General features: G+C 42.0%; 1 protein-coding gene across 1 annotated transcript; it reads left to right on the forward strand.

Moving 5' to 3' along the window:
- Positions 1-2715: 2715 nt before the first annotated feature.
- hace1 (HECT domain and ankyrin repeat containing E3 ubiquitin protein ligase 1) lies at positions 2716-30999 on the forward strand. The gene is made up of 23 exons (XM_069720751.1): positions 2716-2768; positions 2981-3070; positions 7324-7428; positions 8673-8748; positions 8858-8989; positions 10206-10288; positions 10521-10617; positions 11362-11463; positions 11564-11670; positions 11959-12109; positions 15708-16012; positions 18484-18552; positions 18663-18750; positions 20527-20638; positions 23038-23135; positions 23303-23390; positions 23567-23716; positions 24709-24905; positions 26040-26171; positions 27433-27531; positions 28075-28145; positions 28229-28342; positions 30752-30999. Exons 1-23 carry the CDS (start codon positions 2740-2742, stop codon positions 30852-30854), a joined length of 2598 nt encoding a protein of 865 aa, XP_069576852.1. The 5' UTR covers positions 2716-2739; the 3' UTR covers positions 30855-30999.
- Positions 31000-72089: the final 41090 nt, after the last annotated feature.

Consider the following 72089-nt stretch of genomic DNA (forward strand, 5'->3'; position numbering starts at 1 on the left):
TCCTGTATACGTACACAAACCTGTATAAACAGGGTCTCTAACTGCACCTGTAAAATGTATTAACTAAAAAAAAAGAAAACAACAACAACAACAACAACCATCAGAGATCTTCTCTCTGGGCTGGAGGTCTGTCCTCTCTCGATCATATATGATGTTGTAAAAGGCTGATGGATTTTCTGAATGTCATCTGTCATTTTGTTCTAATGGGAAAGTTGTTAATAGTTCTGAAATCATTTACTCGGTCAACCCACGTTTTTCCACGACGGAGCTCTCGATGACTCTTTCTGCCGGACCGGTTTCCTCAAACATGTTTTACCTCCTTTTGATTTTATAGTCAGCTGGATAAAGGTCGAGTATGAAAATCTTCAGATCTGTACTTATTTGTATGAATAATATGTCCTGTGTGTATTTACACTCCTCCACTGGGAACGTGGACCTTTTCACTGGAGGGACATTTACTGTTTTTAATACTTTAAGCATTTGAATTAGAGATTAAAATGTAACGATGAGACAAAAGAATAGAGACCAGCTTTAGGTTATGTTTTACACTATTTATATACACATTCATTTCGTCATAATACGCAAAATCCACTTCAGTGTTGAGTCAAGGGAACTGCGACTGAGGATTTTTGTCATAATTGATTAATCTGGCAGTTAATCAGATTTCTGTCTGAAAATGGTGAAAAATGTCAACCAGTGTTTCCAGAAGAACAAAGTGGAACCTAAAATGTCCCGTTTTGTCCCAAACAACAGTCCACAACCAAAAGTTATTCCCTTTTTTTTTCTTTTTTAATTTTTTTATTTTTTTTTTTTATCATAAAGCGCTAAAAGCACCAGAACATTTTCACATTTAAGAAGCAGATTAATCGATTATCAAACAAGTTTGCTCACTAGACTGTTTGCTGTCCTGGCTCCTAAATGGTAGAATGAGCTCTCCACCAACATCAGGACAGCAGAAACTCTGTACATCTTCCACCACAAACTAAAAACACACCTCTTCCTCCTTTACCTTGAACAGTAGAACTTTAGTATCTTAAAATATAACTTACTGATAGAACTTTGTAGTTTGGCTTTCTGGAAGAAATTGTATTTTCTTGATTCTTGTTGTTCTGGTTTTGTACCCTCATGGTTGAAATGCACTTATTGTAAGTCACTTTGGATAAAAGAGTCAGCTAAATGAAATGTAATGTAATGTTAACAATTAATCTTCTGTAAATCCAAAATTGATGAATCAACAAATAATTGCAGCTCAAGATGAGTTTGTTTCAAATGTGTAAAAGTAAGTTAACAGATGAATATTTGAGGAAATAGAAGTGATGAAGTTGAATATTTGGTTGCATCGGAGTGTTTCTGGGCTCATTTGTCTGCAGGATGAATTGAAGGCCGTTTAGATTGGAGGAGTTTCTCTGTTTCACGTCATCGGTTGTATCATCAGTAGAGACTCGGTTAAAGAAGCAGTCACACCTCCTCTGATGAGTCTCCTCACCTTTGGTTCTCCATCACATTCATTTTGGTCCAGAGAACTTGGTTCCAGAAGCTTTCCGACTCGTCTCAGTATTTCCAGTAGTTCTGCTGTGATTCTGCTGTCCAGAGGTTTTGGTCCGTGGTTGTTGTTTTAGGGTTGTTATTAACAGCTGGTCGGTATGTTTATATTATATCTATATCATGATATGAGAACAGATGTTGTATTCGATTTTAGATATTGTAATATTGTGACATCTTTTACTGGTTTTAAAGGCTGTATTACAGTAAAGTTATGTCTGTTGGAACTATGGGTTCTATTTACTAATTAAACCCATATCTATTTATTTCATGGCTGTTTTGTTTGAGTAATATAGATTAATTCATTTATTAATATCATTACTTTAATTCATTGTTGATGCTTTTATTTTGAAGGCCCCTCAGGTGAATCTCTGCAGGTGTAACACTGGCAGGCACCAGGAGGGTTGATGGTTTTTATTTGAGCTCTGATTTATTATTTCTGTTTCTGAAGTCTGAGGACTGATCGCCATGACGTCATTTTCTAAACCTGCCAGACTGTTCTCGCCTTTCTGTTTATTTTCACCCACTTGGGCGTTATTATTTCCACATAGTTGATTATTACTTTCCAAAAATCTCATTGTTGCAGCGTTGTCACTTTGCAGCGGTGCAGCGTTGCCGTGTTGCCACGGTGCAGTGGTACAGGCCGACAATTTACTGGAGCTGTTGCAGAGACGCAGTGTAACTTAGGTTTTTATCTGCTACACTTGAATCGGGGGCAAATCGTATTGTTCTATATAAAATCTTTAACAAAAATCAAATCTGGATAATGACAATATTCTTATTAACGTAATGACCAATGTAATGATGTGACGTCGGCTACGTTACGTGCATAATATTCAAGGGAACAATAAGCGTAGATGAAAGCGGCTCCATGGTGGAGCGGTTAGTTAGTTTGGTTACAAAAGATCAGATGTGCAACAAATTATTGTAATATGTCAGGATTTCTTGTTGCAATTGTTTCTTCTTGAAATTGATAATAACATATTTTGTCATGTCCTCGAAAATATTGTTTTCACAGAAATACCCTGAAATATTGTGGTATTATTTTAGGTTAGTATCACCCAATATGTATGTATGCATAAATATGTATATGTGTACTGTATGTTTTTCTTTGTCTGATTTCCAAGTGTTGTCCAGTAGTTTTACTCGTCTCGTGTTTCTCCCTCCACAGACAACGAGACCGCCGTGTACACACTGATGCCGATGGTGATGGCCGACCAGCACAGGTAAACCTCCGAGCATCTGAACAACATCAGGAGTGTATTCGTGTTAAAGATAGAAAATAAGTATTATTACATCTTTTCCTGCTTTTTCCCGCACAAACGAGTCCCGTTGTGTTTGTATATTTGATTCTGCGCATCTGAACCTCAGAGGTGTCGTGAACTGTGTTGTTGTCTCCAGAAGAAATCCTTCTCCATGTTTCATCTCTCTCTCAAAGGTCGGTGTCAGAGCTGCTGCTCAACTCCAAGTTTGATGTGAACTACGCCTTCGGACGGGTGAAGAGAAGTCTGCTGCATATTGCTGCCAAGTAAGAATCATCTGTCCTTGTTTTAATACAATAATGTCTTCATTTTTAAATCATTTGCACAATAAACTAAAAAAATCTGGATTTAGGAGCTGCTGAGAGGAACATTTGTAGTTTATGTTCACAGGTTGTTTCACATCTCTTGTTACTTTAGGAAATCAGAAAATAAACAGCGTAAACACAGCAGCTGTCGTATTTCCTAACAAATAGTTTGAGCGAACACCTACGTGATGGACTGCAGCGTCGGCTTATTTTCTGCTCCTTCCTGTTTGTTTGATATGCGGTTTTCATATTGTGCGACATGGTGGTGTATTTGCATGTGGGTGTGTGTTGTGTTGGGTATCAATGCCAACGTGCAACCCACACAACCGACAACTAGCTGCCTGCCAGCTGCATGTGTGTGTGTGTGTGTGTGCTCCTGTAAATACAATATACACAGATCATATGCTCGCTGACAGTGATTGGCTGTTAGTCAGTACTAGAAGCTGTGATTTGTTGTTGATGTTGTGGGTTATCGGTGATCGGAGGTTGTCAGCTGACTGTACGAGTCAAAGAATTGATCAATTATATCAACATGAGTCAAACTAAGTTAATCAGAAAATCATAATGTTGATTGATTCATAGCTTAGTCCTAGTTAAACATTTAAAGTTCGTCCGTCCGTCCTGTTCATCAGAAGATGTGATTTGCAGGTTCATGTCTGGAGGTGAATCCTTGCAGTGTGATGACACACGAGTTCATAGATAACTAAACTGATCAATATTAGCTCATTCCAAATCTTTCATCATTGGTTTATAAAGTACTCAAGAAATTACAGTGTAAAAATGATAAACTACAATAAAATGTCTGCATTACATTGTTTTTTTCCACCAGGTTCATTTTGCAGGTGATTTTTGATCCAAATATAAAACATCTGTATTGTCATATTATTATCAGATATTTGAATTCCCTCATATAAGGAGCCATACTGGGTGGACTGAGCTGTTCATTTCATGGTGTTATTAAAGCCAAACACTCGGATATCGTGTCTCTGCCTCTCTGTTTAAAGGTGAATCAGGTAATAAGCATAAACCTCCAAGAAATTGTTGTGGAAATCTTGCAATTTTGCAAAATTCCTGCGACTTCTCTGCAGATGATGATCTCTGTGGAGGTTCTACTGAAGGCTTCATGATGCAGAGGAAAAGTACAACTTTTCCAACAAAAATAACTCCTGATTTACAGTCTTTCCTGTCATCACAACAAACAAATTACATGTGTTTAGTACAGATTTATAGTTATAAGACATTGCAGTTTATTCTTGTGCAAACAATGCGTTGAATTAATATTCTTTAAAAAGCGTTTAAAGCACTTATTTGTACAGAGAACCTAAACAAGGTGTTTTATACTGCAGTCAAACGTTCTGTAAACCGACGTAATGACTCAGGAACGTTTTGTATGTTGGAGCCGATGGTTCCTTAAGTACAGACATTTTTTAATTATCTAAAATATCTCCAGCTCTTTCTGTGTATTGTTATTATCATAGGAAGTTATAACATATGACTTTCTTTATTAGGTAGCAGTTAAAAAGATCTGAATTTATTTTCCTCAACTTTGGAAGGAAAGATAGACTTTTGGATGATAGCTTTGAAACGTTTGAGAAAAGTCGCAGCAAAATCCAGCATCAATCAGAGAATCTCCACCACAACCGCGTCTGTCAAGAGACTCAACTCAACTTTATTTATTAGCTCCTTTCATACAAGCCTGCTTCACATCAGAGCAACACACACTCACAAAAAGCAAATCGACCGACATAAAAACAGAACAACAAGATTAGAAATAAGGTAGTAAAAATGTAGGTTAAATAAGATGAGGAAATACAAATTGCAGCAATTAAAACAACGTTATAAGAAACAATAATTAATATTCAGGAAAGTAAAGAAAAACACCAGGGATAAAAACGGTAATTACAATTTTTAATCTGGATGATAAACATTGATAGAAAACAGATTAAAAATATGATAGATCTTTAGTTTTCTTTTAAAAACCCTCAGAGCTTCATAAAAAGAGAAGACACTCCCACCAGACCTGCTGTGGGACACATGAGGAATATTTACAAGAAAAGCAGAGGATGATCTGGCAGGAACATGAAATGAGACCAGATCACTGATTATTTAAAACTTCATAAACAAGTAGAAGACATGTGAAAGCGTGAGTGAGTGTTTCAGCGTCTTTCTGAGATAAAAAAAAAAAAAAGATCTGACTTTAACAATGTTCCTTAGGTGGAAGAAGTTTTAATAACCTCATTAAAATGAGCATTAAAATTCAAGTCACAGTCTAAAATCGCTCCTAAGTTGGAAATGTTATTTTAATTTGAGTGCTCCAATCATCTGAGCTGCACAGGCTCACCCCTCCCCCTTCAAACCCTCCCTTGTCCCAACACAGGTCATGCATGAGGCATGATGTTACTGCATTTGGGCCTAATGACACCAGTTACACCTTCTTTTCCACATCGTCTAGTTGGCCGCAATTTGAACCTGCTTTTATGTTGTGTTAATACCTAGCATGAGTCAGTGGGTTCATGAAGGGATCCTGGCGGCTGCATGTAAACCTGCAGTTCCTTTCTGTTGCTTTAGAGGAACACTTTACATGAAGGTGACCGTCCTGCTCTTGACTCTGACATCAGTTTTGTCTGCATGCATCCTGCTGTGAGAAGGCGATGTTGCAGCCTTCTTACCCAACGTTAAATCAACTCTTGTACAAACTGGGTTCATTCTCATCAGAGTGAAGCCTCTATCTCAGCATTGTCTGTTCACCAGTGGTATGGCTACCTAATGGACCCTGTTCAGGGATGTTTATCTGTCTGTGTCACTGTTATTAGGGCACACTCGGACACTTTTATTTGGTATTACACCAACGCCTACACATGGTGGTGCACTCAGTCCTCAGTGTAGATTCTGAGTTAAGTCCACAGGGAGGAGATGCGGTGTCATGCTCACTGGGTTGGGATGTTACGGACTTCGGAGCAGGTCATGTGGGAGTGGGCTGCGGGTCGGGTGGGAGTGGGCTACGGGTCATGTGGGGGTGGGCTACAGGTCATGTGGGGGTGGGCTACAGGTCATGTGGGAGTGGGCTACGGGTCATGTGGGGGTGGGCTACAGGTCATGTGGGAGTGGGCTAAGGGTCATGTGGGAGTGGGCTACGGGTCATGTGGGAGTGGACTGTAGGTCATGTGGGAGTGGGCTACAGGTCATGTGGGAGTGGGCTACAGGTCATTTGGGAGTGGGCTAAGGGTCATGTGGGAGTGGGCTACAGGTCATTTGGGAGTGGGCTACGGGTCATGTGGGAGTGGGCTAAGGGTCATGTGGGAGTGGGCTACGGGTCATGTGGGAGTGGGCTGCGGGTCATGTGGGGGTGGGCTGCGGGTCATGTGGGGGTGGGCTGCGGGTCATGTGGGGGTGGACTATGGGTAATGTGGGAGTGGGAGTGGGCTGCGGGTGATGTGGGAGTACGCTGCGGGTCATGTGGGAGTGGGCTGCGGGTCATGTGGGGGTGGGCTGCGGGTCATGTGGGGGTGGGCTGCGGGTCATGTGGGAGTGGGCTGCGGGTCATGTGGGGGTGGGCTGCGGGTCATGTGGGAGTGGGGGCTGCGGGTCATGTGGGAGTGGGCTGCGGGTCATGTGGGAGTGGGCTGCGGGTCATGTGGGGGTGGGCTGCGGGTCATGTGGGGGTGGGCTGCGGGTCATGTGGGAGTGGGCTGCGGGTCATGTGGGGGTGGGCTGCGGGTCATGTGGGGGTGGGCTGCGGGTCATGTGGGGGTGGGCTGCGGGTCATGTGGGAGTGGGCTGCGGGTCATGTGGGGGTGGGCTGCGGGTCATGTGGGGGTGGGCTGCGGGTCATGTGGGAGTGGGCTGCGGGTCATGTGGGGGTGGGCTGCATCTCCCAAAGTGAAAAACCTAGAGAGGTCTGAAGACGCAGATTCACACGAGGAAAAACTGGTGGTTGATTTCTGGGTCGTCTCCTCAACGTTTCCGGTTAAAACGGTCTCCAATTTATAGATTTAAAAAGTTTAAATGATAAAAAAAAAAAAAGTATTTTAGAGTTTTACGTGATGTTGAAATCTTTTCTAGATTCTGAGACTTCATGAAGGAAATTGCTGAAGTTCATGTTGAGTGTTCTGCTGTGAGTTTGTTGGAAAGCCGTGCTGACTGATATCAGTGTTGAGCGGCGGCCGTCGTCCCGTCTGCTCTCATCTGAGTCCGTCTGTTCTCCGTCCGGACAGCTGCGGGTCGGTGGAGTGTCTGGTTCTGCTGCTGAAGAGAGGAGCCAACCCAAACTACCAGGACATCTCGGGCTGCACCCCGCTGCACCTGGCTGCCAGGAACGGGTAGGAGACGACTCACCTGTTCACATGTCGCTGTTGTGTTCAAGGTCTCTACTTTAGCATAAGGTTAGGTTAGGTTAGGTTAGGTTAGGTTAGGTAGTTACTTTATTAATCCCCAAGGGGACATTTTTTAAACGTACCCTTTGGAGTTTCACTGGTCTTTACAGAAATGTAAAAGTTTCTCTCCACAGGCAACGAGACTGTTAAACACTCTGCACCTTGTTGGACTCCTTTACTGCAGGACATCTTATATTAATGACCTTTAGCTTTTCAGCCGGTCTCTGCTGTTTTGTTATTGTCTTCTAATTCTGTGTCTCAGGTGTGTTTTATTATGTTTTTGACACATTTTGATTGTGTTCAGGAATTTTTATATAATTAATATGGATATGGTTGGAATAACAAATATAGTAACCTTGAACTTTGAGCCTTGAAATGCATTGTGGGTACCGTTGAGGTTAAGCAGACATGCTGAATGTATTTTCAGCCTCATAAATAATTGTGAAGCTGATTCTTGAATGATTATAAAGGCAGAACATCTTTGTAGTCGTCTTCTTTTGTTGCTGTGTGCACAAAACCCCAAACGCAGATCTACGGATAAAATCATCTGCTGGGATTAGTGGGATTTTTCCTTTATTGAAGTGATACAAGACTTTCCAGACAACCTTTCAGTGTGATATCGATGTGTTGAGATAACAGCCGATGCCACATGCTATTTAATCTGAGATCTCTCAGGCGTCAGTGGCTGGACTCGGACATGTCCAGCAGAAACACGGGAAACACGGAAACACGTAAACATGTAAACACGGGAAACACGTAAACACGTAAACACGGGAAACACGGTAACCGTCCACAAAACAAGAGGACACGTTTCTGTGTCTGCTGCTGGAGAACGCAGCAGACTGAATCATCACCTGCTGATGAGTTATCGTGTCCTCGGATGTATCAATTTATCTCTTTGTCTATTACGGCTTAATTAACAATTTTATGTCAAAACATATCCTGAACTTCTCCCATAATACTGCTTGTTTTGCTGCAGTGAGCTGAAGGCGACATGAGACGATTCACAGACAGTGAAACTTTTGATATTAATGTATAAATAACTGGATGAATCCATGACTCAAATTTTTCTTTTGAATGCTTTCTTATCAGGCGTGTTTTTTTGCAGGTCGTGATGCGTGAGTCTCGGTGTGATACGGCGTGTGCGTGACGACACTGATACTAAACTGTCTCCTCCACTGTGCCTTCAGACAGAAGAAGTGCATGGGCAAACTGCTGGAATACAACGCAGATGTCAACATCTGCAACAACGAGGGACTGACAGCTGTGAGTGGAGCGTGAGCCTACGGTTGTGTTGAATCTCGTCACCGCTGCGTTACCGTGGTGACCTGCTGTGCTCGGGATAGTGAGTGTCCTCGTTGAACTTCTGCTACAGATCCACTGGTTGGCGGTAAACGGACGGACGGAGCTGCTGCACGATCTGGTGCAACACGTGACCAACGTGGATGTGGAGGACGCCATGGGACAGACGGCGCTGCATGTAGCCTGTCAGAATGGACACAAAACAGTGAGCCACCTCCAAAATATGTCTTTCATTAAACAATTTATACAGTTGAGCCTGAAATTATTCACACCCATGTCAAATTTTCATGACTAGTGAATTTGTATTGGAACAGTTGGTTTCATCGTCTGTAAATTACTTAAATAAGAGACAAAACTTTGGAAGACATTTTGCCCAAGATGTTAATAATAAATCCTGTTTCCATGTTTTTTTTTTTATACACTTTTTACTAAAATGTAAAAAATTCTGACGTTTCCAGCCAGAAGTGAAGTCTTGGTCAGATTCAGCAGACATGAACGTTTGACGTGGGTATGAATGATTTTGGGCTGAACTGTATGTATTTGCATTTGTAGTCCTGCCAGCTCGTGCATGAGCTCAAAGCCTGGCAGCAGATGTTGGTCTGGATTTCATCAGTTCTTTCTGTCAACTCACTCATTAAATACAGTCACAGTGCAGTAATGATGCCCCCTTGTGGTTAAGTTACGTACTGTCACCAGAGTATTTGCCTGCCACAGCACACCTTCCTCCACACATACAGTACAGAGGCAAAGCAAACATGATTGTAACATATGGAGGAAGTAATGAGTGTGAATGTAAATCTTATTATAATGAATGCAATGTGTCACAGACTGTTGTTAATAATACATCAACTTTCTTTGTAAAGAACCTTTCATACAAGAAATGCAGCTCAAAGTTATTTATAGCAAGAAAATGACATGCAGTGTTTCACACATAAAGGAACATTTAAAAATGTAGAAAATAAATAAAATGTACAAAATTAAACACAAATAGAGTTGAAATATAAAATAAAGCAATATGCATTTTAAAGGCGCGGTAATTCAAGTGCAGGAGAGCTTCAGGAGTCGCTAGTTAAACGCTAAAGTAAAGAGATATGTTTCAAAAGTCAAAAAAATAAACCAGCAGCAGATGATCTCCGTGTTCCTGAAGGCGCATAGTTCACCACAGAGTTAGAGATGCGACTCGGTCTGAGATCATTAAGAGCTTCGTATGTGAGGAGGCGGAGCTTAAAGTCAGTCCTGTGTGTTCCAGGTAAACAGTGCAGAGCAGCCAGAACTGGACCGATGTGTTTTCTCCTCTTGGTTCTGGTTCACAGCCGAGCTGTAGAGTTTTGGATGAGCTGAAGTCTCTCTGTTGTTTAGTTCTGATCTATTATGTGAAAAAATATCTTCCAATATGTGAGAGAAGTTTCATGTCTGCACAGACGGTGTTGTGTCTCCTGGACAGTGGAGCCGACATTAACCGGCCGAACGTCTCTGGAGCCACGCCCCTTTACTTCGCCTGCAGGTGACGTCATTGTCATGTTGGTGATTCAGAGTGGGGTCTCAACTCTGTTACTCTTCCTCTGGACTATTCAGATGCACTTCTGTTGTGCTTCTTCTCATTCAGAAAAATACCTAAAAACATAAGTCTGCTTTCCACAGTCATGTAATTAACCCACGATATTAGGAATTACAATATTCAACAACACCTGTGTTCAGTGTGACTCCAGCTGCATTGAAACTTCTTTTTTCTTCAGCCATGGCCAAAGAGACACGGCTCAGATCCTCCTGTCTCGAGGAGCCAAATACCTCGCTGACAAGAACGGAGTCACTCCTCTGGATCTTTGTGTGCAGGTGAGAGTTTCAACACCTTTTAAAGGGCCCATATTGGATTTCAGAGCAGGTCTATGTGCTGTAAATACCCTGAAAGTATTAAAACACTCAGTCAACAGAGACATGCACACAGCCCTTTTTTTTTTTTTTTTTTTTTTTTTTAGCTTTTTGGATGAGCCATTTGGACTTTTGTGAATTTGTGATGTCACAAACTGGTGCTCATGTCATATGTGGCCCTCAGCATGGCCCACTGTCCAACCGTTTTAGTAAAAGAAAACACAGAGCGGTCAATCTGTCGTGCCGAGAGGTGAAGCTCTGTAGCGGATTCCAGCACGGTGGTGCAGTGGTTAGCACTGTCACCTCACAGCAAAAAAGGTTCCGGGTTCGAATCCGGTCCTGGGCCTTTCTGTGCGGAGTTTGCATGTTCTCCCTGTGCTTGCGTGGGTTCTCTCCGGGTTCTCCGGCTTCCTCCCATCATCCAAAAACATGCACCTCAGGTCAGGTTACCTGGCGCCGCGCTAGTGGCAGCCTGCTGCAGCATCTCCCCCCTGAGAGCCCCCCTGCTGTAGTGAAGACATTTCCCCTTGGGGATTAATAAAGTGTATAAAATCTAAAAAAAAAAAATCTGCAGCCCCTCGTCTTATGGAGATCAAGACTGCAAATACAACAGCAGAAAAGTGTAAAATATGGGACCTTTAAGGTTTCATTAATTTTCCTTTTCTTCTTTGTATTTGTGTGACTGTTCCTCCTCTGTTTTTTCTTCAGGGTGGATACGGGGAGACCTGTGAGATCCTCATCCAGCACCACAACCGACTGTTCCAGACGCTCATCCAGATGACGCAGAACGATGACATCAAAGAGAGCATGGTACTATCAGTGGGTCTCCAAACTCACCACGAAGCCCTTTGTATGAATTTAAATTGATGTGTGTGTGTGTGTGTGTGTGTGTATGTGTGTGTGTGTGTAGCTCAGGCAGGTTCTGGAGCACGTCTCTCAGCAGAGTGACAGTCATTATCAGAGGATCTTGACCAGTCTAGCTGAAGTGGCAACGACCAACGGACACAAGCTTCTCAGGTATAATTGTAGAGAATAAAACAGGTGGTTTGGAGAGAGCTCCATACGGCCATGTGTTAAGATACAGTTTTAAAGTCTTATCTAATAATTCCAGGCCTCTAATTTGTTTAAAAGTTTCCAGAGATCTACTCTGAGAAGACACATGACACACACAAACAACCACAACAAGAAAACACTTTAATATCATTCCTGCTGTTGAAGCTGTTTTATTTCATTCTAATTTTATGCATTTTTAATTGATACATTTTTTGTTATTACTGAGATGGTTTTTCCTTCGTCCGTTCTCAGCCTGTCCAGCAGTTATGAAGCTCAGATGAAGAGTCTGCTCAGAATAGTTCGTATTTTCTGCCATGTGTATCGACTCGGGCCTTCGTCACCGAACAACGGCATCGACATGGGCTACAACGGCAACAAGACGGCTCGCAGCCAGGTGTTCAAGGTGAGTACCAGGTGTACACACAGCACACTGGGATCTGGAGGTGGGACACTGAATCTGAGTTACATATCAAAACTAGTGGTCACCATTCTTTTGGTTAAAGTTTAGTGTGGAGATTTTTAATGAGAAAAATACATCCAAAGTGCTACAGTAGTCTTTGGCTTGAACCTGCTGGTCTGCTGAGGCCTCTCTGTATCTGACCTCTCTCGGTTAAACCACGCCAGGACTGGCCAGGACAGCGACTCCAAAGACAAGAAGGACGACGATGAAGACATGAGTTTGGACTAAGTGCTCTTTTAAGAAAACTACCCTGATTATTTAATGTATTTATTACAGTCACTGGCAAATAGAGAATTCACACTGCGCTCCCTGTATTTTAATTGGCTCTGCCAATGCGTCTGTGCGTCATTTCAAGATGTCCACCGAACATACACTGCCGTTCAAAAGTTTGGGGTCACTTAGAAATTTCGTTGTTTTCCCTGAAAACATACATGAAATGAGTTTAAATAGGAAGAAATGTCATTGATAAAGTTAGAAATAATGATTTTTAATACTTGTGTCTTTCAAACTTTGCTTTCATCAAGGAATCCTCCATTTGCAGCAATTCCAGCCTTCCAGACCTGTGGCATTCTAGCGGTCAGTCTGTTCAGATAATCTGAAGAGATTTATCCCCATGCTTCTTGAAGCACCTTCCACAAGTCGGATTGGGTTGATGGGCACTTGTTGCATACCATACGGTCAAGCTGCTCCCACAACAACTCAATAGGGCTGAGATCCGGTGACTGTGCTGGCCACTCCATGATAGACAGGATGCTAGCTGACTGCTTCTTTCCTAAATAGTTCTTACATAGTTTGGAGCTGTGCTTTGGGTCATTGTCCTGTTGTAGGAGGACATTGGCTCCAATCAAGTGCTGTCCACCGGGTATGGCATGGCGTTGTAACTCTGCCTAGAAGGCCAGCATCTTTGCCTTTTCACTGTTGACGTTGAGACTGGTGTTTTGCGGGTACTATTTAATGAAGCTGCCAGTTGAGGACCTGTGAGGCATCTGTTTCTCCAACTAGACACTCTAATGTATTTGTCCTTCTGCTTAGTTGTGCCTCGTTGGGCCTCCCACTCCTCTTTCTATTCTGGTTAGAGCCAGTTTGCGCTGCTCTGTGAAGGGAGTAGTACACAGCGTTGGACCAGGTCTTCAGTTTCTTGGCCATTTCTCACATGGAATAGCTTTCATTTCACAGAACAAGAACAGACTGACGAGTTTCAGAAGAAAGTTCTTTGTTTCTGGCCATTTTGAACCTGTAATGGAACCCACGACTGCCGATGCTCCAAATACTCAACTAGTCAAAAGAAGGCCAGCTGTATTGCTTCTTTAATCAGCACAACAGTTTTCAGCTGTGCTAGCATAATTGCACAAGGGTTTTCTGATGATCGGTTAGCCTATTGAAAGGATCAACTTGCATTAGCAAACACAACTTTCCATTGGAAGACAGGACTAATGTTTGCTGAGAATGGGACTCTGTACGCCTACGTAGATATTTCATTAAAAATCAGCTGTTTCCAGCGACAGTTGTCATTTACAACATTAACAATGTCTACACAATATTTCTGATCAATTTGATGTTATTTTAATGGACAAAACATGTGCTTTTCTTTCAAAAACAAGGGAATTTCTAAGTGACCCCAAACTTTTGAACGGCAGTGTAAATAATGATCCACCCCATTAAAAGCAGATATCTGTGTTAGTGTATCCCTGAAAATCCTATTAACAACCAGTGGCTCTGACCCAGAGATCTGATTGGTCAACTGAACATTTGGAACAAATCATCATGACATCACATCCTGCTCATCACTAGAAATATCACTCCACCTTCAATTCAATTCAATTCAATTCAATTCAATTTTATTTATATAGCGCCAAATCACAACGCTGGTTATTTCATGACACTTAACACATTAAATTCCTTACAGTGGAACTTTACAACATTATACAGAGAAACCCAACAATTCAACAATTCAACAATTCAACAATTCAACAATTCAGCAATTCCCACATAAGCTAGGAGGGAAAAAAAACTCCTCTTTAAGGGAGAAAAACCTCCAACAGAGGGAAAAAAAACTCCCTTTAACAGGAAGAAACCTCTGACAGAACCAGGATCAGAGGTGGGCGGAGCATCTGTTAACAGAACCAGGATCAGAGGTGGGCGGGGCATCTGTTATCAGAACCAGGATCAGAGGTGGGCGGCCATCTGCCTCGACCGGTTGAGGTGTGAGGAGAGCAGAGAGAGAAAAAGACAGCATAGAGATAGAAGAGAAGAACTGTTGGTGGAGATGACAATTAATCATTAATTAAAGGGAAGACTTCCTTTAAAAAGTTTAGTTGGGATGAGATCTAACAGACAGCTAGAGGATCCAGATGAAGAAATAATTCTAGTTAACTCAGAGAGCTCAACAGGAGAGAAATGTTCCAAGTTTACATCTGGTCCTACAGTTGTTTCCAGGGCTGCTGTGCTTAACTTCACATCAGTGACAGTAACAGGAAGGCTCTGCCCGATTCTCTCCCTGATAGTAAGAATTTTATTAGTAAAGAAGTTAATGAAGTCATTACTGCTGAGAGCTGAAGGAATAGAGGGCTCAACAGAACTGGGACTCTTTGTCAGCCTGTTACAGTGCTGAAAAGAAACCTGGGGTTGTTCTTGTTTTCCTCTATTAATGATGAATAATATAAAGTTCTGGCCTTACGAAGAGCTTTCTTATATAATATTAGACTCTCCTTCCAGGCAGGTGAAATTCTTCTAAATTAGTGGAACTCCATTTCCTTTCCATCTTTCTAGTCGCTGCCCAGCAGAGCGTCGTTCTGAGTTGTACCATGGAGACAACTTCCTCTGGTTCATGACTCTCTTCTTCAGAGGGGTACCTCTTCAATGGGAATATATAACTAGAATAGAATTTCATATAATATGTACTATAATGTAGTTTCTACTTGTTATAGTTCTATTAAATGACCCATTTGGTGAAGTCGGGTCTCTTTTGGTCCTTTTTGGTCGCTCCGAGCACCCGTACCGTAACACCACGGATAGTCACGCACCAGACTGAGCTAGCTGATCAGTTTAGTGTTTCTATGTTCTGTATTTATTCAGTTGGAGACTAGAAGTCCTCTCTGTTGCTAGGTGGTTGCTAAGGGTCGGACTACTTCCTGGAGTAGTAAACATTTCATACATTACATAAGAGTCTACTGAGCACATTTAGATGACATGTTTTATGTAGTTGGTAATTTGTTGTATAATCATAATATTACACTCTTTATTACACTGACCGCTTCACTGTCGTGTCAATAATGCCGTAAACCCTCGAGTGTAATGTTGCGTAAATAACATCCGTCTCACTGACCTCCAGCAGAGTTATAGTTTCATGTCGTGTGACCAGCTGGACAAAAGCTGAAATGTTGATCTTTTTGTTTCTTTGAAACTAATTCAATCCCAGATAACATTAAAAAGTTTTGTTAAACACCCTGAATGTTAAAGTCTGTCCTTCAGTGTCATGTCTCCTGCATCACTTCCTGTTCTCTCTTATCCCACGTCCCTCTGACTTCCTGTCTGTGTGCAGCCGTTGGAGCTGCTGTGGCACTCCCTGGACGAGTGGCTGGTGCTCATCTCCACAGAGCTGGACAGGAACAGGAAGAACCCGTCCTCCTCCACCTCCAGCAGCGAGATCGCCTCTCTGCTCCTGAAGCAGCGTGAGTCCGACCACTCCGGTGCCACGCCGAAGCTGCCCTCCCTGCTGGACCCTCACATGGTCATGGAGGCGGAGGCGTACGCCGACGGGGAGGACGTCATCTCCATGACGGCCAACCGGCTCAGTGCTGTCATCCAGGCCTTCTACATGTGCTGCTCCTGTCAGATGCCACAAGGGTCAGTGTTCAGCTCTTAACTGTCGGCTCAGTGTAGAAAGTTCTAGTTTCAGGATCAACTGTGATCTCACCGACCTCCAGAAAACATACAGAACCAAAACCCTCATTTTTATTTTTCAGATTAAAGCTGCCACTAGTACTACCACTACATCTGGAACAAGTACCGTCTCTAGCTCTACTGCTCATACTATTACAGCAATACCACTGTTACTACAGCCACTACTGCTACTGCTGATATACTGCAGAACCATTTACTTTCTGCTTCTACTACCACACCTACCACTACTACTACTGTACTAATACTGACTCTAGTACCACCACCTCCGCTACCAGTATTACTCCTGTCACACACTGAGAGTCAGTGTAGCGTTCAGGCAGTCGGCCCTCAGTCCTGCTCTGAGTTTCAGCAGCTTTTTACCCTTTAATTAGTTGTGATTTTGTATTAATTAATGGTTGTCAAGTTAGATTGAATGGAGCCAGAGGTGGATCAATAGTTTCAGCCAAAAGTTTACATTACAGCTTTCTTATCTACGCTTTTTGCAAGACCATAGTAGCAAGAAAACAGCCACAGAAAAAACAATAAATGAGGCTGTTTGGAATATTTTTAAGTTCGGTTTAGTTGCACTAAAGATCCATTTAAAATGATCCAAACAAGTTCAGCACACCTGGTTGGTTTCCTACATAAATCTGCCTTATTATAGCAGATAGCTGGATGACAAGAGCAATTCGAGCCGGTCTGTACGGTGTAACAACAAACAGCCAATTTAACTTATTATCACTGTCAGTAATGTTATAATGAGGTGTACTAGGAAATAAATGCCGCCCGCTCTCACGTGCACCCTGAATGACAGAGAGGAGTCGTAAACAGACAGATTCCCCTGAATCTGTTCCAGTAATCCTGATCACTCATATTACACAGTTAGCTACCTGTATAAAATACAGCTACGTAGCCAAAATAGCTGTTTATGAACTAGTCTAGAAGAAAAGTTCAGCATTCAGCTTGATCCTTTTTCTCACCAAGAGCCGCCTGCTGCTGCAGAAAACAACGTGATGTTGACTTTTCTTCAGCTTCTACTTTGCCAAGAGTTTCAGCTGTCATGAGGTTTGCTGCTCCATTCATTCTAACAAGAGGTCCGAATCCACGTCCTCCTCCTGTCAGGTCGGACTGAGGGCAGACTGGACCCCGCAGCGACTGAGGCTCGCTGACTACATCTGTGTAACACAATACGTAGGCATCGTCTCTGCTCACGTGTGTCCGTCCTGCGACTGAATGGATGAATGAAATACTTTCCACACTGTCTACCGGTAATGAAACGGCCGCAACAGCACTGTCGTCTCTGGAGTGGGTTTGCAGTGTTCGATGCATCACTGTTGAACAGAGGAACACAGACGTGACGTTTAAAAAGACAAATCAGGTTTCAGCTGCGTCCTCGAGTACATTTTAAACCCCCGCTGTGACAGAGCAGGTGTAAACGGCCTCACTGACTGAAATAGAAACATGTTTTCTGTCAAAAGCACACGAGAAGGATGACTGAAAAACGCACCTGAAACATGTGCTGTGTCGACCCACTAAACTCCTCCTGGCGGGAGGTGTCACTCCTCCATCTCTGCTATGCTGAGCCTGTGTATCCGTGTAGGTAGTGACTCGGACAGATATCAGCCTCTACTGCATGTATCTCTACCGCCACCAGCACGAGCCGTCATTTCATCCATCACATTCATTTCATATCAGACTGACTGATACTGTGTTGGCAAAAGGCTTCAGACAAACTGACATCCGGCCAACCCGAGGTAGTTTCACTGAAAGTGGGACAACTCCCACTGCGACCAGCCATGCCTCATCTACCTCCTGTTTGCACCCTCATTTATCCGCCTTTGTTTAAACCTTTCTCCAGGTCTGTAATTATGCACAATTAGATCATTAAAGATGCTTAATTAACCCTGAGATCCTGACAGATGCACCGTGGGCTCCGTGTTACAGCTGGCACGAAGCGCCACCGAGTTCAGAGCAAGTTGAAATGGAAAAGGGGGCACTGATTTTAAAGATGCAATGTTTTTTTCCCCTTGATATAAAGACTAATATTAAAAATCCAGAAGAAATAAGAAATTGTTAACCAGCTTCGTGCGATCTCGTCTGTCAGGGTTTGTTAAGCCAGATAGCGGAAAGATATCGTGGGTATGTTGAACCCACTTCTTAGTGCAGGCCTCTGGATACAGATGCAACATGCATGTCCTCATAATGATCAAGATAAGAGTTGAAAAGTAAAGGTAATGAAATGAACCTGCAAACAGCTTCATGTTTGTCCATTTGGAGAGGAACAGAGCTGTCAATCAGCTGTCTCACTGTTGTTGTTGCTCTTCTCCTTTTAACGCTGCTGTTCATCAGCAATCTGGATTACTGACCTGAATAATAACTTAAATAACCATCGTTATGTTCCGTGTTTTCACTGGTGTCCGTCTCTCCTCACCCAGAATGACTTCGCCCCGCTTCATCGAGTTTGTCTGCAAGCATGACGAGGTGCTCAAGTGTTTTGTAACCAGGTGAGTCCGCGTTTCCGTCCGCACACATCGACCTGCTGACACATTCGATCCAGCGACTTATCTTGTCTTCATTTATTTACAACTTGATTTCTCTCTCTGCCTCTTTTCAGGAATCCAAAGATCATTTTCAACCACTTTCACTTTCTCCTGGAGTGTCCAGAGCTCATGTCACGCTTCATGCACATCATTAAAGGCCAGGTAAGGCAGGGTGGTTGATTCATTTCAAGACATGTCTCTTAAATTATTTCCTTTTTAGAAAAATCAAAAAAAATTGTTTTAACTTTAATTGGATTGATGCATTTTAGTGTCATTTGATATTTTACTGGTTTTTGTTCTTTTTTTCCCTTGAAATGATCCCAAACTTGAGACATTTTCGTTAGTTTTCTCCATCTTGTCTCTTGTTTGTTTGGTGTAGATTGGATCAGCTGAAGGGACGCACTAAGCTGCTGTGATTGGTTGTTTTGCTATGTTGCTGTCATTTCTTTTTTTCTGGGTGTTTAAAAACCTCACGTCTCAGCTGTACGTTTGCTGCCGACGAACAGCCTGAAAAATCATCTGAACTGATTTTACAGCTGATTGAAAGCGTCAATGTTTTCAGCAGGTCGATGCTCCCACATTAAAGACAACAAACAATATAATGCATCAATGGGCAACATTTAATATGCTACAACACAGTTTTATAATGCGACAGTCGTTGAGTAACAGTTTTTTTTTTTTTTTTATCAAGAAAGTAAATAATTTGCAAAACGCTGTTTATCATGGGACAGAAAAACATTTGAGCAAACAACAGCATGCTGCAATTTCTGCAACACAAAACCCACCAGATTTACAGATTGTGGACACACTTTGCAATGTTGTTTGTAACTTTTATTGTTGTTAAGGAACAATGTTCAAACTCAAACACTGACATTTAAAGATGTCCTGAATGAGGACGGCAGGTGGTTGAAGAACTTTACGAGCAAGTTTTGGTTTGGTTCAGATGCCCAGAAGAGCAGCTCCAAAGAATCCTGTTTCTTTTCTCATTGCACAACAAATCTCATCTGACCCTCTCATTAAGACAGTCAGTTTACTTTCTAAACTATTCACACACACAACTTAAAGTTGTCCCGAGCCTTTCGGACGGTTGAGTGTGGACCACATGTGTGTCCGTCCTGTTTTCCTCATTTCAAAGGTTTCCACCCAGACGTTGTCTCTCAAGCTCATCAGGAGTCAGGACTTTCTAAAATCCTTCATCAGCTCCCAGGCTGAATGAAATCTACCAGACCTGTACCAGTACCCGGCTCCGCTCCGTTTGTCTCTGTTGTATGCAAACTAAACTGTAGCTTCAAAGGTGTTTACCTCAGTCTTCTTTGACAGGTCTGTCTTCACGTGTGCGTCTTTACGTGTGCGTCTTTACGTGTGTCCTCGGAGGCTTCATGGAAAGTGACTTTGAAAGTCCCCCGTCTTCACTTCAGGATCATTTACCAGTGTTACATTCGTGGCGATAACACTTGTCTTAAGTTCCATTTATACGGCTTCATAAATTTTAAGTGCCGCTCTGAGTTGTGTGCTGTTCGCTCTCTGTTCAGTATTCATATTTGAGCTGCAGCGTTCGACGCTCGTTACCCGTGGATTATGGCTCGCCTAAGAGTCGGCGCTTGTTTTAATTACAGACTTTAAACCTGGTGAATTTGATTTCATCTCCTGATTCCTCGCTCGGTACGCCCTGCAGCCCCTGAGGGAAAAGCCTTTCTCTGCCTTCCACGCTCATCCTTCACTCTACCTCCAACGCTTAGAGAACAAAGGCATATATTATGCAAATAGAGCCCGGCCTCGTCTCTGTCTTTCAGATGAGTATTTCAGCGCTGAAGTCTCTCTGAGCCGTCAGCTGAGACTGAAAAATCCACATTCGGGAAGTTGAAAGCGCAGCGAAGTGGTAATTAGTTTAGGAAAGTGCTGTGCGGTGTGGGATGAAGTCTTGTTTTTCCCTTTCAGCCCTTTAAGGATCGCTCAGAGTGGTTCTACGAGCATCTGCTGGCCGGCCAGCCCGACTCCGACATGGTTCACCGTCCGGTCAACGAGAACGACATCCTGCTCATCCACAGAGGTACAAACTGTCCTCGCCGCTGCACTCTCTTCTGGTCATGTGTTCAAAGAAGATCACAACCAGTCCAGTCACATGCACATTTTAATGTGACGTTACCTGGCTTATTGTCCACATACTGAGTTTCTGAAGGTGGATATGTTGTTGGTACAATGTGAACATTTAGTGTTATTTCAGGACCACAACGAACACCTTATTAATTGGATCAGCTCCTGCTTCGTGCAGGTTTCATTTTGGGCTCTGTTTTAAAGATATAAGGGCCTTTTATGGAGTCAGATTAGTGTCATAACCACAGACTGAAAATAAAAGTGTTCGTAGCTTCCAGGTCTGTAAAATGGTTCTGATCCAGAAGTGTCTTCAGCTGCAATACCACCGAGTGCCACTAGAGGTCGGCTCCAAAAAGCCTCCGGCTCCATAGACTCCCATTCAACTTCTCTCATCAAATCCAAAGTGAATAAAATGTGTCCATCAGTTATCTCGGTGTTGTTAGCTAAAGTCACTCCTTCTTATTAGTTTTCTGGAGGTCCATCTGAAAATAATCCCCCATTCATTAGAAAAGAAGATTCAAAAAGACCTGTTTTTGGGGGCGTGTCTGTTTGATTGACAGGCCTGTGGTGCAGTCAGGTTACAGCTATCGGTGGGCGGGACGTAGTATCGTCATGTTTCCAATCTGATCAGTCTATGTCTATTTCTGTGTTTGTACGTTAAGAGAGAAGTTACAACCGGAGTCCTTGTATGTGTAAACATACCGGGCCGATAATCCTGATTCTGATTCTTCAAAAAAATGTCAGGTTCACAAATATATTTCTGATGCTCACACAAATATTTCTTGTTTTACGTACATTTAACATAAATGAACGAATATTTGTGTTAAAAAGTCTTTGCAATTTTCTTAAGAAACACTAACATTCATGTTTTTACATTTATAACTGTTGTAAGATTTGTTGTTTTGTGTTTTTGAGACTCCCCTGATGGGACTCAATTCACAAATAAATTTTTTCAGGCAGTTATCTGCAGCCAATCACGTGTCTCCTTCCTTTTCAGCCAATCACAGGAGCGTAGGTTTGACGATATAATCTAATGTCACTCTGAAAGTATAAAAGCTTCGTGAGCATCAGCTGCTGCGAGTGCTCAGTCTGTGCGTATCCACAGAGGCATTCAGGTACATCTGTAAAATGCAGCACTGAGTAGAAGGTGGACTTTGAAGAGAGAATTTGAAGGAGTACAACTTCCAGGTACTTCCCCCTTCGTCTCCGCCGCACTGCAGCCTGACTCCCCGCAGAGGAGGCTGTCATGCCCACACAAGCCAGTAACCACGGAAACTGAGGTGGCCAGGTATACGTCATGATCAAGAACCAAGTGGCAACCCACTGCGAAGCCATCCATCGGTTTGTGACCTTCTGTTTTGAAGCCTCAATTCTGCCATCTTGGTTTTTTTTGGAGCCAGAAATGAAAATTCTTTGAAAATATTTTTTTAAATATTTTCGGAAGAACTTCTGTCTTCCCTTTTTAAACCCAGAGACGATGTCCATTGATGCAGTTTTTGGTAGACACACGGAAGGCTCACTACGCTGGAGTCCCTCAGAGTGTGCAGGTGTAACGTGATGTGAACTCATCGTCCCGTCGGACCTACGCTCATGTGATTCGCTGAAAAGGAAGGAGATGTACATAATTTCCCAGTTCACAAAATAAACACACTTCATAAATGCAAGTTCAGCAGTTTGTATAGAAACATTCAAATCTATATATATATATATTTAATGCAATCAATATTTGTATGTGCATCAGAATTACATTTGTGAACCTTATGTTCTTATGTTCTAAGCAGAGATGCAATAACAGAACATAAATACATTGAAAGGCTTCTGTGTGAAAACATACCAACGATGAATAATATCAGTATATCTTTGAATATGATGAAGGTCTTAAAGATTTGAGCAAAGACACATTTACTGGGAAAAGACAAGAACCTCCATTACAAACAACATTCAACTTTCAAAAGATGATCTGAAACCTGATCTGTGCACAAAGTTTAATGATTAAAAGTGTTAAATGAAATCTGTTATTGGAGCATCAATCTAATGCCGTTCCCACAAATGAATCCAAAACACTCCACTGTGGATGATCGTGAGTTGCAGGAATCAACTGCAGAAGTAAAGATGTTAAGTGGAGTTACATTTTGTGATAAAATGATAAAAACACCCAGTTGTACATGGTGTGGATATTTGTTGGGTTATTGGCAGATTTGAAATGAAGTTGATCTTGTTTGAGTGAGAACAGAAAGTTTGTTTCTCTAATCCCGACTCTCTCCTCCTCTGCTTATTTCTATTATCATACATGATACTACAGTATACAGTCATACAGTATAATATCATAATTGTAGTTGTATGTTTCACAAACAGACTCCATATTCAGGAGTAGCTGTGAGATGGTCTCCAAGTCCACCAATGAGAAACTGAAACAGGGCATCGCAGTTCGTTTCCATGGTGAGGAGGGCATGGTGAGTCTCCTCACTTATACGACACGGCACGTCTTCTCAGTGACTCGCCTGTCAACACACGGATACACAGCACTGCAGTGACAGGTGTGTGTGTGTGTGTGTGTGTGTGTGTGTGTGTGTGTGTGTGTGTGTGTGTGTGTGTGTGTGTGTGTGTGTGTGTGTTTCAGGGCCAGGGTGTGGTTCGGGAGTGGTTCGACATCCTGTCCAATGAGATCATCAACCCAGACTACGCTCTGTTCACGCAGTCAGCTGATGGTACGTGATGTTTTCTCCTTACACTGATAACATTCAGTCTGATAGACAGCCTGTACAGTGTGTGTGTGTGTGTGTGTGTGTGTGTGTGTGTGTGTGTGTGTGTGTGTGTGTGTGTGTGTGTGTGTGTGTGTGTGTGTGTGTGTGTGTGTGTGTGTGTGTGTGTGTGTGACCCACAGGTACAACCTTTCAGCCCAACAGTAACTCCTCCGTGAACCCAGATCATCTGAACTACTTCCGGTTTGCGGGTCAGATTCTGGGTCTGGCTCTGTACCACCGTCAGCTGGTCAACATCTACTTCACCCGCTCCTTCTACAAACACATCCTGGGTGAGCAACGCAGATATCTCCATCACGTCTGCGGTCGCCGGCCTTTAAACCGTTCAGTTCGCTCGACATTGTTTTGAATCACACACACATGCAGCAGAACCGACATTCAGTTTAGATATGATGTGAGACTCTCGTATGATTTATATATCTTGTCTTTGAACTAACTTTAAACTGCAAAACACTTCCTGTTGTATCAACATTAATCCAGGTGATAGACGTCTGATTAGTTCATTCAGCATCATTTTTACTGTTTCCATGGAGACATGTTTACTTCACCTAAAGCTGCTGGGAAACCCAGAAACTTGGTAAATAGAATATAATTAGATTTATTCAAAATATAAATAGAGGAGTAAATATTTCTCCATGTCCAGTCATACTAAACTGCATATAAATATTTGCTCTGTGTTGAGCTGATAATTTGATATTGTTCAAAATAAATCATCTATAGAAACATTGACATAACAAATGGCCCCAACATGAACATGACATGTTTCGCTGGGTGACAAAAAGCATTTAGTGAACGTGTTAAAAGAAAAAGGAGACAACAGTAGGACTGATTGCTTTTATTGATTCCACATGATTCTACTTGTTCTTGTTGGTAACCTGAAATGATTCCAGGAATGTGTTGATTATATTGCATACAAGAAATATTATAATGTTTTAAAGATTTTTTTTTAATTTGTAATATCATTTATACCTTGATTTTTTTGTGTGATTTAATTTTTTTGGAGCAGTGAATTGTAAAGTTTTATAAATCAAATTCATGATTCAAAAACAAAAACATAATGACGCAATCCCATAACTTTATAAGCTTTGTCAAATCTACTAAAATGTAGACACTAAATATGTGTGTGTGTGTGTGTGTGTGTGTGCGTGCGTGCGTGCGTGCGTGCGTGCGTGCGTGCGTGCGTGCGTGCGTGCGTGCGTGCGTGCGTGCGTGCGTGCGCGCGTGTGTGTGTGTGTGTGTGTGTGTGTGTGTGTGTGTCTCTCAGGTATTCCAGTGAGCTACCAGGATGTGTCGTCCATCGATCCGGAGTACGCTAAGAACCTTCAGTGGATCTTGGACAACGACATCAGCGATCTGGGTCTGGAGCTCACCTTCTCCGTGGAGACGGACGTGTTCGGGGCGATGGAGGAGGTGCCAATCAAACCTGGAGGGACGAGCATCCTGGTCACCCAGGACAACAAGGTCAGCCACTACAAACGGAGGCACGATGTCACAGTGTCAACATGATTTAACAACTCGTCCGGTTGGTGGGAGGACAAAGCTTTGAACTGCATGCTAATTTGATCTATTTTGAATTCATTTCTAAATACACATTTAAGGTGAAAACTATTAACATTTGGAAAAAAATTATAATGTTCAAACTAAACCATGAGAACAATGTTTTTCAAACAGAAAATTAAAAACATCTCAGATCCTACAGAATAAACGTTAGCTTATGTGCTGGTTGCCTGAAAGTTTCCTTTAAAATCACAACCTGAGTTTTTTTTTTAATCTCATTTATTTAGATTAAATAAATGAGATTAAATAATTGAGACATAACCTGTGAATTAGATCACGTTAGAGCTGTTGATTGGTGGATTTTGGCTCCATCTGAGTATGTTTTCTCTAACTCACAGCAAGAAAGCTGAAACTCTGTGTTTCCCAAAAGGTTGACTTTTTCCTTTAGCAGGACGGCTGAGTTAGTCAGTTTTGTCAAAATTCAGATCTGTTTATTTGATCAAATCAGTCTCCACATGTTATAGCAGTCATAGTCTGTGTGGTGTTTCAAGATTTTTTTTTTTTAAAGTGTTCAGGATTGTAATTTAACTGTCATTGTACATGTGCATTTAATAAGATTTACTGCATGTTAATAATGTAAAACTTATTCAACATTTATAATATTCTATTCATTTAAGCCATATCACAAAGCCCTGACCTAAATCATAAAAAAACCCCACAAAAACAAACTTTTCCTCTTTGAATTAATTTAATTTAAAATCTAATCCCAGAAACGACTTTAATCCGTTAAAAGTCTGCTAAGAGTTTTAATTGTCAAGTTTACAGTATTTTTGTGGTGTAACACTGCAGCCGTGTTAATGGCCGCTCCACTCTTCCGTGGTCGGTCACATTGGAGCGATTGATCTCTGTCCTCCAGCTCATTTTCAGGAGTCCTAATTAGAGAGTGTAGTTCTGCAGATGTCCTGTAGGTGACACTGTCTCATAACGCAGCGCGCCGCCTCCAGCAGCAGAGAGAATATCTATGTATGAGCTGCGTCTCCGTCTCCTGTCCGTCAATGTTTCTGAAAGGCTTTGATGTGTGTGTGCGTGTCCTCTCAGGCCGAGTACGTCCAGCTGGTGACGGAGCTGAGGATGACGCGCGCCATCCAGCCGCAGATAAACGCCTTCCTGCACGGCTTCCACACCTTCATCCCCCCCTCGCTCATTCAGCTCTTCGACGAATATGAATTGGTTAGTCGTGTTCCCTTTCTTCCTCCTCCTCCTCCTCCTCGTCCTCCTCCTCCTCCTCCCCTCATCTGTCGCCCTTTACAGTCCTCCTCGTTCCCTCTAACTTGACACCCGACTCCCATCTGATGTGGGATTGATTAGCCGGGTGGGAGGAGGGTGGGGGCGGGCGGGGGTCACCTTGAAGCCCCTCCTTCTTCTCCAACACCAAAAGAGGTCGTTTTCTTTCTGTGTTGGCAGATTTCACGTCGTGCGTGGATCAATAAGAGCATCATGATTATTTGACCCTGGATTTGTTGGGCAAGCAGCCTGTTTTCACCTCAGCGGCGTCTCTGCTCCCCTCTGATTGGCTGCTTTCAGATGTGTGGAGGTTTATTGAGTTTCAGGATAAGGATGGTCTTATTCTACATCTCTCTGAACTGGAGGCTTCATAACGTTCACAAACCAACGATGATGTCTCTGCTGGGTGCCGCTTGGTCTCGACCAGGGATTTGTTGACAATAAGATCCAGTAAATGTATATAACACCAGACTTAGCATTTAACAAAAGAAGCAAAACCTAGCAAATGTGAAATATTGTCAAAAGAGTTACAGCTACACAGCGAAACAGTACAAAAACTCTTCCTGAACAAACTAAGTGTTGAAATCTGATTTTAATCAGCAGTTTATTTAACTAATTGATGGCGCTACTAGGTGTGAACTTTAAGACGCTCAGGTTTGATATTCAGCTCTGCAGCTGTGATTGATCCACATTAAATCCTGTTACAGTTTCAGTCACAGCTTTTGGACTCTCAAGGTTATTTCATAAAAATGACCCAAATGAGTTGAACACCACGAGGTTTCAATATAGAGCCGTGCTATCAGATTCACTCTTAGTATTTTACAGGTTCTCTGCAGTGAGGAATCAAAATTGTTATTGTGAGAGAAAAATTTGAACAACTAATGAATCGATGCGGGAAAAGAGTTTTTTATTCTTAGATAACCGGTGCAGCTGTCCAACTGCGTCGTGTGTCCGAAGTGACAATAACGGTTGAAGAGTTTTTTTATGTGGCTGTTTTCTCCACTTTTTAATGTTTGTCTCTCAATTGGAGGCTTTTATTCATGCTGTGTGTGTGTGTCTGTGTGTGTGTGTGTGTGTGTGTGTGTGTGTGTGTGTGTGTGTGTGTGTGCGTGCGTGCGTGCGTGTGTGTGTGTGTGTGTGTGTGTGTGTGTGTGTGTGTGTCTGTGCGTGCGTGCGTGCGTGCGTGCGTGTGTGTGTGTGTGTGCAGGAGCTCCTGCTGTCGGGGATGCCAGAGATCGATGTGCAGGATTGGTGCAGGAACACGGAGTACACCAGCGGCTACGACCCCCAGGAGCCGGTCATCCAGGTTGGTCCTCCGTCTACCGGCCGACGTGGACTGAATCCTCGAAGATGACACACTTCAAATCTTCTTCTTACATGAATGTTTTCCTTTAGTCACAGTTTGTTACATGGATCACTTAACTGACGATAATCTGGATAACAGCAGAATTATTTATGGGATGCTCCTAGAGTTTGACAGCAGGTAACACATCAGGTTGTTTTCTCCATCCTCAGTCTTTACATCTACATACAGACTGACTGACAGAGCTTTTATTCATTAAACTTTGCTTAATTTTTCAAATTGTGAACTCTAAAATGCGTCAGGACCTGGATATAACCCTGGCAGCTGCTTCTTAAAAGTCCAGTTTGTGTTATTCCCTCCTGCTTTTATTTTCTGACTCACCTGGAGTTCAGCCCAGCACTCAACATGTGAGCATCATTTCACATGTTGAACATAAAAAACAACAAAGAAAGTTTGCCAGCGATCCTCAGTTCCGGTATCTGATTTCCTGCATCGCTGGTTAGCAGCCACGTGTACCATCAGCTCTTCTGTCTGCGTTTCTTGCAGTGGTTCTGGGAGGTGGTGAAGAGCCTGACCCAGGAGGAGCGGGTTCTACTGCTTCAGTTTGTCACCGGAAGGTTTGTCTGCTGGATTTAGAGTTCTTCATACAGAAATATGTGTGGATGTCTATTAGAGCAAATAAAGTATGATTCTCCATCAGTTCCAGGGTTCCTCATGGAGGCTTCGCCTACCTGATGGGTGGCAGTGGTTTACAGAAGTTTACCGTTGCTGCAGTGCCATACACCTCCAACCTGCTGCCTACTTCTAGTACCTGGTATTCACTCTGTTTTTCTGTCGCTTTTTCTATTGACTTCACTCTTGTCCGAGATGTTTATGGGATGATTCTTGACTTCACATGGTCTCAGGTTTGTCTCCTGTATCATTTGTTCATGTTTTCCAGTTCGCATTGCCTGCAACTTGGCCAATAACACCAAGCATGACAGTAGACACTACATCAAGTATGGACTTTGCTGCAAAGCTACAAATTCTAAAGCGTAGATGCTTCACTCACATCTTCTACCTGATAGAACAGAAGATCTATAAAATCACAGTTTCAAGGTGGACAACCAAGATTAGTGTGATGATTTCATGAGGATTTAAACCGATAGTTAATTAATAATAGACCAAAGACAACATATCAAATGTTGAAACGGAGAAAATGTATTGTTTTATGAAAAATGATGCTCATTTTGAATTTGATGGCTGCACCGAACTGTAGCATGGTGATGGCAGGTGAGCACGTTGCATTGCGGCTCCTATGAATGTGTGGGTGAACGGGTGAATGGAAAACCATGTAAAGTGCTTTGAGACTCTGGAGGTGGGTATAAAAAGATGATTTCAGAGAGGTAGAGTCTCTCAGCAGTGAAGATGGGGAGAGGTTCACCACTCTGAAAGACTGTTGGAAAATAGTTCAACAATCTAAGAATAATGTTCCTCAACGTAAAACTACAAAGAATTAGTGGATTTCATCATCTACGGTTCATAATATCATTAAAAGATTCAGAGAATTTGGAGAATCTTTGTATGCAAGGTGGCGCTGCATTACAATCAGACACAATTCTGGAGTGGAAATCACTGCATGGGCTCAGGAACACTTGTGAAAACCATCGTCTGTGAACACAGTTCATCGCTGTGTCCACAAATGCATGTTAAAACTCTCCAAAGAAGAAACCAGATAGAAACATGATCCAGAAACACCGCCGCCTTCTCTGGACCGAGATCATTGAAGATGGACTGAGGTGAAGTGGACAACTGTCCTGAGGTCTGATGGATCACAATCTGAGATTCTGTTTGGAAATCATGGACGCTGCATCCTCCAGGTTAAAGAGGAGAGGGACCATCCAGCTTGTTATCAGCTCAGTTCTAAAGCCAGCATCTGTGATGGTACAGGGATGCATTAGTGCACATGGCATGGGTAGCTTGAACATCTGGAAGGAAGCATTAATGCTGAATGATATATTCAGGTTTTGGAGCAACATATGCTGCCATCCAGACAACGTCTCTTTCAGGGAAGGTCTTGTTTATTTCAGCAGAACAACGTCCAACCACATTCTGCACGTATTCCAACAGCATGGTTCTCTAGTAGAAGAGTCCGCTGATAAACTGGCCTCCTGCAGTCCAGACCTGTCAATCATCGAAAACATCTGGAGCATCAGGACATGAACAATATAACAAAGGAGACCCTGAACTGTTGAGCAGCTGAAATCCTCTATCAGGCAAGAATGGGACCACATTTCACTTTCAAAACTCCAGAAACTGGTCTCCTCAGTTCCTTTACAGTGTTGTTAAAAGAAGAGGGGATGCAGCTCAGCGGTGTGTTCATGTGATTGCAAATCAACGCATTCTGTTAGTATATACATTTTACACAGCGTACCAATTTTTGGGGAAACGAGGTTGAACCATCCATAACTGTAGTTAACTTATTAATTACCATCACATATGGACAGAATTGGGATTGTTTAGGAAATCATAAATACACTAATAGAAACAATTAAACTGATTAAGATGATGCATTTATTTGGGGCCTTGTCCGGTGTTGGGTAACTTTATGGGTGAAACAACACTAAATCTGACTGGCAGGCAAACACCTGCAATGCTGTTTCTGCACCACCGGACAGTTGAGCTGTTGTCCACTGACTAAAAGACTGGTTTACAGTCATGGAAATGTATTAATTAGAAAGTTTACTAGCTGAACACTGTTTATTCACCTTGAGCCATTTCCAGGAACCTTCCTGCATATTGTTAGATGAGCACTGTTTTGTGCTTGTGGACTCAGTTTTGACTCAATGTCTAAACTGCTCCCAGATAAATGCAGCCCTAGTTTGTTGCCATATCTCCCACCGATGCGCAGCAGCACTCTAAAGCTGGAGGTTTATTCTTTACTGGAAGAAAGTAAGCAGTCTGACACAGATTAAGGAGTGAATGCACAAACACAGAGACCCAGTACAAGTCACTCCACAGCCTTCACAGAGACATTGGACAGATGTTTCTGAGCACTAGAGGGCAGTGTGTCCCTTCAGTGCTGGTGGTTCTGGTAGTGGCAGCCTCATGCAATGATGGCAAAGTTCAGAAACAGGATAAAGTCTCAGCGTGGTGGACAGGTAATTTATATTGTTGCAGTTCTTCTTTTGGAAAAGAATGAGATATCAGCTCTTAACCAACCCTCCTCCTCTGCTCTCCGCAGTATCAACATGCTGAAACTCCCAGAATACCCCACCCAGGAGGTCCTGAGAGACCGGCTGCTGGTCGCTCTGCACTGCGGGAGCTACGGCTACACCATGGCCTGAACATCCCATCAGCCCCTGCTGCTGTGACGGTCTGCAGACTCTCCCACTGACACCCTCCTTTTAATCAGGTGCTGTTTTTGCTGGAAAAATAAGGGAAATCCAGATTCTTATTAAAGAGCTGCTGGAGACTGAATAGAGATCCGAGCAGAGAGAGCAGAGATCACAGGTTCTGGATCTACATGTGTGCCAGAATTTCAGTGTTTTCATGGAAGCTGCTTTCTGGTAATTTATGCAAATAATAATTTACCGTCTTTAAATTGGACTGTTTTCATATGTACATTTATTTAAGAATACTCAGCATTTATATCATAAAGTCTCCACTTAAAACACACAATGATATTCATTATTAAATGCAGGCTTACTGAATGTCACATCGATATATTTAAATGTAGAATTGATCAGTTTTAAACATGCAATCAGTCAAAATCATAAACATATCACAGGAATAACAGGTATATAAATTGATGTAATGCAACACATCTGCGGCATATTTACGTTTTGTCTTTCTGTGCACACTCCCTGTTTAACAGTCCGTGTTCTTCGGTTCCGTTGCTCTTCAGAACCACTTTCCTTCAGGCTGGGTTTCATCAGGAAACCTATGCCATATGATACCTGAGTGTTTTGGTATTGCACTGTGGAGGAACCACAGTCTTTTAGTTTGCTTAAATACAGTGAAAACAATATTTAATGGCCAAAATAATGCGGGCATCCTTCCATCTCAGCCATGTGTGATATCAGCCTTTATAAAGCTGTGGTGTGCTGCTGCAGGAGGCTCCACGGTTCTGGTGTCGGTCGGTCCACCGGAGGTTCAACCTGCTTCATTCAATCACAGGAACATCAGTGAGGTCCAACACTGATTGGACGATAAAGCCCAGCTGGCTGTCAACACTTCCTGTTGGATGGAGTTCAGATGCCGGCCACGTTCTTCCTTAAGATTGACTTTCTTTGGATCTAAGGGACTAAATCAGAGGGAACAAACCCAGAACAGTCGTACGCTGAAGTATGTGGATGGAGTTGTGCAGTCGGCCGTGTTTCTGTTTGTTACTGTTGCTGAAACACCTGCTGAGTCGACGCTCTCTGCTGTGCAGCCCTGCATTATGGAAAGGAGGACGACAAGCTGGTGGTACCGATGTGGGTCCAGATTTAGTGGTAGCAAATGACAAGAGCAGTTTCTCTGTACTGAACCCACCAGAGCTGAGCCCTCTTCCTGACATCCATATCACACCCTCGGCTCCGCCCCCTTCAGGTGCCAACTCTTCTTCTTTAAGCATGGAATACCTGCTTTCAAACACAAAAACATATGAAACATACAAAATGTAAGCTCACATTAATTTCACTTATTGAATAATAGTTTGGATTGATATGTGTTTTATTTTATTTTATGGCTTGTTAAGTTGAACATTTTTACATGGAATTTTTTTAATTTTTTTTTAATTTTTGCTTAAATGTAATTGAACCAGCCGGGCTGCTGCTCCTCTGCAAGCATACAACTTATATCATTAAAAAACAACTAATCGTACCAAACCTACAAGTCACTGCAGACAGTGTAGTTGTGTTGGTACACCGTGTATGTGGGGACGGACCCGGTGTGTCCTTGTCTTCTGGGACTTCACAGTAAAGATTCATTTTCCCTTCAATTTATTTAATGTCTCATTTCACCTAAATGACCAAAAGTAAATAAAATATAGAGAAAAAGAGAGAAACGGCACTACAGCTGAAACATCAGGGTTTCATCACTGCAGCAGAACAGGTCACTTTCTTCTTTTAGAAAATTACAATATCAACCAAATAAATACACACATTAAAATGAATGCCAAGTATTGCTGTTTTTTTTGTTCTTTTTATCTCAAACTGGTTCATCCAGCTGTGACGAACGTGTTTTCAGAAGAGAAGCTGTTCACTGATTGGCTGATGTGCGTCCTGTCCGTCACCCGAACACTCCCCTCCATCCCTGTAGCCTGAACTGCATGTATCATGTGACTCTGTGGAATCCGTTTGGAGTATTTTGCTGTTGTCTGTGTTCGACTTCATGAATGAAAAACAATCTTCTCTAGTGAACGCTCTCTGTTTGTATTCTGTCCCTGTTTCGTAGACTTTCATGAGCAGCAGTAGATATTTGTCTGCCTGACAAATGGTTGGCTCACAGTGCCAAAAAATAAAAGCTGGAATCCTTTTTAAGTTAACTTTTATTTCTGTCTTTGCTGATGCAGAAACATGCTGAACGGGTCGGGGCTCATATCATGAATGTATCTCACACACTTCCTTTTCTTTCTCTCCATTTGTAAAGGGAGTTTCCACGTGAATATTTCATATGATCTATCAGTATTGTTTTGAACTCCTTGCCTGAAAATGCTTTTGTAAACAGATGTTGTTGTTTATTGTAAATGGAGCCTTTATACATACTGCTGTAAATGTCCTCAGTATCAAACAACGTCTTTTATCTTGAAATATATGTTGTACTTTTGAGATATTATCTAATAAAACTTGTTTTGATAATCCAGGTGGTTCAGTGAGGTTGATAGCGTGTTTGCTGGGAGGTGTTGAGAGGGAGGCGGAGCTACAAGAAGCAGGTGTGCGTGCATAGATGGACAGACTCGTGGCCACAGTGCTCCGTGGGTTCATCATTTTAGAGGAACTGCTGTTAAATCCCTCCCGTGTTGAGCCGGTTTAGCATCTGCAGCTCCGTCCTATCAGCTCTCTGCTCGGCCCCTCAGCCTCTCAGCATCACAAGAGCTTTCTGAAGCCCGTTGATACTCCTGCAGAAAACAACCCTGAGCTAGTTCTTGTGACACAAATCGGTATCCTGTCCAACTGGAGTAATCAAAAAGCCCTAAAGGGGAATGAATAAAACAACTTATTAAATACTAATAATATGCTATTAGCAGATGAATACTGAATGTTGAAATGTGCAGCACCAGTCAAAAGTTCAGACACACCTAATTATTCAAGGTTTTTTCTTTTTTTGTATTTTTACGACATCAAAACTATGAAATAAGACATGGAATGATGCAGTGAGAGCAGTGTAAACAAAACAAAATGTCTTTCATATTTTAGATTCCTCAAAGACGCCACTGTTCGTCTTGACGACAGATTTGCACACTGGTGACGTATCGTCAGCGGCTGCATTGGTTGGTTGAACACGGTTGCTTCCAAGCTCCCTCCTCAGCTCGCTGGCTCGGACCGCTGGCGTCGGTCAGTCAGCAGAAGTGAACAGGAGGACGTTCACGTCACCCAATGTGAAAGCAGCGCGGCGGACAGACGTAGGAGACGTCCTACACCGAAACATTTCTATGACCATCTGGAAAATGTACTATACCATGAAGTTTTCATGATATTTTGGTATGATATACTACAGTACGACAATTTTAAGAAATTTTGGACAACATACTATATCAAGACATTTTGACATGACATACTAAAGTAAGACATTTTTATGACATTCTGGATGGCATAAATACAACACAACGTTTTCATGATATTTTGGACATCATGTCTGTCCCCGTGTGTTTTTCACTTTGTTTCCTCCGATCTCTTTTCCTCTCATTCCCCGTGTTTGTTTCCATGTGGCCTGTGTGTTTTGTTGTGGTCTGTGTCTGGTGGGTGTGGCCTCTGCTCTTCCCTCCTCCAGGCTCCTCCCTCTCTCACTCCTCCATGGAGCTGGCACAGCTGCACTCCACTGATCACCTCCTGACAGTGTTTCAACTCCGGTCCTGCACTTCATCTTCGTCAGCTGGTTGTCAGCTCACCTGGTACCACGCTGACGCAGCTCGCTGTAAGTTTGACTGTCGTTGTTCCTCGTTTGGTTCTGATCCGTCTGTTCTCTGAATCAGTTTACGTGCGAGCGTGTCAGGACGGTCCTCTCTGCCCGCCGAGACAAACTCACCTGAAGTCCTGCGTCGGTCCCTGGAGATCACCAGTGGAAGCTCACCTCAGATGGTCTATCCAGACCCCCTGCTGAAACATCCTCCAGACGACTCCTCTCTCAGCAAACGAACACACACACACACACACACACACACACACACACACACACACACACACACACACACACACACACACACACACACACACACACACACACACACACACACACACACACACACACACACACGCGCGCACGCACGCACACATCCCTGGACTCAGCCACTCTGCACACCTTATTCACACATACACTGAAGCCTGAACTCACTGACTACACCACCGTGACTCTGACTTCACACACACACACAACTCATTCTCCCCGGACGCTAACAACTCCATTAATTCATTATATTCAATACATTATTCATTATTCCTGCTTCTGTATCTGTTCTGTTCACACAACACACTATACTATGATATTTTATTGAACATTTTGGATGATATACGATAGTATGAAATTATTTTTCACATGTTGGACGACATACTATAATTTGACTTATGACATTTTCAACGACATACTATGGTATGAAATCTTTTGGACATTTTGGACGACATACTATACTCGGACATTTTTATGATATACCATAGTATGAAGTTTTTATGACATTCTGGACATACTATACGATGAAATTATAAATCATAAAATATGAGATAATTCTGACATTTTAGAAGACATAATATAGTATAACTTTTTCTTGACATTTTCGAGGACATAATATAGTCTGATGTTTTTATTACATTTTGGACGAAATACTATAGTATGACATTTTCATAATATGACTTTCATAGTATGACGTTTTTATGACATTTTCGACATCCCTTAAAATATTTGATAAAATATGACCTTTTTTTTTGACATTTTGGATGACATATTCTGGTGTCACATTTTTTTGGACAGTTTGGACCACATCCTATAGTATGAAATTTTAATGATATTTTGAACAAAATGACAGTTTGACTTTATGACATTTTTGAAAATAAGTTGCATCATTGCACCGGCTCCACCAATGATACACCAGTGCAGATAACATTGAAAAGTAAAAAAAGAAAAGAGCTCCGGTAAGGTTCTGTGGAGGACCTCAGGGTCTCAGTCTGGCCAAAGGTGGTCCGATAGGACTCCAGTGTGGTGTGCAGGGAGGCACTGTCCCTAATATTGAGTATTTCCTCAGCATCCTCCCCTCCATCACCTCCACCAAAGAGGCTTCTCCCACCCCCAGGACAGAACCCACTTTCCTTATTGAGTCTGTTAGGATCAGCTGTGTCCACTCGGCTGCTCCGTAGATTATGACAGCGTAGAAGATGAAGTTGGCCACCACAAAGCGATCAAACATCTGCAGCATGTTTCTACAGACCTCCTGAAGATCTCAGCCTGCTGAGAAAAGACAGATGGCTTCTTTGGAGCATCTGTGTTTTTCGTCCAGTCTGTCACCTTGTATATTTCCGAAGGCCCGTGTACTCGTATTCCTTTAGGATTTCCACCTCCGTTCCCGTGACACTGACAGCGTTCAGTCACGTCCTTTTCTTCCTGAAATCTGCCACCAACTCTTTGGTGTTTGTGACATTGCCCTGCAGGTGATTTAGTTCACACCACTCTACAAAGTTGCCTCACACTTCTGTGCTCATGCTGCCTCCTGATACCAGAACCTCCACAGGTGTCTGGACTGTGAGCAGTGTCTCAAGCTGCCCACTATAACGTATGTCTGGACATTATGTTAACATTCCTAAATATTATGTCTTGATAAACAGTTAAACGGACATTTTTTTTATTCAACAGATCAGGAGGAAGCAGAGAGCAGTATGTGCCCTCTGTGTTCATTTCTCATCGATCAGGATCACATAGAACAACTCATCAATGGGTTTTATTTATAGCTGTGAGGCTTGAATAATATCTACAATAAGGAAACTTAGCAAGGTGAAAGTAGAAGAACACCAACTTCTGCAAAAATCAATGTTATCTAAACATGTATTTATTTATTTACATGATTTACTTTGTCAATCATTTTTTTATATTCCTGTGGTGGACCAGTTGTGTAGGATTTAGTTTACTGGTTTACTCTTCCTTTCCCAGCGTGTAGGACTCGTCTGCTGTGGCCTTCAGGTGATAAAATGAAGAACGGCCCTCCTCGAGGCAGCGCTTTGTTTGCTTACTTCTACAACTCCCTTTGTGAATATGAAGAGCTCACGACATGGGAATGAACACATCAATTCTTAGTTTCAGGTAATTGTGCACTAATAAAAACACAAGACTAAATATTATATTCTATATCTGCCATTGGATTGCTCTAAATCGTTCACACTGTTGCTTTGAATTGGTGGGATGTCTGGTGGGATGTGATGCTCTAACTTCCATCAAAGCTTTGCACCGGGACACACAAACACCGCGGGTGACACCTACCGGATCATATTGGATTTCTAATGAAAGGCTGTGTGACTGGCAGACCCATTTTTCTGTCTAACCTCATACTTCAGCACAGTACCTGGTCCCCATGGCAACCCCTCCCCCTCACAAATACTTCTTTAAACACAGAATGCTCGCCATGGCAACAATTTCCTCACAACATTAGTCTGCTATTGCCATGGTAACAGCTTTTCAAGAGCCTCTTTCCTGTTGTCGGTGTTGAGAGAAAACACAAAACACACAAAACTCACACCTGACATTTACTGCTGACTTTCTGACGGTCACAGCCAATAAACGACCTTCAGATCAACACTATATCCGCTGTAGAGTTTCTCTACCGTTACTGTATGGAGGTCTGTGGTGTTCAACAGCATTGTGCTGTTTTATTTGAGGTGCTTCTTTGTTCTTATTAAGTGTCACAGCTTCAGTCTGTCCCGTGCATCACTCTCTCCACCCAGTGTTTCTCTCTCTATTCCAGGTTCTCCAGGTTCTCCAGGTTCTCCAGGTTCTCCAGTCTGCAGCCACTCAGCCAATCAGCTCACTGTGTATCTACTTCCTCAGTTTTTGTAGTGTTCTGTTTCTTAAGGTGCTTTCACACCAACCTTGTTTGGTCCGGACATTCAGACTTTTCACTTTGGTCTGAATCACAATAGCAGGTGTGAAAGGAGCCTCGGACCACCGTCCGAACCACAGGACCAGAATCTGGTCAGACCGAAAGAGGAACTCTGCTCTGGGAAATAAAGTAATGAACCTTTAAAATGTATTTTTCATTAACATATTATGCAGACTTGACGTATTCTTTAAAACAACACAGACGGTTCATCTCCTGTAAACCTCACCTGATCCTCGGTGTGCTTGAACTTCATCTGTCCACGGAGGTTTTACCTGATTACTCGACGTCTTTATGACAGAGAGATTCACTCCTGCAGCTTCCCCCATGACCAGGCTTTACCTCTAAATCTGCACACTGATTACATCTGTTCAATCCTGCGCTCGCACACACACAGCTACTACACACACACTACACACTACACACACATCTACTACACACACTGCTACTACACACACATCTACTACACACACATCTACTACACACACATCTACTACACACACAGCTACTACACACACTACACACACTACACACACTACACACACACTACACACACATCTACTACACACACAGCTACTACACACACTGCTACACACACTACACACACACATCTACACACACACACACACATCTACTACACACACACACACACTCACTACACACACATCTACTACACACACATCTACTACACACACTGCTACTACACACACATCTACTACACACACATCTACTACACACTCTGCTACTACACACACATCTACTACACACACATCTACTACACACACTGCTACTACACACACATCTACTACACACACATCTACTACACACACATCTACTACACACTCTACTACTACACACACATCTACTACACACACTGCTACTACACACATCTACTACACACACTGCTACTACACACATCTACTACACACACATCTACTACACACTCTGCTACTACACACACATCTACTACACACACATACACACACTACACACACTACACACACACTACACACACTACACACACACTACTACACACACACTACACACACACTACACACACATCTACTACACACACACACACACACACACTCTGCTACACACACATCTACTACACACACACTCTGCTACTACACACACTCTACTACACACACACACACACATCTACTACACACTCTGCTACTACACACACATCTACTACACACACATCTACTACACACACATCTACTACACACACATCTACTACACACTGCTACTACACACACATCTACTACACACACATCTACTACACACACATCTACTACACACACATACTACACACACATCTACTACACACACATCTACTACACACACTGCTACTACACACACATCTACTACACACACATCTACTACACACACTGCTACACACACATCTACTACACACACATCTACTACACACACACTACACACACATCTACTACACACACATCTACTACACACACTGCTACTACACACACATCTACTACACACACAGCTACTACACACACTGCTACTACACACACATCTACTACACACACATCTACTACACACACACACACACTGCTACAACACACACATCTACTACACACACACACATACACACACACACACACACACTGCTACTACACACACATCTACTACACACTCTGCTACTACACACACATCTACTACACACACATCTACTACACACACATCTACTACACACTCTGCTACTACACACACATCTACTACACACTCTGCTACTACACACATCTATTACACACGCTGCTACTACACACACATCTAATGTGTGTCTTCATTCCTCCTCATCTTCATTCCTCCTCATCTTCATTCCTCCTCATCTTCATTCCTCCTCATTCCTCCTCATCTTCATTCCTCCTCATTCCTCCTCATCCTCATTCCTCCTCATCTTCATTCCTCCTCATTCCTCCTCATCCTTCATTCCTCCTCATCTTCATTCCTCCTCATTCCTCCTCATCCTTCATTCCTCCTCATCTTCATTCCTCCTCATCTTCATTCCTCCTCATCCTCATTCCTCCTCATCTTCATTCCTCTTCATTCCTCCTCATCCTCCTCCTCATCCTCATTCCTCCTCATTCCTCCTGCAGCACCCAGACGGGCGATATCAGTCTTTTTAAGTTCAATACGATACTTTTAGTTTGAATTTTACCGATACCTTCTTAAATGTGATTTTTCATAATAATGAGAGTTTTTAGAACAAAAATTCATTACACTTACATTAATAAATAAACGATTCTCATATTGTACCTCAGAAACCAACTGTGGAAGTTTCACTGTCATAACTATTTAGTTTATTCATATATTTATTACTCTATTAACCTGTAGTGTCTAACCTTAAATTGAAATTATGATAAATATGACAAACTTACGAAAAATAAAAACATTTGGAAGTGAAGGAGCCACCCACGTTTTGTATTTATCGATATTTAAAAAAAATATTCAATAACAGGTTGTCCCAGCAGAAATCACAAGGTGTATGGTTTGACTTCTTTAGTGCTGATGCCTCGTGACCTGCAGATGTTCTCCAGATGTTCTGATAGAACCACGAACGGAGTCCCACCGGTGTGCTTCGGTACCTGCTCTGAAGTTGGACTCTCATCTTACACTCTTCACACTGATTAGCATGCTGTGCTTCTCTTCGTCATTTGGAACACATCTAAAACGATGCAGATGTGATCAGTGATACCTCATATTGGAAATACGCCCATCGACACAGTTGTCCTACAGTCATGACACGTGCAGGGATCTTTAACTGTTTTGGGTTTGGTCGGCTGAGACGAGGCCACCAACCTCCTCCAAATGCTCCTGAGACCGTTTCCCCGGGATACGGTCTCTTCTCCGTCATCTCCTTCTGGCAGCCTCAAACTCAGTAAGCTCCGCCCACTTAAAACGTGGTCATTTCAACTCACTGAAACAATGATGTTGTTTTCTGGTGATCCCGAACACAACAAAACATTTGCAATAGTTATTGTTGGTTGGCGATCATTGCACACATATTTAACACATGGAAGGTACCGCTTGTAGGAATACCCTGACCTCCTGCTAACACTAGTGCCCCCCCCCACCCCCACAGGAACAGGACAGCTGTCATTTCAGTGATGAAACTGAAAATAATTTACAATGCGTCTGGACTGAAAATGTCCCAAAACAAATTCTGTAAATGAGCTCAAAGTTCTGATTCCAGGAAGCGATGACACTCTCACAGAAGTTTTACAAACACAAAGAATTCCTTCTGTTCCTTTCGTTATTTTGGTTGTTGTGTCTGTAAACTCCGAGTGTCAGGAGCACAAATCTTTCTGAAACATCCTCAGATCTCTGTGAAATGAGTGCTGTTAGCTCGCCGGCTCCTTTAGAGATGGAATATACAGCAGAGGGAACAGACGGCAGAACAGCAGCCGCACGTGGAATAAAACGGTCGAGACAGTTTATCACGTAAAGCTGCATTTTATGAGTGTCAGCAGTATTATGATGAGAATACACAAAGGATCAGAAACATCTGAAAGTGGCGTAAAAGACAGATTATAAGGATCTTTTATTTTGGTCTATAAATAGCAGAGTGTGTGACCCTGTAACAGCATCACAAATGGTCTCCAAGAAGCGACCGGTACCAAATCTTTGCGATGGAGCGCCTTGTTTTAGTGCTCTGACAACAAAACAAAAACAAAAACTGGTTCCACAAGCCGGTATCACTGCAAAGCGTGAAATACTCGTACATTTCATTTTCGTCCACTACAGGAAAACGTGAAACTGTCACGGCTAGACAGGACAAAGTGTGTCTATTCCACGTTTTGTCGTGATACCGTGTTGAATCTATCTATTTATTTTGGACAATTCTGCACCTTTACAATTTACATGAAAGGAACAACATTCAGTGACAGTGCATTGAGTTATGTAACAGAAAGTCTGAGTGTGAAGGTCGGTGTGTTACAGACCTACAAGGGTCCCGTGAGGGACAGAGATGAATACAGTGGGCTGACATGATTTATCAATGATATATTTATGATTGAGATACCTGCTTTTTTTCTTAAAAAATATTGTTTTGCCTCTCCACTCCTCTAACATATACCGACGAGGGTTGCTGTTTTTTAGTAGACGATGTTTAATGTTTATATACATAAACCTGGCATGTTATAATCTTCTAATATTTACATTTTCATGTCCTCAGATTTCTTTTGAAAATAAGATCTCAAACTCAGTTGGTATTATATATTTTATACTGGATAAAATTCATCTTTGTTCTGTTCACAGGTAGTGTTTGCAGCAGCTCTCCACCCCCCCACCCCCCAACACACACACGCTGTGCTCTTCATCGAACATCGAAGCAGACTGCAGCCCTCACTGCTGCTTACTGGGATTGGGCAGCAACCTTAACGTGCTCTGGCATCCTCGTTATAGGAGCTGCTTTCACTCATTAATTTGGGCCTCAGAGATTGGGTTGGTGGTGGTGGTGGTGGTGGTGTGTGTGTGTGGGGAGGGGGGGTGATGCAGGGGGATGAGTCACAACCCTACAAGGTAACAACAGAAGCAGGTTTTGCCACAACACCGCATTGTCAGTCCTTCTGAATATTCAGAGTGTGTCAGCTTGTCTGAATAACATTTGCCACTCAATCCCTTCTCAGTGAAAGAGGCCTCCTGTTGGTACACAGGTGCTCAGCGCAGCGTTTAATACACACATGCTTGTCCTGTTGAGTCATCGACAGGCAGAGGACACTGGTATTTCTCTGATTTACAAGATAATGCATCACCAAACCAGTAAAAGAAGCTATAAAAAGAAGTTGTAAAAGAATACTGCAGTTTGTGTAAATGCACTAGTTCAGCCAACATGATAATATTAATTGGCAAATTCCTTATCCAGGCTACATGGACCCCAGATGGTACTTCTGCTGTTACCATGGGTACATGGAGAAAGATTGAGGGGTGGCTCAGCTAATTAGAAAATATAGATAGATACTAATTATGATTTAGTAATAAACAAACAAAACATTCTGGAGGCAATCAGACACAGAAACTCATGAGGTTGGACATTGAATACAAACAGAGACAGACAAGTCCAGAGATGAATTGTGTTGAATGAAAAAGATATAAAGCTGCAACATCTACTTCTATATTTAACGGTGTTGGGAACGTTTTGTTTAAAGTCAGTTTAAATGAGATTGTTTTGTGAGATAGAGTCAGAACAGTAGAACCTGAGATCCTTTAGGTGTCCATGAGATACAAAATATTGGAGTCCACTGATAGAATATTTTAAATATTGTCTCGATCAGTTGGAAATGATTATCTTCTGTATCTCCAGGCTTTTTGGAGCCGACCTCTAGTGGCACTCGGTGATATTGCAGGTTAAGACACTTCTGCATCGGAACCATTTTTCAGACCTGGAAGCTACGAACTCTTTTATGCCCAGTCTGGAGTTCATACTACATGTTTAGCGGTGAGCTTTTCTTTTGTGGTCTATCATCTATTCTGTTTAAGTTACAAAATGTTTTCCTGCCTATATAATCGCTGGGATTTAAGGCTTCACTTTGAACCATTTCACCCACTGCTGGGAGACACTGACAGAGTGGGGCAGGAAACCAGATGTACATCTGGTTTCTAATTTAGTAACCATGTTGGTCTCTTTTTGATGGCCGTGCCATCTTTAATTCATTTTGGCCTCTTCACTTTCCTTAAGGTCAGAGGATAACAGCTCCTGGTGGTCGGTGAGAACTATAGTGAGTGATTGTCTCTTCTTAACAGCCACAAAGGTAACAACAAGCCTAATTCAAAATCCAGATTTGTCTTTCATCAGAACACAATGTGTGAGAGTGATTGTATTGGTTGGATAAAAGGCTCCCGGGCGGGTCGGTCAGCGGTGCCTGAGGAGCAGCTTTGACTCAGAGGATCTTGTGTGAGCATTGGAGGGCAGAGAGGGAGGACGGAGCCTCGGCTTGTTTGTCCTGCTTGGATCTTCCTCCTACTCTTCCTCTGCCTCTGGTCTCAAAGGAGAGGTCAGGGTTACGGGGAGGGTCACCCTGCGAGCACGTTTTTTTTCCCCTGCCTCACAGCACAATGAAAGGGTCAGGCCATCAAAGCGCAGATTAACTCCTCAGCATTGTGTGTTTCTGTGTGTAGGTGTGTGTGGATTCTCCCACTCCCTGACCTTGCCTATTTTTACTTGACAGTCATGAATACACATTAGCACCGGAGTGCGTTTGAAGGGTCGCCCGTGAAAACGGTAATCGTGTTTCTGTATTTGAACTCTCTCCCCCTCTGTTTGACATTGGCTCTGATGTTGGAGCTCGTGGAGTGAGCCTCGGTTGCCAGTTTTCTTCTCAACCCTCATCTGTGGAGCTCGGCCTCAGTGTCTTTGCCGCGCCTGCAGGCCAAACTAAACTGTCATTTTTCCAGTTTCATGTCAAACAATACTGCATCGAACTTTGTGATTGGCTGAGTTCCTGCTTAGATACGAGTCCTGCTGGTTAGTTATTTAATTTTCTTCGACCTTTTTTAACTTCGTAAAGACGTAAATGTCATGTGATGTAGGCTTTCCTTTTGATTGTGTAGAAATGATAAAGTAGGATATAAAGACCCAGGGAGGCAGGGAGCAAGGACATGGAGCGACATTAGCATTTGGAAAATGAGTGAGCCGTGCTCAGAGAAAGATAACAGACAGCAGCCTTATGACACTTGTTTCCAAGCAGTGAAAAGATGTATGTAACTCTTTCCTTTCTTGTTTTCTGGAGAGAAATGTGCTTCCTCCCGGAGAACAGGGGGAGATATATGGACCCATGCGGAGTGGAGGTATCTGCCGGAGCGCTTTTGATCCATCTAGATTGCTGCAGATAAATCCCCCTGCTGGCCCGCGTCCTTGGCTGCGGTGAAAACTCCGGATTAAAACATCGCCACTCCTCCTCTCGCCAAGGTGATGAGTGGATGGAGGGTGTAATTGGGCTTTAGACACACAAGCGACACCCGCTCCCGCAGCAACACTCTTCTTCCCTCCTCCTCCTCCTCCTCCTCGCAGCTTTGGGCAAGATAAAAAGAAAATGAATGGCTGCATTAGTAATGAAACAACTGGCTGCAGAGGCTGAAGATGGGCTCCAGATGGATGGGAGAGCGAATGTGTGACAAAATAAGAGAGTTTTGTGGAGTTAAATCACCTCTGCTGCGTCTTTTTTCCTCCGTTTTTTTCCCGGGTATTTGTGCTCATTACCTTATCATCTGTTTTCCTCAGAGAAAATGTCAAATATGTTGATGATTTCTTGAAGGGCTGCAGAGTTTTCTGGCAGTCGGAGGAGTTTTGAACGTGTCGTTTACTATGTGAAGTGATTATGCAGCGACTGGCCCTTTTGTTATCTTGGCGGGGCAGTCTGTTGTAAATAGCTCTGAAGTTATCTGGGCAGCACAGTCACTCGGAAAGGAGTAATTGGATAATTAATTTAGTCACGGACAGGTCAAACGGATTTTTGTCTCGGCTGCCTTTCTGTGGCTCACAAGGTCCCGCGGACTCATGATTGATGTGTGCCACCACGGGATAATTAAAGGACCTCATCTGCAGAGCTGAGTGTGTAATGCATGCACAGTAGAGGTGGGCAGGGTGACACTAATATACATACTGAACAGGTCTGAAGACGAGGCTGCAGAATAAACCAGAGCAGTGATGTCCTCCTCTCATCGGTTGATATGATACAGTTTCATTGACTACATGTTTCATGCAGGATTGATCAGCACGTAACTTGATGAAGTGACTCAACACAAGCTTCAGTATGTAGTATTATGTTTCATAATGTTACCAGCGATGAAACATCAACTTCTCCTTTAGTTTTACGCTCAGAGAAAGCCATTGAAAACATGTGATCACTGGTGAATTAATCAATAATACACTTTTAGGAGATAAATAATCATGAATCATTATTTTACACCTTTATATTAAAGATTATGTGTAGAATGGATCTGAGTGTTTTATACCCTCATCTGAGCAACGTATCCTCCAGGATACAGACATTCAATTATCAAAGCTGTGAAAATAAAATCATCCTTAATTAACAATATTTTGTGAAACTAAATCTCCCCACATATAATAAACATGAAAGAATATCTACACAAACCCCATGGCCAGTGTCAGACTGCCATATCTTTATGTATAGTTTTATACATAATATGTATTTTTGAATGTTGGCGTGAAGTCACGTGACATGACTGCTTGACTTAATCCCCCTTCGGTGTTTCTCAGGCTTTAAAGCTCACCTGCTTAAAACTAAACAACAAAATATATCGTTTCCTCATCACCTTTAAAAACATGCTGTTCATATACTTGACTACGTACTGCGTGTGTTACTGCAGGTCTCTACGGACAAAACAATGACATCATCGGCTCCGCCAACAATCACAGACGCATGATACACAACGCAGCCATCATACAACGAAAACCTGTAATTTAAAGCAAAAACATCTCCGGCCTCTTCAGTGTCACAGTAATCACGTTGACATTCTTAAAATAATAATTCACAGCTTACTTTTTACATCAAAACAAATCTCATCTTTTGTAGCTCTGACAGAATGTATGAATAATTATGAGGAACAACACTGCTGCAGTGCAACAGGACAGGATTATTATCACCACGGTGTGAATTACAGCTGATGCTTGAAAGAGGAGAGGAAGCAATTTCCATCTGGATTCATCGATGTTGCAACATAACAACAGCGATATAATACATTGTGAATTAGTACTTAACAGAAAGCAGTGCATTTCCACAGCAGTTCACTTGTTGAGTGACGTCTTCGTCCCTTAAACATTGTCAATATCACTGCTAGCTGTTGTCATGAAAAGCATAACGACCTGGTAGGTCAAGTAAGAATTGTGATGATAGAAAAAGATTGCAAAAAGATGGTTTGTGAACGTTATGAAGCCTCCAGTTCAGATTCTGTCCGTCACCATCTTTGCCAGTTCGGAGCGGTTTGGAGCAGGAAGTGACCATATTTGGGCGAGCTGGGGGAGGAGCCAGCGGTGGATCTGACTGATCTCCCGCCCACCGATAGCTGTAACCTGACTGCACCACAGGCCTGTCAATCAAACAGACACGCCCCCAAAAACAGGTCTTCTTGAATCTTCTTTTCTAATGAATGAGGGATTATTTTCAGATGGACCTCCAGAAAACTAAGAAGAAGGAGTGACTTTAGCTAACAACACCGAGATAACTGATGGACACATTTTATTGACTTTGTACTTGATGAGAGAAGTTGAATGGGAGTCTATGGAGCTGGCGGCTTTTTGGAGCCGACCTCTAGTGGCACTCGCTGGTATTGCAGCTGAAGACACTTCTGGATCAGAACCATTTTACAGAGCTGGAAGCGACGAACACTTTTATAAACAGTCTGTGGTTCACACAGTAAACTCCAAATGTTAGATTTTTTTTCTGACCACATTTTAAGATTATCTCTGGATATCACTGAAACATATCATCTGCTGTACCTCCACACCGGTCGTTCCTCCTCGTTTCTCTCTTAGTGGCTTTCTGAAGTTAAGCCTCCTGAGTCTGCACTCAAATGCTCTCAAAGCTCTCACTAATAATTTCCACTGCTTCCTTCATAATTCTTGACCTGTAAAGGAGAGGCCCAGAAGATGAAGAGACATTTCTTGATGGATGATTTTTTAAAGGTTGAGTACTTCAGTAACATATGCCCCATAAAGTCTGAACTTTTGCTTCATGGACCCGTATTTAGGTAGGTAGGTATATACTTTATTAATCCCCGAGGGGAAATTTTTTCGCCACAACAGCATACATACAGGAGCAATAATAGAAACAATAGAATAAAATAATAATAGAATAGAATAATATAATAGAAAAGCAATAAAATAAAAAATATAAATATAAAATATAAAATGCACAGTACATACAGTATATATACAGTACATTAAATATCTATATATATTATATACAACAAACCAATAAACACAGTCAACATATATATATATATATATATATATATATACATACGGTACAGTATATATCTATATATATAATATACATATAATATACAAGCAACCAAGAAACACAGTCAACAGTGTTATTGTACTGTGATGGATTTTGCCAGAGGTGAGTTATTGTACAGTCTTATTGCAGTGGGCAGGAATGATCTCCTGTATCAGGAATGATCTCCTGTATCAGGAATGATCTCCTGTATCAGGAATGATCTCCTGTATCAGGAATGATCTCCTGTATCAGGAATGATCTCCTGTATCAGGAATGATCTCCTGTATCTGGAATGATCTCCTGTATCAGGAATGATCTCCTGTATCTGGAATGATCTCCTGTATCAGTAATGATCTCCTGTATCTGGAATGATCTCCTGTATCAGGAATGATCTCCTGTATCTGGAATGATCTCCTGTATCAGGAATGATCTCCTGTATCAGGAATGATCTCCTGTATCTGGAATGATCTCCTGTATCAGGAATGATCTCCTGTATCTGGAATGATCTCCTGTATCAGGAATGATCTCCTGTATCAGGAATGATCTCCTGTATCTGGAATGATCTCCTGTATCTGTCCTTGTGACAGCGGAGCTGGAGGAATCTTTTAGAGAAAGTGCTCCGCTGTCCCTGCAGCAGGTGGTTGAGAGGGTGGACAGGATTATCCAAGATGGACAATAGTTTGTTCAGCGTCCTCCTCTCCACCACCTTTTCCAGACTATCTAGTTTGTAGCCGATGATGGAGCCGGCCTTCTTAACCAGCTTGTTAAGTCTGTTGGTGTCTCCGGCTTATTTGTATTTGCGCCACATTGTACTTATTTATACTGCAATTCAGCGTCACTCTGGTTGTTGTCTGTTTTATTCCTTTTAGTTGTTACATATTTATACTTTTCTTGTTTCGTCTTTTCATTTAGCACACCGTGGGACTGTGAGAAACAATTTGTAGATCTATCTGTATGTCATATGGTGGATTGACATTAAAGTTGAAGTTGATAAACTGCAAAACGCCACTAATCTATATTATTTCTATATATGAGGCTGTTTGCCTTAAATTTGTACTATTTATAGTAAAAGAACAACAAAAAAAAACGTTTACACTATTTACTGCAGGTCATGTATTGTAAAGCAGACCAAGAGCAGCCCAAAGAGTTCAACTTTTGCTTCTTCATGTTATCAGTGCCCTGTTAATGCAGTTTTGGCAGACTGTCATGTGTCATTTACTCAAAGCGACTTCCATCTATACTCCATAAATATACCATAAAGGCCTGATGGTCCAATCAATTCAAACTTTCACAGCTCGACCGAACTCAAATATTAAACACATCTCAATGATAATTAAAGGAAATAGTGACCACAGTTTGGAGCCACAGCAATTTGAAAAACTTTCTAAAAATCCTGTTTTTACTTTGACATCATGAGTTATTGACTTTGACATTGATAAAAGTCTTCTGGGTCTGATAAATGGTTCTGATGCTGAAGTGTCTTCAGCTGCAATACCAGCGAGTGCCACTAGAGGTCGGCTCCAAAAAGCCTCCGGCTCCATAGACTCCCATTCAACTTCTGTCATCAAATCCAAAGTGAATAAAATGTGTCCATCAGTTATCTCGGTGTTGTTAGCTAAAGTCACTCCTTCTTCTTAGTTTTCTGGAGGTCCATCTGAAAATAATCCCTCATTCATTAGAAAAGAAGATTCAAGAAGACCTGTTTTTGGGGGCGTGTCTGTTTGATTGACAGGCCTGTGGTGCAGTCAGGTTACAGCTATCGGTGGGCGGGACGTAGTATCGTCAGGTTTCCAATCAGATCGGTCAGATCCACCGCTGGCTCCTCCCCCAGCTCGTCCAAATATGGTCACTTCCTGCTCCAAACCGCTCCGAACTATCAAAGATGGTGACGGACAGAATCTGAACTGGAGGATTCATAACGTTCACAAACCAACGATTTTATAGAAAACGATGACAATTATCACAATATGCAAAAAGTAAAGGGGTCTACATTTTTTCTGAAGTTTGGCTATTTTATTCATGCTCATTATGTTAAGCGGCTGGTCTGCTGATCCCAGGTCTGCAGGCACTGCTGTGCTCCAGTAGCCACACCCCCTCATGACTACTAGCAGATTATTGGCTGAAACTGACGTCTAACATCACGTATATACATTTATATTTTATATATTCATTACCGTACTCTCTATAGGCTACTCAATATGAAAACTTTTACTCCTGATGGAAATATTGGCGCTAACAGTGTTTGTTTATGCAACTGTAATACATGTCATCATTCATGTTGCTTGTTGATGAGACAGAAGTACAAACAACTGACACAAAAAGATGAACTACTTATAACTTCAGTAAAAGTGACTGATATGTTTCAACCACAGACGGTCTTCCTCTGATGAAAGTGAGCAAAAAATACAATTCATGACTGAACGTCACCTCAGTGTCTCCTCATGAGCCGGTATACGTGGTTAAGAAATGTTATAACAGATATACTCGTTGTAATATGTTAGAATTATGCAGCAGTAAAGGAAAAAGCTAATTTGGCAGTTTTGTAATGTTTTGCCAGTCGATGCGTGTTAAACATCGGCTACCACTTCATGCACCCGACATCGACACCAGATGTCAATCATGCACTGCAAGATCCAGGAACACTCTGCCGGCATAGTGCACTGGGTGTGTTTCAAGCTTGTTTGAGTTGAGCAGTTTCTGCCAGCAAATACACAGCAGCCACTGGGGAACCGAGCGGTACTGGATCGCCAACACCTGCAAAGTGCTGCTAATAAAATATGCTTGTTTAATTCAAAGGGCCAGTTGAATACTTTTCATGACACCTTTAAGTCATCTTTGTAACGTGAGTTTCCCTGCATGCTGCTGCTCTTCCGGCACGTCTGGGTTTCATCCCACTCTCATCTCATTAGGCAGAATAAAAGTGGACCACACAGGAAGTCGCGGCGCTCCCCGGTGCTCCGTGGTGTGGCTCGGAAAGAGGCCTCATTAAAGTGATTATTCTGATTAGTCCCTGAATGCATCCTGGAGTGAAACGCTCTAATCATCACACACTGCTACATCCAGCGCTGATTGACATCTCACCCTGCACACAGAAATAAAAGCTATTTCAGTGAGGAGTTTGGGATCTTATACAAGCAGGTTGGTCATTCAGTGCTTCTATTGAAGGGGACACAATAAAGAGGAAGTGCAGCCCCAGAGGATGAAAGCAAAGCTGTCCTTCTCCTTATTAGTCATCTTGTTTTAATTATTTCATTCAGGGAGAAAATACTGTCACCTTTCTTTTTCTACTTTTTCTTTGGAGCCCAAAAGAAATGATGAATTCAAACTGTAATATTCGTATTTATGTTCTCCTTTTAAAACCAAGAAATATTCTGATTGATGCAAACTTTGTTATTGAACTACCGTTTGGTAGTTTATCTGTTGCTGGCACTTGGCTGTCTGCATCAAAGTAGAATGACAAGAACTGCTGTGTATGCAGTTGCTGGATTTGATGGCCATCGGATCACATATGTTGGAAACTTTGCACTGAATCAAAGATGTCAGTATGAAGTGGAGGAAAAGAGCTTCATGTTTACACCAAGATTTTTGGGCTTCAGGTTTTCTCGTCTAACCTTGATAATGAGTCACGTCCAAGACAGACTGATGATGCTGATATTTTCCCATTTGTGTCACAGAGCAGACAGAGATTGGACTCAAAATGCACCGACAGAAGATCAGATCACGAGACTTTTACTGAGACCTACAGACTGGAGCTCCGATAATCAGTGTCAGGTAATCAGTACAAAAAGACCAAAAAACAGGCAATCAGTCCAAACAGGCAGAGGTACACAACAGGTTGGCGAGAGACAGAATCCAGGAAACAAAAACGCAGAGCCTTACACAAGAAACTCACGAAGACCGAAGAGCTGAGAAACAACGACAAACTGACAAACAGGAGGAGGAAAGACACAGCTCATATACACGAGAAGACAAATGGACGCAGGTGGAAACAATCAGAGCGGGACAGACAATCACAGAAGGAAGTGAAGACGCCTGAAACGAGAGGAGAGGTGAGTATACAAAATAAAACAGGAAGTGAAATGAACTAAGCGAATGAATGAATGAACACAAGGAAGTTAACGGACTGACAGTTTTATTTGCACCAACCGCCTTCAAATTGTGTCCGTTCAGCACACATATAAAAAAAAAAATCACCTACTTTACAGTTCATACGCGATGAAATCAAGATACACAAACCAAGAATAAAGCTGTGTGAAAAAGAAGCAGTACTTTTACTTCAGTACAATTTTTGGCGTCTCTGTTTATCACATTCACTCAAGTGTGTGTTTCCCCTCTAAGTTCAGCTAAGTGCTGCATCGGTTTACTTTCTCATGAAATGAAGTCATTCAGTATTTTGTGCGGCACCAGAGGTTTATATTAATAGTTTAAAGGGTCAGAAATAAAACCTGGAATCCCTCCAGTTCTTACACAGAAGTTACTCAGGTCACCTTGACCAGACCCAAAAACCAGCCCAGCCGGCGTCCCATCAGCCGACGTGTCCAAATTTGGTGCTGAATGATAAAACATTTTTTTTTATACTAGATATTATCGAAGTAATTCAGTCGATGTCGGATAAGTATTGAATTTTAAAAACAGCCTTTAAAAACAGAAAAAACCCAGTGAGTTCCCTGACAGCACACACACACACACACACACACACACACACACACACACACACACACACACACACACACACACACACACACACACACACACACACACATGTGCTGTTCTTCGAGGGACTGATAGAGGGAAAATTACCCTCTTTCAGAGTGCAGCCTTGATGTGGAGCTGCAGTTGGAGGCTTTTAGTGTTTGTTGGTCAGACGCAGAAACAGCGGAGGTGAACACAGGTAAGACCGAGCTGTGCGCTGCTGACTCTGAGAGCTTTTAATCTCCATTAAGGCAGCATAATGCCACATTTCAGATCTGATTTGCTTTGACGTCTCTCGCCTCGGCACTAATCACCCGCCCACGGCTGCCACCCAGCAGCAGTGCTGACATTACTCCCCACCAGGCCCCGCAGCAGCAGCAGCTCATAAAAGCTGGCCTCTCTATTCAACCACATCACATGTACTCAGAGAATGTTACAAACCTGCTGGCTGCGATAGCATAAAAGAAAATTCTCTGAGAAACAGACGTATACCAAAAAATACCTTCAGAAATATATGAAAAATGCACATGGAAATGTGAATAAATGTATGAATACACCTATGAATAGATGGAGGCATCCATTCAAATACTCTGCATGCTATGTAATAAATCAGGAAATACTGGAATAAATAAATGTGTCAGTCAGTGGAGGGTGTATAGTACAAGTAATTCATGATTTATAAGTGTGTAAATAAATATAATAAACAAAGAGTAAGTCACATGAATAATTCAACAAAACATATATGGAAATAAATAAATATATAAAAGAAACTAAAATGAACAAATGAGAAACAAATGAAAGAATCATCAACAAAAAGAAATGTTCAAATGACTTCATTATTGAATAATCAACAGATAATTAAAACATGAAAGATCTTTTAAATGAAAAATACTATAAATGATGAACAAACTCCTAAATAAAAATAATCAAATATGACTTGATCAAAACTATGGATAGTTGAGTAACTTAATCAGAAATGAAATATGACAGAAAGGAAATGACGGAATGGATGTCAGGTAAGTGATAAAATGAGGATATGAATACATTCATGTATAAATGACAAATGACATCATTCACTGATAATCAATTGACCAAAATTAAATGAAAAAGTTAGTTTATGGATGCTATACATAGTAAATTTGACAAAGTATTTAACTAATATATAAATTAATGAACACACAAGGACGTTTCAGTTCTTCAGCTTCTTACATTCTGCAACTGTTTTATAAAAAAGGTTGGATCTCCATCAGTGGAGAGGACAGGTGAAGAAGTTCAGTCCATGTAAACAAACCGTGGGACATCTCTGACTGCCACTCAGCCTGTTCGCTCTCCCGTAGCCTCATTAAAAGAAATGTATTCGATTCAGTCACACGCTCTTCACCTGAGCTTCTGACAAGATCGATCAATTAGCCCGAGCGGCGGCGGACTCATAGAAGACACGTGTTTAATGAAAATACAAATAGATGTAAGTGGAGCACGGCGTTCGATGAGGCGTGGGACAGGGATTAGATGGGCTCATAATTTCAACCAGGGAGCGTCAGGAAAAGAGGGTTATACTTATTAACCTTTCTGAAATGGCTCATGAGCTGAGTCCTTATTGATGACCCAGGTTATGAAGTCACAATGATTTCTCCAGGAAGCTGAAATGAAAGGTTAAACTATTCACGTTAATTGCGCTGCAAGGTCATTTATTGACAGGCCCTCAAGTTTCAGCCAGCGTGGTGAAAAGAGGAACGCTAGGAGACGGGGAGGAGAGGATGAAGGTGGCCAGTCATTTGATGTTGCTGCGAGTTACGAACAAACTGTTTTTAGATAGCGCCCCGGTTTCTAAAGGGCCTATGAATAAGTCAGAGGGTCGACGCTGACGACGGCCATCACAAGCCTCAGAGGATTCGATTTCTCATGAATAAAATCACTGGGGGAATTCACATCGGCAAATACAATGCATTTGCACATAAATGTGGTACTCTTACTACTCTGGTCCACAGCAAAGCAGCCACTCAGGGTCTGTCTGACTCACCACATAAAACACAACACCACAATCATGTGTATGTGCAACCGCCCAGACCAGGCTGGATTACACTGAACATGCTGGCAAAAGGCAAACACAAAGATGTGATATGGAAAGCTGAGGTTGTGTGACAGTAGCTTTTATTATTTTTGTGTCAAAAGATGAAGAAATAAATGAGAAATACTTCAAAAAGTTCCAACATGAACAACGAAACATGGTGACATTTGTTGGTTGGTCTCTTGTCCAACACTTTGCTCCAAAACAGGACATCATAATAACTGACCGGTGGAGATGTCGAGACCTTTCTTCTCATGCTACTGTCGGGTCAGAGATGACTGTTGTAATGAGAGGGCGCTTCATAGAGCGATGTCCTACATGGATGTAGGAGCTAGGACAGGACCCACCGGGAGTCAAGATGCTGAAGAAGTTGGAGTGGACTATGCAAATTTCCAAATTTTGTGTTCACGTAATGCCAAATCACAGCATAATACATCTAAAGGCAGGAACCCAACAATTTAACAAAGAACAGCAGGAAAAGCAAATATCATAAATCACAGGGAGTAGTTTGTCCCATTGGACAAACAAATGAGCATTTCCCAGCATGCCTTCTTACTTTGTAATTTTTTAGATTAAAGCAACCAAATTAATTTAAGTTTGAAGCTATGGGTAGAAATAAAATGTATTTTTAATAAACCATGCAGTTTAAAACATTTGAATAAAGACAAATAATGATACATAAAAGGGCTTTGACTCAAAACCATAAATGTGCAACATGGGAATGTGTTATATGAATACCTGTCACAGCCAAATATCGATCTAACGTTGTTAGTTATTCAAGATGAGGATTGAGATGAATCGTGTGTGCAAGTATCTGATTCTAAATTCTGTTCCAGGGTAAGAAGAAAAACAATTTTGGATGTTGGTGATCTTCGGGCCCTCAAGCAGCACTGCATTACAAACAGACAAAGTTCTGTAGTGGAAATCATAGTTTGGGATAAAAAGAACACTTGTGAAAACCATCGTCTGTGAACACAGTTCATCGCTGCGTCCACAAATGCAGGTTAAAACTCTCCAAAGAAGAAACCAGATAGAAACATGATCCAGAAACACCGCCGCCTTCTCTGGACCGAGATCATTGAAGATGGACTGAGGTGAAGTGGACAACTGTCCTGAGGTCTGATGGATCACGATCTGAGATTCTGTTTGGAAATCATGGACACTGCATCCTCCAGGTTAAAGAGGAGAGGGACCATCCAGCTTGTTATCAGCTCAGTTCTAAAGCCAGCATCTGTGATGGTACAGGGATGCATTAGTGCACATGGCATGGGTAGCTTGAACATCTGGAAGGAAGCATTAATGCTGAATGATATATTCAGGTTTTGGAGCAACATATGCTGCCATCCAGACAACGTCTCTTTCAGGGAAGGTCTTGTTTATTTCAGCAGAACAACGTCCAACCACATTCTGCACGTATTCCAACAGCATGGTTCTCTAGTAGAAGAGTCCGCTGATAAACTGGCCTCCTGCAATCCAGACCTGTCAATCATTGAAAACATCTGGAGCATCAGGACATGAACAATACAACAAAGGAGACCCTGAACTGTTGAGCAGCTGAAATCCTCTATCAGGCAAGAATGGGACCACATTTCACTTTCAAAACTCCAGAAACTGTTCTCCTCAGTTCCCAAACGTTTACAGAGTGTTGTTAAAAGAAGAAGGGATGCAGCTAAGTGGTGAACATGATCCTGGAACAACTTTATTGAGATGTGTTGCTACATTAAATTCAAAATAAGCATATATTTTACATAAAACAATATAATTACTCAGTTTCAACATTTGATATGTTGTCTTTGGTCTATCTGCAATAAAATATCAGTTTACGCAATTTGCAAATTATTGCATTTTGTTTTTATTTACATTTTACACGACATCCCAACTTTTTCAGAATCAGGGTTGTAAATGTACAGATGGATTCTATTTTATTTCTCCTCATTAATGTTGTGTACCATGCAGTCCTCATGTCACAAGCTGACAACAATTAAGCATGTTGCTGAGCCTACGCTTCCACAGCAGCCAATATTTCCTTGAATATTTCAGTCGTCAGTCACTTGGTGTTGACAACCTTCTTGGCATTTGTTCAGCCTTCGAGCCAGTAGCATAACAAACATTTGGACCCTGTATATGTGCAGTCTCACGCGATTCTCTCACACTTGTTGTGAGTCAAGAAGTATAAACCGATACATCTTTAGGGGTTAATGGGGCAATCACAAATATAAAGGACTATCAAAAATGTCTGCATAATGTAAAACCTCAGCATGATTCGACATCTGTTCTCGCTATTCTGTAATTTCTGTGTGAAGCTCAGAAATGTTACATTGTTTTTGTCTGTTTTTTAGGTTTTGGCCACATGATCAGTTTGTGGTGTGTTAAATAAAATGTGATCAGGACAAAATTGTTTTGCGATGTGTTCAACAAAGCTGGTGTTTGGGTCAGTGAAACAGTTGATGGGAGCACAGTGGCCCAGAGGCCACCTGTTGAATCAAGTTTTTATTTTTCCTAATACGGATTCATTTCAGTGAAGTATGTTGAGTTTATGTCTTCCACTCAGCCAACAGTTACATATAGGCAGCTGATCATTATTCATTTTTCTGCATCTTCTCTAACTCATCCCAACAGATTGCAGATACAGATACAGTCTGCTTCATTTTGCTTAGCTTTCAACTTAAGTGGAGCAAAGCAGCAGAAAGATTAATCCTATGAAAACAAAGATATTTTTTTATTTTTTGACCCCCCCCCCCCCCCCCCCCCCCCCCCCCCCCCCCCCCCCCCCCCCCCCCCCCCCCCCCCCCCCCCCCCCCCCCCCCCCCCCCCCCCCCCCCCCCCCCCCCCCCCGGTGGGTGTGGTGGGGGGGTTGGAATTAAATGACAAGATGCAATTTTCCACCCCACTGGCTTGGTACAGCAGCGATAGAGGAGACAGACGGCAGAGGGGTGTGTGTGTGTGTGTGTGTGTGTGTGTGGGGGGGGGGGGCAGCCTGAGAGATTATACTTTTTCTCCTCCGTGGTGTCGGGTTGGTGGTGGTGGTGGGGGGGGCTTCATATGAACAACCATCAGGCACCATCTGATAAATTCAGTCAGAAGAAACAGCAGTGAAGAGTACAGAACCTTCTGCCAGTCAGCTGATCCCGAAAAACGCTTCAAGTTTATATCAAAGGCGATTTAACTTGTACACCTTGAAGAACTAAACACTGGCAAGAAATTAAGAACTGTCCAGTGGAATTTGGAAAGGGTTCAAGATGTCGGTCTTTTTGCCCATTATTTTGTCTGGATATAAGATTTGAGAAAACAGGTTTCCTCCATCAACACTTCTGTTCTTTCTTTTAGAGCATGCAGGAACAAAGAAGACAGCTGAGACACTCTGTAAACACAGTGTGGTACGCAGATGGAGGGTGAGGGTGTCCAGCACACTGCTGCAGCAGGGTTTCCAGTACATGTTGAAACAATGAACCAACCTTTTTCTGGTGAGACAACAAAATACAATTCACAACGTTCTGTGTGTGTAACAGACACCAAAACAGTGCGCAGCAGTTTATTGTAGTCAGAGACAGGATATTCCAGTACTGGGGATTTATCGTGGCAGATAATATTATATATTTCATCACAATGATCATGACACTAGCAGCAGAAGAACACAGCTCACGTTTCAAAGTCATTTATCTGAAATGTGCACACGATTTTGTTTTTGCATGATCGCTGCCTTTCCTCTCCACTGTGCAGATGGAGTGGCTCCATTTAAATTAATAAAAGATGCGTTCACACTGCACAACAGTTTATAATATTCAGAGATTATTCATGCTGGGTTACAGCACAGCCTCAGCCCTGGTAAATTGATTTATCTATCTCGTTGAGTCCTTATCACGATCATAGCTGGAGCGCCATCAGAAGCTAACAAGCAAACTTTTTGTAAATTCAGTTCACTCTCGTAAAAATCGAAATCTCTTGAAACATCTCTTTACTTGTGGTGTGTCCCTGTAAAAGCCCAAGAAGGTTTTCTCCAAAGAGGACGCTCCATCAACTACACCTGACAATGCATCACTGGACCATGTTGGTACAGTCAGTTGATTCATCCACAGTAAAACATAACCTGCAAAGACAAGATGTGTCCAAGAAAAGCACTTTTAGTTCAGCTAACAAAAGTCTCTAGCATTTATGGCACAAGTGTAATCACTTACGCTAACACACACAGGGGGTTTCCCCTCCCCTCATGTCGCTTAGGTTCATTAGTTAAATATTTGAAAAGGCAGTTTCTAAACAGTTGGAGGAGTTCCTAGTTCACTGTTATATCTGTGACCAATTTCAGTCTGGCTTTTGAAGGGGGCACAGCACTGAAACAGCACTGGTAAAAATAATGAATGACCTTAGAGCAAGCGCAGATAACAAAAAAGTATCTATTCTGATGCTCCTTGATTTAACTGCTGCATTCGACACAGTAAATCCTAATATTCTCTTGGACAGACCTGAAAACTGGGTTGGTATAACTGGTACAACTGGTTTAACACACCTGAATAGCAGAAGCTACTTTGTTGGCTTTGGCGACCATGTATCCAAAGTGCATGACAATATCTATGGTATTCTGCAGGGTTCAATTCTTGGTCCTTTATTATTTTCTTTATATATGCTACCCTTTGGCAAAGTTATTGGTGATCATAGCGTGAACTATCATTGTTATGCTGATGACACCCAGTTTTACCTATCTGTAGGGCCAGACAACCTTGAGTCACTCAATCGCATTATAAATTGCCTCTCCAGTGGAGAGCAGTGGATGAGCAAAAATGTCCTTCAGTTAAATGAAAACAAAACAGAAATACTAGTAATCAATAACTGAACAAAGACAAAATATTTTAATCAGGCTTGGAAGTTTATCCCAAGCTTGTTTATATTGTTGACTTGTCTTATTAACTGCATTATCCTATTTTATGTTTTTGCCTTTGCCTTCTCCTGAAAATCACTTTAACTGCATTCTATGTATGAAAGGTGACGTACAAATAAAGTTTATCATTATTATTTATTACGGTTACACTCATAGATCATCTGTTAATCAAGATCCGCTCTCCTACTTGTTCACATCCTGATATGTCCATGACTCAGATGTTTCGAACCTCAGAGAGTTATAGCTTATTTTGATTTATCATATCACTCACATGCTGCGCATTCTGTTGCGAGCCATACAATCTTTTGATAGAGCTGTATCCGGTTCCACGGGCCACTAGTTGAATTAGCCTGCCATCTACCTCCTACAGTGTAACTTCCTGCTTAGAGGAGAAGGCCTGTTGTGCTGTGCTGTCTCTCTCTATATAAACTCATGTCGTGCACAAGAATGAATTTAAACGTGCCCACGAGATAGCATTTCGTGCTCTCGTGGTCACAATTTAGTATGTCGTGGCCTCAATGAGGATTTCGTGTGCATGATTTCACTTTTTTTTTTCTCTCTGTGGCCAATCACAGGCTCCGTAACTTCAACTACCTCCATCACAGAAAACTGGTCTCACTGGATTTCATTTACAGTGGATGAGACAGGAGTCTGTTTTGATGTGACAGGCAATTGCTTTTGCACAGCACAAAGTTTAATTTTAATCAGATTCAAAGTATAAAAAAGCTGGAATCTTTGGGTTGCATTGTAAGGTTTATTTTTAGTTTCAACCATTAATACATTAATTCTTATATTATTGGAAAAGGTTAGGAGATCATTGTGAAAGACAGATTTTTTGGCTGTGTGCAGGAGGCTGCTGACCGCGGGTCAGCGTTGTGATGGACCCACGCTGTACCTCAGCATGTGGAAACAGAGCTACACCTCTCTGACTTGCTGGTCACATTCTGTTTGAGGCACCGAGCATCCCTTTCCTCCATGATGCATTCACCAGCATCTGCAGTAATCAGGTGTGAACGAGTGGAGAGGCTCGGGGTGACGTTCACCCTCATGCTGGACTTCTGTAATGAGCCATCTCAACACTGTTGTGCAGGTGAGGGTCAGGAATCATGTGTAGCTCTGGCCAAAGGGCAGAAATACCACAAGTTTTGGAGAGAGATTTTGTTGGAATGTGAAATGTGGAGAAGTATGTTTACTGGCAGCCGAACAGAGTCACCACATTCTGTTATTGTCTTGATGCTCATCATCCTGTGGAGGGTTCCTGCTTCCCTGTTTAGTCCAAAGTGAATTCATGTCTCAGAATAACAACAGTGGTGTTTGAGGGACTGGGGAAGTCGTAAAACAGTGCAGGTGTCTGGGTGTTAACACATAAACCAGTTCTTCTAATTTCACCTCCTTTACGCTCTCCCTCCCCATCCTCCTCAACTAAACACCAAACCACGACATGGCCTGCAGACCAGATAGAAATTGGTCACTTGGAGGCTCCTCTGGCCTCGTTACTGAGCAGAGCAAAGGAAAACGTACAAAAACACCAGCTCCTTCACACACCCACAGTCCCCTGAACACACCGCCAGATTTATTGTGCGCTCCAAGAGCTGCTGCCAGATTTGTCTTCGGTTTGTTCCAATTACTGGACACCTAATATCTTCTTCTGTCGTCGAGTATTGAAGTCTAATTTCTTTTGCAGCCATTGAGTGGCCGGAGTGCTGCCAGCAGAGACTACTGCCGAATATCAGCCACCTCACAAGGCCACAATATTCAACAGACAAACCAGGGATCAGGAAACGCCAGGAAGGATTGTTCCCATCAGTATAACCTGCATTCACTGCAGTTACACGCCATCACGTCAGCAGACAGTCCCACTGGAATCATACAAAGTTTTGTTTGGATGACTGCTGCCCAAAATAACCACTGAGTATCTTTACTTTAAGACTGTGATTTAAATTGAACCTTTTCTAATGTTTCAAACTGCTAAAACACACTTAAGCTATTTGTCAACCCATGAAAGGGGTGCTTTAAGGTTAAATCATTTTGCAGAATAAAACCCTTTAAAATGGAATACATAGAATTGAAAAGATGCCAACAAAGCCACCGAGGTTAAGGAGTCTCCCCTAAACAAAGGCTCTTTTAACTATCAGGGGGGAGAGCAGCAGGGGTCACCAAGACATATCAAAGAATGGTTCAAATGTGTTTTTATTTTTTATTTTATTCAAATCAAATTTGGAATATACAAAGAATTATTCAATTGGAACAATACATTATTAACTGCTCTGCTGCCACACTGTTGGACGCTTCTGCCATGTAAACACTGATAATTGATGTCTTCAGCTGTCCTTCAAACAAGGAAGAACCAGTGCAGGTGATCAGTGATTAAAGGCTTCAGTGGAATCACAGAGCAGAGTGGCTACGAACACACCTGATAGAAATGTAGATTATTGAACATGCAAATAAAACAATAAATGCTAAAATCAATATAAAAGCAAACAATTAAACTTTTAAAAGAAACCAATACAGCAAAACTATAATACAAACATTACACACAGCAAAAATAAAATGACTCATTTTCCTACTGATGACATTTTAGCAGTAAGCATTTAATTCCAGTTTGACTGCATGTATTGTTCGATTCCTTTGGGGCAACAGAATAAGTAGCCTACAGATATGGTGAATGGACTGCACAGATAAACACACACACAAGCAATGGCAAAGGCAAAGGAGCTCCATGCACGGCGCCTGCCTGCCTGCCATCAGGATGAACTTGGATTCAGTGTCTTGGCCAAGAGGTAAACATTGTGTCCATCTAGTTTGTTCTAGTCTACTGAGTGGCGATGTCACAGGGTATTTTTATTTCTGTAATGTGTTATAGATCATCACAAGAGAAGATACAACATGTCTGCTGATGTCTCGGGGTCCGAGGCAGGCCTTTATTGACTGGTCTTTCCAAAGGTGGTCCAGTCTTGTGAACCTTCTCTCTTCTGACCCTGAACGTGCCACAACGATTTGCTCCCCTAAATGGACTCTATTCTTTGTTTCTGTTGAGCTTTTAACGCTTCAAACACAGGCCAATTCAAAATAAACAATGCAGACCGAATGGAAGAAGGATAAACAAACTGATTCCCTTGCTTCTCTTACACATCTCATGTCATCTTATCAGTGTGCAATCAAAGAAGCAAGGAACTATTATTTTTCACAGCTGATAGTGAAACAGGTCCGTAACCCCAGACTTCTCTTTCAAACGGTTTGGTTGGTTCCTGCTTGGCCAAGCAGTTCAATCCTCCTGAGAGAGATTTCTACAAAAAAGATGGTGGATATCAGCAGCACATTAACATATAAATCAGAGAGCTTGATGTCAACTTTGTTCACCTTCAGCACCAACTCACTATAATGAAATATTTCTAACAACATTGGAATGCACTGCTGCTCTTTCAGAATCATCCACCTACTCTCCACTGCATTCCCACTGGGTTTTTCATTCAGTTGTTTCAGATATTATTATTTTTTTTTTTACCAATTTGTACTTCTCTCTGTTCACTGGCATTACTCCTCTGATTTTAAACATGCCATTGTTTACCCTCTCTGAAATAAGCCCTCTCTTGATCTTTCTACTTTAAGTCATTGTAGATCCAACTCTGCTGCAATTCTTGCAAAAAAAAAGTCTCAATAAAGTTGGGATGGGCATGTTCACCACTGTGCGACATCACCTCTTCTTTTAACAACACTCTGTAAACGTTTAGGAACTGAGGAGACCAGTTACTGGAGTTTTTAAAGTGAAATGTGGTCCCATTCTTCCCTGATATAGGATTTCAGCTGCTCAACAGTTCAGGGTCTCTTTTGTTGTATTTTTCATATCATGATGCGCCAAATTTTTAAAACGGGTGACAAGATGGATGGTCCCTCTCCTCTTTAACCTGGAGGATGCAGTGTCCATGATTTCCAAACAGAATCTCAGATTGTGATCCATCAGACCTCAGGACAGTTGTCCACTTCACCTCAGTCCATCTTCAATGATCTCGGTCCAGAGAAGGCGGCGGTGTTTCTGGATCATGTTTCTATCTGGTTTCTTCTTTGGAGAGTTTTAACATCATTTGTGGACGCAGCGATGAACTGTGTTCACAGACGATGGTTTTCACAAGTGTTCCTGAGCCCATGCAGTGATTTCCACTCCAGAATAGTGTGTTTTTAATGCAGTGCTGCTTGAGGGCCCGAAGATCACCACCATCCAATATTGGTTTCCAGCCTTGTCCCTTGTGTTCAGAGATTTCTCCAGATTCCCTGAATCTGTTAATGATATTATGAACCGTAGACGATGAAATCCACGAATTCTTTGTAGTTTTTATATGGAGGAACATTATTCTTAATTGTTTGCACAGTCTTTCCCAGAGCAGTGAATCCCTCCCAATCTGCACTGGGTGTGTGTTTATGTTAATGAAGGAACATTTTCCTCAGTGCAGCAGTGTGTCTCATTGATGTTTTTCAGGACAACACTGGTGCTCTATACTTTAAGATTAATAAAGTATATCGTGGATAATACTTAATTTTGGGATAATTTTATTATACGTTTTGGTCTGCAAATGGGTTATGTTAAAAAGTACAGACTAGAACTGAGTGGAACCACAAAAGAAGTCCACAGGAGTTTGCAGAGTTTGAGTTTCCGACCCTGTGCTCTGCTCCTTTCTCATTAATATCTGTGTGAAATTTTTCTGTCGTGCACTCAGCCATGTGAGAAAAAAGAAGACTCTCTCTCTGCCAGAAAGCTGTCCTCTGTCAACAAGAGGTCATGTCATTATTGCCTCCATAGGACGGGAAGCATCCAGACAGGCGCCCTAATCAGAACATGGACTCCCCGGCTCAATCATCTCTGTCAGGGGCAATAATTACTCCACCGTCATCTTAATTAAAACGTGGCCTGGTAATTGAGAGTCTTTGTTTACCTTGCAGGGGCAGCATTGATATGCATGTCATCACTCACTATTCCTGACTTTCATTGCCCTTCTTCTGCTTCAGGCTACCAGCCTGTCGCTCTTTTCTTCTTTTATTTATGCTCTTTTCCTGTCAGACAGGCATTGTGGGCTCGAGGGGAACCTCCAACGACACCCAATTATCCCATGTTTGCTGATTGTCCCGGAATGGACAGCAGTGGAGCACTTTGATGTGTGGAACACCTTCCCAGGAGGTAAGATAGCAGCAAAAGACGAGTACAGACAGAGGGAAAGGCAAATAAGGGTCACGGGCCGTGCAGATGGAAGGAGGGACGTCGGCCTGGTGCTGCATGTAGGTTGAGTGAAGGAAAAGGTGATAAGACATAAGAAAATGAAATGCTTAAAATGTCCTCATCGTCTTCTCTGGGGCAGATCATTGAGAGAAGTCGAGGTGTGAAGAGAAACCAACACGTTGTGGTACAAATGCAGCGGCACATTGTAAGAAACAGATTCTCCACGCTGCTGTCGTATGTTTACTGAGTCTGGAGGGAAAGCAGTCCAACTTGATTTGTCAAGTTTAATTTGTGCAACGCACAAGCACGTTACTAACTTCAGTTCTGAAACGAATAATCATTCTCGTGGCTATAAGAGCAGCAATGAAGCCGTGCAGTTTACCCTCGACTGTGGCTGGAGTGTTAAAGGACACTTTGGGCTAAAAGGCAAGGCAAGTTTATTTGTAAAGCACATTTCAACAACAGGCAATTCAAAGTGCTTCACATAAAACCATGAAAAGCATGTTTTAATGCTGATGTTTTAATGAGGCCAAAGAAAAACATTTAAAAACAATTAAAAACAGGGATTAAAACATCATAATAAAATAAATAAAGCAAGCTAAAAAAAAAATAGGATAATAATTTTCAGTGTTAGACAGAAAATACAGAAATAAGTTGCAGTGCAAGAAATTCATCAAGATCCTCAGATCTGGTTGAGTGAAAGGCAGCAAACAGAAACGTCTTGATTTAAAGGAACAGAGTTGCAGCGGACCTGCAGGTTTCTGGGAGTTTGTTCCAGATATGTGGAACATAAAAACTGAATGCTCCTCAGAAGCACATGGTACCACTGACAGTTGTTGAATTTTGATAGGTTTAATTTACAGCAGATTATAAGAAAGGAGAGCTTCTGCTCAAATAATGCTAACTAGGCTAACCTCATTAGTTATATATAAAGTTCAGTTTTAGCAAAAAGAGAAAAATAATCTCCACTATTTTCTCCTGTTAGAGTAACACTATTGAGTCAATATGAAACAATATATAATTATGCTGTTTTAAAGATGTACATTCATACCTCAGTAGGAAGCCGTGAGCTCGGAGCTGATTCCACAGAAAGTACTAAGAGATGATTGGTTTTGGTCTTTTCATGGTCTTTTTCTACTTGTTAACAGTCGCAAAAAATATTTCATATTTTTGTTATTCTGCCTCGGGGTTAGAGACTTCCCCCTTTAGCTGTGAACTCAATAGGACTTTATTGGTTCTATGTTAATTTCCTGTTTCTACAGAATCATGAGGAATGATGGCGGTGAGGTAGCAGAATTAAGTCATTTTGATAAAACTGCAAATACCTGCAATAAAACAAAGGCATATCAGGAATTTAATCAAATATCCTTTGAAGATCTTTTCAACAGTTTCCCTGTATAATATTCACACTTTTGATTTCTCTATACTTAATGCCTCGCTGACAACAGCATCCAAGGAATGCTTCAGATTTTCTGCACTTCACTGTATCGATCAGTTTTAATTGAAGTCAGAGGCTCGTTTCTGCTCTGGAGATCCAACGGGACTGCTTATGCTGGCCTTTTTACAAAGTTTGGAGCTCTGCACAGGTGGATGAATTATTCACTGCTGTTGACTGCACCAGTCCGCTGCTCTTTACTAATGAATGAAGGGCTGTGATGTGGCATGAAATTTGCCCCAACTCTCAGCGAACCTCACATTAACCTACAAAGAGTTCACACTTGGCTGCTGTTGCTTTAACAACATAGCCTTTGGGACTTCAGTGGAATTTTCCAGTGACTGTTATCCTCATAATAAGTGATAATCAGGATGTTGCTGTTCTTTTATTCAATCCACGCCCAGACTTTCTACATTAATATAAACAAAGTTATTTATGCACTGGAGGATGTAGTATCACAGATGACCTGACAGCCATAATGTCTATCAAATGGAGTAATTCACTGAGACATTAATCATCCTCACACAGCTGTCATAGCAGCAGTCATTACGCCGTTTGACAGCCAGCCATCTTTGACTGAATACCCCGAGTCTGTGGGCTAAAGCCTCCAACAGGCTGCGTGATTATCAAGAGCACGTCGACCTTTTTCACAAGATCCTGTCAATACATTTTTTTTTTAAATTCTGCAGTTAAGTTTTCCTCCCTGCGGATAATACAAGATCAACTGCTCTGAATTTATTGAAATGTAAGCACATTTAAATGAGCACCTTGTGCATAGCAATACTGCTGTTTTGCCCCTATTAATGGCTTTAAGAGCTCCATGGTGGTACAATGGTTCTTCTTCTAATTATATGTGACAATAGTGTTTTTACTAAAATTAGATTTAGGAAAGAATCTGATTAAACTAGGAAATTTCACTTCATTTCAGGTTAATTTAGTCATTAATCTGTGATACCAGAACTCAGTAAGGCTGGGGGACAAAAAAGATCGGAAACTATGAATTTATAATAAAAACAGCATAAATAACCAGGAAGGAAGGATGTTTCCAAAAAAATAATTTGAATAATATTAAATGTAGCATTAAGCATTTGTGGACCTTGACCTACATTACTATGGCAATATTGCAGTGATAGTTTCTAATTATTCTATATTATACACTAGAGTTGTATAATATAATAAATTATAACATTAGTTCCTACTGCAGCCATATCTCATAAAAACAGCAGAGTGACTGCCGCTAAAAAAATATGTTGGCTCGCATTTTTAAATGAATTGCATTAGGCTCTATTAGAAGATGGTCTTTGATGTGGCAGGAAACTCCACTGACAAACTACAACACCTCCGATGCCCAAAGGAGGGAAGGTTTGTGACTCGAACTACAGCCAGGCAACTATGAATCTGAAAATGATGAGTAAACACTGCAAATATTATTTAATGAAACGATTTCAGAAACAATTTTACTGGCCACGTAATGGACAAACGGCCTTTCACATGGTGTGTATGGAAATTACTATGAATGAGGAATTTTAAATATTACAATCTACTGTTGTAGTGATGGGCAGATATAGCCCCTCCACAGTGGGCCTCACAAGCTTATAATTACCATTGGCTTGCTAAACACTTAAGTCACAGCTTATTTTGTGCGGGCTGAATTTGTCTTAGTTTTACACACACTACACCCAGATACCTATAGTAGAACACTGGCTGAACCGCAGGCCTGTCAATCAAACCTGACACACTCCCAAACATACTGTTTTTTGATGGATAATATCTAATTAGTTATGGAATTATTTTCAGATGGACCAACAGAAAAATAATCAGGCGTGAATGACACCACAATGACTCAGAAGAGAAGGTGAATTGGAGTGTTTCTGGAGCCAGAGACTTTTTGGAGCCAACCCCTGGTGGCCCTCGGTGGTACTGCACTTTATGGCACCTCCACATTGGCCTCACTTTTCAGATAATGTCCATTTTTTTTAATATACAATCTATGATCTGTACTGAGCTTTGAGAATTCAAATAAATACTCTGAATGAAGGGCAGGTGGGTAGCCTGGTGTTATCAGACTTAACATATTACTGGGTGAATATTATAGGTCTGGGGATGCTCCATAGGGAATCGTTTGGAGTGGTTGCATCCTACTGGACATAGAATAATTTAGAAATTACTAGAGGAGCTTTAACCAAGTGGTATGCACTGAAACTGGTCAAAACTCTTCCACCACCATGTCTAAATTTAGAACACCAACATTGGTCCCTGATTGGACCGCCTTCAGAGTGGCTGAGTGAAGGTCGATGTGCACAGGGCGACTATAGTCAGAGGAGAAAACTGAAGCTGTGAGCAAGAATCTGTGGGAGTCAGGTTAGCAGTGGGTGATACACAATAACAAATAGAATGTTTGTTGTTGTTTTGTTTTCCAGTATTGGTATGAGAGGCTAATTTAGGTCTAGTCTTGACTAGAATATTGCTGCCTCCCCTCCTCCAACTTGGTCTGGGCTTTCAGATAACAGATGTAATAGTTAATTGTACACATTTAATTATCCTGTTTTAGGTTTTTTTTGATAGTAGTTTTACTTCTTATTAAGGTCTTATAGATAACTCTTTCTGACGGTTATAAAGAAAGTGCAGCAGACTGCAACTCTGCCTCTGGGTTTTAATGCTGGTTTAACACGTTTTACAGATTCAAATAAACTCAAAAATATATCTTTATCTGTGTATATAAATGATCTATATCTTGATATGAGATGCCTAAGGTTGGACCCAGAAGCAGACATACAGTGGAGATGGATTAAATAAAACAAATTTGATTTAAACCAGAGTGAATGTTGTGCGGAGCCTTCGGCTCAGTCCAGAGTGTGTCTGTGGAGTCCAAAGTCCCACCGGCTCTCGAGCCGAAAACTGTTCGTGACCTCCAGGAGGGAACCGTTGGATGGTCGAATGGATTGTCTGGCGAGTCAGGTCCACGAGCAGAGAGCAGAGAGTCTGCGCTGCCGGTGGAGCGTCCCTGCACTCAAAGCCTGAGCAGCAACACGTGATCGCTGTGGAATCAGGCTAGCAGGTAGAAGACAGACAGGAATCAGAACCGGACAAAGAATTACATGAGCCAAAACTGACAACGATTTCTGCAGCGTGGTAACGGGTGAGCTGACGGAACGGACCGACGAAGGTGGAGCACAGGACCGGGATCGATATACTGCCAGGAGGTGATTAGTGGGTGTGACAGACATGTTGCCGTCACCGTGGGTTCTTCCGGTCCAAACGAACAACAATAAGCCCAGTACAGTCGGTAGCTGTGTTTAGTCAGCGTAAACGATGTTCTCAAAGTTTTGTCACACCTGCCGAGCGTACGCCACACATCCTCTCCGCAGCCAGCCTGCTGCTCGGTGTCCTCAGGAAGGGGAGCCCGTCTGGTGACCTGCTAGGGCTTATATCTGGAGAGAGACAAATCAATAATTGCCTGCAGCTGGCCAATTAAGCCGTTCCCTGAACCACTCCCCCAATCAGTCCCTCCTGCAGCTGAGCCAAACCACGCCCCGCCATCACAGTGGGATTGACAGCAGCTGTGCCAGCTGATCAGAGGAGTGGTAGTGGGAGGTGTCTGGAGGCGAGTAGACACAGACCGAAACACAAAGCACATGACAGACAAAAACAAACACGGAATGACAGAACACACGAGGAGAAGAGATCGGGGGGAACAAAGGGAAAAACACAGGGCAGACAGGGATCCTGACATATCTATGTATATCAAATATAAGAGCCATACCATCGAAAGCGGCATAGTTTTCCCTAGAAAGATTACCAGTTGTCTATGAAGCCCAAATGATTTGCTGGACTCCACCTTGACAGCCAGAGATCAGCACTGGTCAGATTAGGCCTGGTTCAGATGGATATCCCAGAGTTCACGTTAATGCTGAAAGGTGCAAATGAGCAGATTATTAAACTGCAAGCCATCATGGCCACATGTGTTCTGTATCCACTCGGCTTCATGTTGCCCTCCCTTTATGCTCCGTTCTTTGGACATGGCTGACCTGTGAGCTGAACTCAAAGCAGTTTTGGTTGAAAATACAAACGAAGTACAGATTCTTTATTCTAATGTGCTCCTGCTGCTGATGTGCCCTGGGCTTGTGGTGAAATTATACCCATTACCACCATTGCTGCTTGGCCTTGAAGGCCTCTTCTTTTTCCACCTCCTCTTTCTCTCCCTTGTTCCCGCTCTCACTGCTCCCATCTCACTGCTGCCACAATATGAAACTGAATTCCAAATGAGATCCCGAGTCACGGTGGAATGAAACTGATGTGTGGAATGCTAAACTCTGCATTAAAGCACAATGTTAATGGCCGGCTGTTTTACGAGTCGTTGAAGCGGTTCCCTTTCTCTCCTGCAGCCTTTCAGTCCTTTAATCTTACCTTAGCCTGGAGCAAAAATAAATCCAAGCTGCTGTAAACTTTATGATAATACCACAGATTTTCTGGGTATTGATCATTTTTCTAAATGTCACTTAGTGCATGGCCTCTAGCATTTTACTGGCTCCACGTACAGAGGCAGTGGCAGAACTCTAAACTACTGACGTTGGCAAGGTTTCTGAACCTTTAGCGGCTTCTAGACTGCAAACAGCACAGTAATAAAACATGTGTTGGTTGGTGCATGTTGATTAGGGCAGAATGAAACAGTTGAGAGACTTGAGAGTATCTTTTCTCTTTACAACATTAAATACATACTACTTCCTGCATTGTTACTGAATGTTGGCAGAGGGTTTAAATTGAAAATGGGCAAATAGGTACACTGTTCCTGGGGATGCTTGGTTGTTTCTCCCACAGTAATCATGTCTTACTATATTCAGGAAACACACACGCACTGAGGGAGAGTTTACAAAATAACCAAAGGTGAAGTGGGGATAGGGCAGGACCACACCCAAATATACTCTGTGAATGTTTGGGTTTCCAGTCGATGCATCCTATTGGGATTAAACCTCAGGTTCATTATTAAACTATTAGAGCAGCCTTTAACCAATTAGCATTACCGACCATATGTTATGTGCTGAAACTCTTCCACCACCACCACCATTGTTGGAACTACTTCCATGTCATTGCACATAACCACCCCTACTGGTCGCTGATTGGTCCAGTAGAAAGGCTGAGCAGACCTTAATGCAAACAGGGTTTCCGGACTACGACCACAGCGAACACTGAAGTGTGAACAGTAGTCTGGCACAGACAGGAGTGGAGAGATCATGCTGTGATGTTTATGCCGATCAGCACTGCTGAGATTATTCTTACTCATTTAAAAAAACTAAAACAGAAACATCATTATTTCCACGGGTCTCTTTTGTCTCACACACCCACTACACACAAGCCTTCCAGATACCTCGTTATTATGAAACCCTTCTGGGATCAATATCGTCCCAATTTCCTGTTCTTCTTTAAATTAAAGGCACTATGTTGTGTGTACAATTAGGATTTGAAATGGTTTCTTTTCATAGTATTGTGTGAAATTAATGACTTTACAGAACTAGGCAGACAGAGTGGGAATTTTTCTTGCATTGTACCACAAGATCACCCACAACAGCTTCTGGTGAACTGTGGGGTCTCTTTGAATACTAAGACTCAGTCTGAAGCTGTTCTCCACGTCTCCAAATGATGCGTCAAGAAATATTTTTAAAATGATTAAGAACCCTTCTATGTGAGAAATAAACCATTACTGTGAAACAAAGTAGTTTATCAATAAAACAGAGCTTGTGAATACAATATTTGTGAGTGGATTAAAAAAAATGTAGACAGCATCTTCTGAAGCAGAAAAAGAAGAGAAATAATAGAAAACAAAAGAAATAAAACTGCCATAAATATAGTGAGACGTGAGGAGGAAGTTGACAACTCAAAAATGTATGAATGAATGAATAAATACAAATAAAAAATAGATGTATTTTAGAGGCGTAATTGGTGTTTCAAGCTTTATTTTTTCACTTTATAATCACCATCAGAGGGTTCACATTAAAAAAGTGTCACCTGAGTGAGACCAGCAAACTCAACTTGATCATCTGACACC

This window comes from Brachyistius frenatus, unplaced genomic scaffold, assembly GCF_029030835.1.
Source record: "Brachyistius frenatus isolate BFR_SWC_R1_liver_20210118 unplaced genomic scaffold, ASM2903083v1 Contig_249, whole genome shotgun sequence".
NCBI lineage: Eukaryota > Metazoa > Chordata > Actinopteri > Embiotocidae > Brachyistius > Brachyistius frenatus.

Excerpts from the sequence above, each read along its gene's own strand:
- hace1 (XM_069720751.1), top strand. The coding sequence starts at position 2,740 with ATGCCGATGGTGATGGCCGACCAGCACAG. Across the intron at positions 8,749-8,857 it reads ACAACGAGGGACTGACAGCT|ATCCACTGGTTGGCGGTAAA; the intron begins GTGAGTGGAGCG and ends CTTCTGCTACAG. Across the intron at positions 23,136-23,302 it reads TCCATGGTGAGGAGGGCATG|GGCCAGGGTGTGGTTCGGGA; the intron begins GTGAGTCTCCTC and ends TGTGTGTTTCAG.